This window comes from Rutilus rutilus (genome assembly GCF_951802725.1).
Source record: "Rutilus rutilus genome assembly, chromosome: 3".
Lineage (NCBI taxonomy): Eukaryota > Metazoa > Chordata > Actinopteri > Cypriniformes > Leuciscidae > Rutilus > Rutilus rutilus.
In genome coordinates this window covers 53,682,581-53,754,669 of record NC_140211.1, presented here as the reverse complement: position 1 = coordinate 53,754,669, position 72,089 = coordinate 53,682,581, and the positions used below count along the sequence as shown (strand labels likewise).

The window sequence follows — 72,089 nt, the reverse complement described above, 5'->3', positions numbered from 1 at the left end:
AATAAACTCAAACAAACGGATGACACTATTGTTGAAGTTCTTCTTCCCTTTTGTTCTGGGAGAGGCTTTAATCAGCATAAACTTTGAAAACATGCACCCTATCAGCCTTTTATATTCAGACACAAAGACAGTATATTCAGTAAAGCTAAAGAGGAGACTGGAGGCTCATTACCAGAGAACAGAATGCATTTCACCCCAGACAGCGATTTCACAATACTGGAAAAGTGCAGAATGTTCTTTATCATGAAAAGGGAAAATCAGACACTGCTTCTCTATCAGTGATGCTGAAAGAAGGCCTTCATGGGGTTTAATGGCTGTATCTTAAATCTCACTTATCAAAGTAAGACTTGGTAAAAATGCAAGTGGGTCAAGCTGCTTTATGTAAACTGCATTGTATCATTTATTATGACTAGAGTCAGCGTTCCCTGTTCTCCCCTTCCCCTGTCCTCTTTATAATTGCTAGTGAAGCTTTTGTAAAAGCAGTAATGGGTATTACAGGTAGTAGGAGTTGCAATCTGCAGCATAAAATTTGCCTTGCATGCCAGCAATGTCAAACATCTGTCTAAAACCTTAATAAACCTCTTAAGTTAATTCTGAACAATCTCAACGACTGGCTCATTATAGCTTACCCTTGAGATCTGTTGTGCGAACACAGGGACCTGGTGCTCAGGCACCTCAGCCACCTGGGGCTTCGGGTCAACTAGGAGAAGAGCAAGTTCTCTCCTGTGCAGAGCATCTCTTTTCTTGGTATGGAATCAGACTCGGTCAATATGTCGGCGCGTCTTAATACGTTCAGGGGGAAGACAGCGGTCCCACTGAAAAAAATTCAGAAGCTCCTGGGGCGTATGGCATCTGCAGTCGCAATAACGCTGATCGGATTGATGCATATGAGCTGAGTCCCAAGATACGGATGGCGCCACGGCACACTCTGTGTGACCATCACACCAATCTGTCACCGAACCCTTGGTCAGACCTTGCCTTTCTACAGGCAGGAGTGCCCTTAGAACAAGAGTTTCTCTGTGGTCCTCTCTGGACTGAAGAGAGCACCCTTTGAGCCACTAGGGTCAATCAAATATAAGATCCTGTCTCGAAAGACAGTGCTGCTGACTGTGCTCACTTCCACAAGAGGGTGGGGGATCTGCAGGCATTTTTGGTCAGCGAATCGTACCTTGAGTTCGGGTCAGTCTTTTCTCACATGATCTTGCGACACCGTCCCGGCTATGTGCCCACAGTTTCCACCACTCCCTTTGGGACCAGGTGGTGAACTTGCAAGCGCTGCCCCCGGAGGAGGCAGACCCAGCCCTTGCATTACTGTGCCCCTGAGCAGCTCTTTGTCTGCTTTGGAGGTCAGCAGAAGGAAAAGGCTGTCTCCAAGCAAAGACTGTCCCACTGGATAGTGGATGTCGTCGCCTTAGCATACCAATCCTCGAGACGTGCCTTGCCCCCTCGGAGTGAGGGCTCACTTCACTTGGAGTGTTGTCTCCTCCTGGGCGTTGGCCAACTCTTGACTAACAACTGTTAATGCATCTTCTCAATGAAAAAAGAAAGAAAGAAAATATTATTTTACTCGTAACACTTACAATAAGGTTTCATATATGAAAACTTATTGTAAGTGTTACCAGTAAAAAAAAAAAAAAAAAAAAAAAAACAGAAAAAAATGTATTCCTCACTGTTAGTTCATGTAAAAAATTATGTGTTTAAACATTAAGGGCCAGTGCTGGCCCGAGCCTTTTGGGGGCCCTAAGCCACCTCTTTGAAACTTCTGAAAACAAACTGTCACAAAACACATTAAATAAATTATTTGCTAAATATCTTCCAACGTTTTGCAACACTTTGGAGTTTGAATGATGTCTTGTATGAACATGACGGAGTATGTTTTTATGTTTCCACTGCACAGCATATTCCAGCATTGTAATTTTGACATCGCAGCCTGTTCATTATAACCGTAATAAAATATAATAATAAAATAGTCAACCTAACATATAAAAATTACGCTGCTCTGTTTAAATAGTCAGTAATACAATTTGTACCATTCAGCGTAAGCTCCGCTCCACTGCGATGTTTCCAAGCACTTTTTTGTGCGTGTGAAGAGGATGATTTTTTACCGTCGATATTGGAACGTGAGTTAAGTACAAAGGCTATAATAAAGAATAGTTTACCATCCAAATAAGGTTGAGTGGGGGAGGTTGCAACACTTTTTACATTTCCTTCAGTTTCTCAGCGACTGTTTGTATTAGAAAGACAAAAAATATATATATATTAAACCCATATGTCACCTACCTGCCCATACTGTTGCAACATGTGTACATGTGATAATATGAAAGTAATTTGTACAGTTGCAACAGTCATTTAGATGTAATAAAACTCTTTTTCAAATCTTTTTTTAGTTTATTTGAGACCAGAGTTCACTGAGTTAACTTATTAAAGTAAAAAAAACAGTACACAACCATGTAACACCTTTGTCAATCCCACAAACTGATTTATGTAGGCCCTAACAATTTCATAACACCACCAAAAGAACACAAACTGATTATTTCATAGCATCAAGTATTCACAATTCCCCATCTGACTCACAATTGTGGCAAACCTAAATGGAACCACCATCAGTGCAGGCTTCATGAGCCCATGCCTTGCACTGCCAACATTGAAGCCACACCTCGCTCGGTCTGGAGTGGCTCTTGAAACAGACAATGCAAAAATCTTCTTCTTTCTCAGAGTCACTGCCCTTCTCTGTATGCTTTTTCTTCTCGGTTTTGGTTTGTTGGCTTGTTTCCAGTGTATTTTTTGTCAGTTTTCTCTTAACTTTTGTTGGCTTTCTCTTAACTTTTGCTTTCTCCCTCTCCAAAGCCTCCTTTTCGGGGGGGAGTGTCTGTCAAGATGGCCGATTTGCATTTTTTCCTACAGTTTGCTTTCGTTATCTTCCGTGGTCCTGCTCTGGGGTGAGGTCTAACAGTCTCAGGTGAGAACTCAGCTTGCACTGGAGGAACTGTAGTAGAAGCAGAAGTCCCAGCATGCACTGGAGGAACTGCAGAAGAAGTAGGACTCCCAGCTTGCACTGGAGGAACTGCAGAAGAGGCAGAAGTCCCAGCGTGCACTGGAGAAACTTCCAAAGGAGCAGATGTCCCAGCTTGCTCTGGAAGAACTGGTGGTGGCGGCCGGTCTGTCACCAAAGATGGTGCAAAGTCACTGTCTTTGAAGTTTTATTGTCATTGCACATTAAATGAACAACGAAATTTTAGCAGCAATTTCACCTAGTACACACATAATCTAAAATTTTGCAGACAAAATTATAAATAATAAGAACACACAAGATAAAATAGAATATTTGTAAATTAAATATATGTAATGTTATTGCACATATACCATATATTGTGAAAGTATGTGTGTGTGTGCATGTGGGGGGAAAACAGTCAGTGACCGTGTGTGTTCAGTATGGTGATGGCTTGCGGAAAGAAGCTGTTCCTGAGTCTGTTTGTTCTACACTGTAAAAAATTTATTGTCAAATTAACAGTAACTTACTGGCAACAATTATCCAGTAGTTGCTGTATTTCATTCAACAGTAAAATTACTGTAACACTAAATACAGTACTGTTAAGCATACTGTAAAATTAAATACATTATTTTACTGTAATTTTTTACCACGTTAAAACACAGTATTACACCGTTGATTTTTAATAATACTGTATAGTATTATACAGTTATGAAATGTTATTTTATTACTTTTATAGTGCTACTGTGTTACCTGTAGAATATGTAGAAAATCTGTAGGAATATTATTTTAACTGTTAATGGGAAATAGAAAAAAGAACAATTGAAGCTTTAACTGCACAACAAGGTTTATTGTGTATTTTTAAACAATACATTAGTAATAATAATGTAATATGATACAACAATAAAAATCTGTTTTAAAAGAAGACTAATGAACAATATATATTTAATAATTAAGATCAGTGAACAATTCATGTATTTCAATTCATGCAAAAATGATCCTGAACAGGTAAAAAAGAAACTTAGAAAGAAAGCAAGACAGGTGAGGATGAAGGCCAGGTGAGGAGGGTAGTGATGGTGTCAAGTGGTAGAAGAGTGACAACACTTCTGATAATCCTGCAAGGAATGATAAGCACAAATCAATCAGAGGCAAAACTCAAACTCACATTATCAACACCTTTTTAGGATAATTTTTTTTCCCTATGGTATCCACTTTATTTTTCACGGAAGAGTGGGCACGGCCATTTATAAATGAAATGTGTCTGTGCTTGAAATGCACTTGATTGGGGCTAACAGTAGCTGCTGATCATTTCTGTTCGATTCTCGATTTTGAATAAAATTTCATTTAGATATATGCAATATGCATAGATTTGATTTTAGATTTGATCATAGATTTTAAATCTATTCTATGCATATATCAAAATGAAATTTGATTCAAAAGAGAATTCCCAATTTCAAAAGTACCGCCTCTTTTGAATCAAATCGTGACCCAAAGAATCGATTTGAATCGAATCGTTGAATCAAAAAGATTCCCACCCCTATTACATTTCATTATATTTTAACTTTACCTGTTGTCTTCATTATCTAATGTATGTTTGAGAACATTTAAAACTTAAAATAAATAAATATTTGACATTGATTGTGATAATTATCAATACTGACTGATATGAAACATTTTATCAAGATGATTTTTGACCATATCACTCAACCCTATTTTTTACCATTTCATGTTTTAATTAAAACTTATTTAAAGAGGTGTAAAAATTATAATATAAAAATACAAATTATTTGACTTATACAAGGCATATTTGTTAAATGGAAACTGTGAAGGGAACATAATTACATTATAAAACAGACTATCAATTTGAAAAATGTATGGTTTAAGTAATTTCCACCCTTTTTGGATTTTTCTAAAAACAGATTCAGACACAAATAATTTCTAAAGATATGGGCTCCGCTGCACATCCCTAATATTACTCTTACCTTAATGATTTTGCCAATCATATTCTGCAAAGTCCCTGATTCAAGGCCATGGTCTTCCTCCGAACAACCTTCGCACTCTTTCTGCTCACCTGGAACTGTGATGTTCATTTCGAATTTTCAGGATTTATCCTGACAAGAAACCTGTAAACACAAAAAAAATATATAGCCTATATATTTTCCAACTGAATCAAGAGTGATCACAATATGTAGCATCATCTGTAATAAGTCACATCACAATAAGCTCTAAGTCAAAGCTCTAAACCATCACTTGTGCAAAATAAAAAGCCATTGGTGTTACTAATAGAGATCAATTTGTAACAAAAGTGTATGAATGAACATAGACTGAGGTAACTGCACAAGGTCCTGGCAGATCGCCAGGTCAGGTCCTCACAGACGTGTAAAAGAATATTCTGATTTAGACAAAAATAAGCGCGAATAAATCAATAAGAGGAATCGAAAATTTAATTTTATAACAAGAATCCGAATCCTAACCTTGGGTATCCGATTTCAGGATATCGATTTTCAATTCCCAACGGTATGATATGAACGCGCAGGCGCTTCCACCGACTTAAAATGGTAAATAACACAATTATTAGATCATTCTGACCTTATAAGAGGCTACATATGCAATCTATGTTTATAAAATTACATTTAATAATCAAGTAGGCTAGCAATCAACATGAGGAAATCCGCGTTACAGGCGTTATAGAACATAAGCCGCGGGCAGTTCTTCTAAACTAACATAACCTGCTACTATTTAGTTTGCATAAAAAATATATAAAGATTCATCACTAACCAGATATTTATGGCAAAAACTTCGCCGACAGACACAGCGACGCGATGCAAAGGCCTGCGCTCTCAACGTTACTCAGGGAACTGAAGAGTTATTCATAAAACGGCAGCTTGTGGTTATTTTTCGCGGTCATTTCGTACTAATGTATTTAAATTTACAGTAACACCAATGTCCCAAACTACATTGAAACCTAGAGTAGCCTATCATATTGTACACAGCTGATAGTAAAATGTTAAGAATAAATTAAATTAAATATCTAAATCCTGGTCATACTCTCTAAATAATTTTAAAGTTATTATAGAATCCATGCATACAAATATTAAGATTTATTACTTACCATATGGCGAAGTTCCTAACACCGGGCTGAAGTTCCAGGTCGGCAGAAAAGACTGACACAATTAACTGACACAACAGAAAAACTAATTCAAATGCGCTCTCATGCACCCCCCACTGACAGAAATTAAGACTGTTAATGGTCACCCAGTCCTGAAAATGTTTTATGTAAGGATAACGTTTGTAGGCTAGCAATTTTACTCGTGGAATTGTGTGTGGTGTTTTTCGCGGTCAATTTGCACTGCTGTATTTAGATTTACAGTAACTAATAATTTCCCAGAATGCATTGAAAATATACAGTAACATACTGTCAACTGTGTGCACAGTACATAACTGTTGAAAATACAAAATAATACTGTGAAAGCAACAAAATCTACAGTAACATACTGTACATAGGTTATACAGCAAGAAACTGTTGAGAAAAACAGTATAATGCTGTGAAAACAACAGAAATCATTTACAGTGTAGTCCTGATAGACCTGTAGCGCCTGCCTGAGGGCAGCAGGTCAAACAGGGGGTAGGCTGGATGGGAGAAGTCTTTAGTGATGGCCTTTGCTCTGCTGAGGCAACGGGATAAGTAAATGTCCTTTAGAGAGGGAAGGGTGCAGCCAATGATCCTCTCTGCAGTGTTTACCACTCTCTGGAGCTTCTTCCGTTCTGACTCTGTGCAGTGGGAAAACCACACCGTAATGCAGTAAGTTAAGATGCTCTCGACGGTGGAGCGGTAGAAGGTCACTAGCAGCTCCTTCCCGACGTTGTTCCTCCTGAGCACTCTCAGGAAATGCAGACGTTGCTGTGCTTTTTTGAAGACAGCAGTAGTGTTTCCTGACCATGAGAGGTCGGCAGATATTATGGTGCCCAAAAAGGTGAAAGCGTAGACCCTCTCTACGCAATCTCCGTTAATGCAGAGAGGGCTCAGGTCTGCCCGGTGTCTCCTGAAGTCCATAATGATTTCTTTTGTTTTTGAGGTGTTGAGAGTCAAGTTGTTTGCCAGACACCACTTGGACACTTCCAAAACCTCATCCCTGTAGGCTGACTCATCACCCTCAGAGATCAACCCCACCACCGTTGTGTCATCCGCGAACTTCAGTATGGTATTACTGGGCTGGACGGGTCTACAGTCGGCGGTGTAGAGGGTATAGAGTAGTGGGCTCAACACACACCCTTGTGGGGAGCCCGTGCTCAGAGATCTAGTGGCGGAGAGGTTGTGTCCAAGTTTTACTGACTGTGGTCTGTTTGTAAGAAAGTCTTTAATCCAGGAGCAGGTGAGTGGGTGGAGTCCTAGATCCGTCAGTTTGCTGACCAGGATATCGGGGATGATAGTGTTGAAAGCCGAGCTATAATCAATAAAGAGCAACCTAACATAGCTCCCTCTGTGCTCCAGGTGGCTTAGTGCTGTGTGTAGGGTGATGGCTATGGCGTCTTCAGTTGACCTATTTGCCTTGTAAGCGAATTGATGAGGGTCGAACGAGGGAGGGAGGCAACCTTTAATGTGACCCAAGACCAACCGTTCCAGGCATTTGGTGACGATAGGTGTAAGTGCCACTGGGTGGTAGTCATTGAGGCTGGTTATATTTGATTTTTTGGGTACCGGGATGATAGTAGTCGACTTTAGGCAGGCTGGAATAGTAGCCTGTGTCAGGGAAAGGTTGAAGATGCTTGTGAACACCTGTGAGAGCTGGTCAGCACAGGCCTTGAGTACCTTCCCAAGTACACCGTCTGGTCCTGCTGCTTTCCTGGGGTTCACCCTGCTGAGCATCTCTTTCACTTCCTGTACCTGCACAGTCAGCGGTTGGAATCTGGAGGCTGTTTGAAGCTGATGTGATGTAACTGCAGACTGTTGGGGTGGGGTCTCAAAGCGTGCAAAAAAGGTATTTAGCTCTTCCACCAATGCAATGCTTGAGTCCACAGCTATGCTGGTCTGTCCCCTGAAGTTGGTAATCTGCTGAATGCCCTGCCATACCTGCCGCGGGTTGTTATTTGAGAGATGGCTTTCTATTTTCCTCCTGTAGTCAGCTTTGGCTTTCCTTATCCCTCTCTTCAGATCAGCTCTGGCCGTGCTGTATAGTGCTTTATTTCCTGATTTGAAGGCTTTATTGCGATTTTTGAACAGTAATTTGACTTGACTGGTCATCCAGGGCTTCTGATTGGGGAATACCCGGATGCGTTTTTCCACCGTGACATTCCCCGTGCAGTACTTGATGTATGATAATACAGCCTCTGTATAAACTTGCAAGTCGTGATCTTCAAAGACACTCCAATCAGTGTGTGAGAAACAGTCTATTAGCTTATGAAGTGCATCTTCTGGCCAGATAGTGATCGTCTTTATCAGTGGTGTCGCGCTAACCCGGTGGAGGTGTGGCTGTCTTCCGTGTACCTGTCATTTCTTTCTCCTGCGTGCTGCCTCCCCTGCGCGCGCTCTGCATGCCGGCGCTCACGTGACTGTGCGCGATCTGCTGCAGGCTCAACCAGGTGAACTTAATTGGGAAATTAGAAGCTCGCGCCTAGTTCAGTGTTTCAAATATGCGCATTAGTCATTTGACTGGAGTACGACGGAGGACAGCAGAGGCACAAATTCATTCACTGTGAGGAACTGGGACTTTTTGATTATGACGGGCTATCGGTAAGCTCACATGGACTCTTGTTTCACAGACTCTCGTTTGGATCCTTTGTTTGTTTTGTCTGTTTTGTCTGTTTGGTATTTAATGTGTTAAATGTGTTAATGTTACAGGTGTAGTTTGAACGAAATTAATACTGCATGGTTTAAAAAAGAGAAATTGACAACTGATAAGACCAAATGCTTTAATTGGTATAGTGTTGCTTGTAAAATGCAGAGTAAAAGTACCAAGCTGTGTTGCCTGTAAAAATGCATTTGACCTTTCCTGTGTAAGGAAAATACCTGATTATTTAAAATGTTTGTGTTTTCTTTTTCTTTTATTTATTTAAAGGTTTTTCACCTGTTACATCTGATCCTACTGCATTGCTACATCAACTGATCAAAATAAATATTATTCTGAGTGAAATCCCAAGTCTGGTCCTTTTCAAGTGTGGGCACCTCACAGTAAAATACACTTGACAAGTGGGGTTGTGCTTCTTATAAGAGATTTATATGCAGGGATAAGGAGCAGGGAGAGGTGGTCCGAGTGTCCTAAGTGTGGAAGCTGTGTGGTCTTATTTGCATGTTTAATGTTTGTATAAACATGGTCTAATGTATTAACCCCTCTAGTAGGACATTTTACGTGCTGATAAAATTTAGGCAAAATGGACTTCAGATTTGCTTGATTAAAATCACCCGCGATAATGTGTACTCCGTCAGGGTGAGACTCCTGTTGTTTGTTTATGTTGTTTGAAAGCAGCGAGAGAGCAGTGCTAACATTAGCATCGGGAGGTATATATACAGCCGTAATTATCACTACTGTTAACTCTCTAGGCATAAAAAAAGGACGGCATTTAATAGAAAGGGACTCGAGGTCCGGTGAACAGTGCTTATGTATGGCCTTATTATTCGTAGACCATTTGTCATTTACATAAATACACAGACCCCCCCCTCTGCTCTTACCGGATGCTTTGGTCCGATCGTAGCGATGCATGGAGCGTCCCGCTAGCTGTACAGCTGCGTCGGGGATATGCGGGTGAAGCCAGGTCTCAGATATGATTGAAATACAACAGTCCCGGACGTAGCGATCTCCTTCGGTAAGTAAATTCAGTTCATCCATTTTGTTGGCTAACGATCTTGCGTTGGTGAGGAACATACTCGGAAGGGGAGGCTTGTGGGGATCCTTCCTCAGTCTCGCAAGAAGGCCGGCCCGGCATCCCCGCTTCTGCCTTCTCTCCTTCCGCCGTCTTCGCCGCCTGCCAACACCCACAACAAACCACGGAGCACCCGCCGGTCTCGCTATCTCAGTAGGGGTGCTATAAAAGCGGCTAGACTCTGCAGTAATTTCCAGCTTTGAGTTGAAACCAATGTCTATTAATTCCTGTCTGCTGTAGCAGTGTGCAAAGGAGCGTAGGGAACATAAAAACTCTAAAAAAAGTGCTAAGAAAAGTACTAGGATCAAGGAGCTGCAAGCCGCTGCGACTGTGCGCGCTGCCATTTTAATCTCGGTTATAAGGCCAAATTCTAGTGCTGCTAAAGCCATTCTGCACATTCTGCCTCTTCTGCAGTTCCTCCAGTGCAAGCTGGGAGTCCTACTTCTTCTGCAGTTCCTCCAGTGCATGCTGGGACTTCTGCTTCAGCAGCTAAGGACAGAATAGGTAGAGGGACACCCCTATCTGTTATCCTTTTCCTGTCTCGTGGCATACTGAAAAAAAAACAGAACAGAAAATGTAGGACAGCCTAGTTTGACTTTTAAAAAAGCAATTTGCTGAAATACAAAGAAGAGACACCTGGCTATTGAAATATGTTCTTTATCAAACCACTGATTTGCCTTTTATAAAAAAATGATCTAATTGTGATTATTATTGTCATGAGGGACAGTTGCAACACCATGTGGGGACAGTTGCAACAATGCATTGCAACTGCCCCAACCCCTGGCAGCCATCTTAAAACTACTGATGCTAGCCTAACAAATTAGCTTGAACACATTGTACCTAAGTCTGTTAAGATCTAAAAAACTGCACATTCAAACTATAAAACTATAAAGATCAATACTTAAACAGTTTAGACATTATGACAAAAAATCTAGTTGTAAAAAAAGTTACTTTTTTACCTTGAATTTCAGTTCTCCCATAAGGTAGTTTCACATGTGGCTGTTAACTTCCAGAAAGAAGGAGGGGCATACTGAGCATGTGCAGTAGGAGTGTCATGACTCCAGCTCATTCCTGATTGGATAAATCAGCAATGTTGCAACTGCCACACGTTGCAACTGTCTCCACTCTCCCCTACATCGCGAATGTTGAAACATTTTGATTCTAATGAGAGAGATACGTGAGCCCAATGCCGCTTACTTTCACTTTCGCTTTAAATTATTTCGTTTTGGCTTGTTTATAGTTTTTTTTTTTAATTCTTGTTCTGTTCTGAATATTATTAAATTTAAAGGATAAATCATTGATTTAAATGTCAATCATTGATCAAATCAAATTTTTGTGACATGGCTTAACATTACCGTGACTTTGCGCACGAATTGTCTATGCACGCGAGGTTATGCGCATGACTCAAACACTGGCAGACACAGCAGCAGTTGTAGGCAGGTATATTGATCATGAAATCAGAATGTTCTTGTCTTGAATTAGTCATTAATTAATTCATGTCACTTGTTTAAGTTAATTAATATGTAAAAAAAAAAAAAAAATCTGAGTGAAAAAACAACAACAAAAAACCAGATTGCCTAAGCAGCCGCTTAGTTCGCTTATGCCTCGGGCCGGCTCTGTTAAGGGCCCTATTTTAACGATCTAAGCGCATGGTCTAAAGCGCAGGGCGCAAGTTCCCTTAGGGCATGTCCGAATCCACTTTTGCTAGTTTATCGATGGGGAAAAATGGTCTAAAAGGGTTGTCCCTATTCTCTTAATGAGTAATGGGTGTGTTTTGGGATTTACGTGCATTAAACCAATCAGAGTCTCATCTCCCATTCCCTTTAAATGGCTGTTGCGCTCGCGCCATGGCAGATTCGCTATTTACATGATGGAATTTGATAGTGGAAAGACTAACGCGTCTCCAGAGCGCAAACAGAACTGCTTTTGCGCGAGGTAAAAGTGTGCAAGCAGACCATCTACGGGACAAGCCGGATTCCACCATATCTTTATGTACACAATAATAATATTTCACATTGTAATCCTTTTATTTTAAATATTTGGCATGTTTGTGTGCTGCTGTGCGTCCCTGTGTTTAATAAGCAGAGTGTACGCACGTTGTGGACCCGCCTATAGGCGCACATTACTAACGCGCTCTTTAAATAACCAAAAAAAATATTGCGCCATTCACTTTAGACCAGGTTTCAGTTGGCCAGTGGCGCAGTCTATTTCTGTTGCCTCAAAATAGCAACATCCCAACAATGCGCAAGAACACACCTCGTTTTCAGACCAATGGGCGCAAATGCATTTGCTATTTAAACAATGTGGCGCAGGACATGAAAATGCTAACTGCGTCGGACTGAAACCAGCAAAAAACACTTGCGCCGGATGTAAGATAGGGCCCAAAGATCTTATAACAACGATCCTTTGGTGGTGGAATGAAGTCCAGACCTTTACCTGAACAACAGAATACACTGAAAGTTTTAACAATGGTACAGCAGCACTACTTTTGTTTGTTTGGGTTAGGGATTAATTGGATTAATTGATTCTGGTTGTTACTATATAGGGCTCACAGATAATTAAAAAATATGACATTTTTCTCCTTCAAAAAGAAAAAAAAGATTGTAAGAGGACAGGTTTGATTTCATAATTATACAATATATTGGTGTAAATTTCACAGATTTCCTCACATTCCAGATTAGAGGCCTGAAGGAAGGTCTAAATGAGTTTATTCCAGTGAATAATTGGATGGAGCCTTGAAAGAACACTCCGAATATTGAATAGATGACCAAACGTACTTGAATTTAATTCGTTGTTATAATGACAACATGCCATATCAGATCATGGAACAAGTCTACTCTCATTGTAAGCAGAAATAGGAAGAACTAATGAAAATATTTTTAAAGTTGTACATCAGATGATGATGACCACAAATTATTTATATATTGCATTCATATCCTCTTAATACTTGCCGGAAAGATATTAGATTTAGTTATGCTCTATCTGCAAGTAAAGCACCAGACAATGGAGAACACACACACAATACATTTATAAATAGATTTCTGCATTGATGTCAGTGATGATTTGTTAATTACTTTATTATTTTGTTCAATTCCATTTATAAAAGGTTCCCAAATTACTTTTAGGAAACTCACAAGGCCATATATGTTGACACATTCTTTCTGTGTTAAATGGAGCCATTTATTACATTTCCCAGTTTCATCATCTCCTACATCTGGATCTCTGTCCACACTGATCACGATCAGGAAGCCCTTGATAAAGGACAGCAAGTGCTTGATACAGATGATTTATGAATGTATTCTACATGCGATATGTTATTTGACAAAGACGCATCAGTTGACAGGTAATCAGTTACAGAGGAAAGGCTAATGGCTGCCACATTTCAGAGAATCTTAATAAGCACGAACAAACGCCTGCATGCCCTTGCTATTCTCGTTTGCTCGACTGGTGTAAGACTCAATAAACTCTTCACGGGCCATTACTTAGACACGCTACAGGACTTATTTATTGACTGTGCTGCCAAGTTGTAATACCATTATGTCCTGCTTGTTCTGAGACATATTAATCGCGCAATGCTGTGTCTCACACAACACAAAAACCTCACATATTTTGTGGTGTTTTCCAAGGCAAACATCACTCTTGCCTTACGGAACGAAAATATATTTCCTATATATGAATAATCAATATATTAAATGGTTTAACAGTATATTTGAAAATATACAGAATAATATATTGTTAATATATTACAATATACTAAATATAAGGAATTGCCGCTTTTCATATATTGAAAAATATGTATGTAATTTTATATTCAGTAATATACTTCAAAATACACTCACCTAAAGGATTATTATAGGAACACCTGTTCAATTTCTCATTAATGCAATTATCTAATCAACCAATCACATGGCAGTTGCTTCAATGCATTTATGGGTGTGGTCCTGGTCAAGACAATCTCCTGAACTCCAAACTGAATGTCAGAATGGGAAAGAAGCGAGCATGGTTGTTGGTGCCAGACGGGCCGGTCTGAGTATTTCACAGTCTGCTCAGTTACTGGGATTTTCACGCACAACCATTTCTAGGGTTTACAAAGAATGGTGTGAAAAGGGAAAAACATCCAGTATGCGGCAGTCCTGTGGGCGAAAATGCCTTGTTGATGCTAGAGGTCAGAGGAGAATGGGCCGACTGATTCAAGCTGATAGAAGAGCAACTTTGACTGAAATAACCACTCGTTACAACCGAGGTATGCAGCAAAGCATTTGTGAAGCCACAACACGCACAACCTTGAGGCGGATGGGCTACAACAGCAGAAGACCCCACCGGGTACCACTCATCTCCACTACAATTAGGAAAAAGAGGCTACAATTTGCACGAGCTCACCAAAATTGGACAGTTGAAGACTGGAAAAATGTTGCCTGGTCTGATGAGTCTCGATTTCTGTTGAGACATTCAGATGGTAGAGTCAGAATTTGGCATAAACAGAATGAGAACATGGATCCATCATGCCTTGTTACCACTGTGCAGGCTGGTGGTGGTGGTGTAATGGTGTGGGGGGTGTTTTCTTGGCACACTTTAGGCCCCTTAGTGCCAATTGGGCATCGTTTAAATGCCACAGCCTACCTGAGCATTGTTTCTGACCATGTCCATCCCTTTATGACCACCATGTACCCATCCTCTGATGGCTACTTCCAGCAAGATAATGCATCATGTCACAAAGCTCAAATCATTTCAAATTGGTTTCTTGAACATGACAATGAGTTCACTGTACTAAAATGGCCCCCACAGTCACCAGATCTCAACCCAATAGAGCATCTTTGGGATGTGGTGGAACGGGAGCTTCGTGCCCTGGATGTGCATCCCACAAATCTCCATCAACTGCAAGATGCTATCCTATCAATATGGGCCAACATTTCTAAAGAATGCTTTCAGCACTTTGTTGAATCAATGCCATGTAGAATTAAGGCAGTTCTGAAGGCGAAAGGGGGTCAAACACAGTATTAGTATGGTGTTCCTAATAATCCTTTAGGTGAGTGTATATAGATGTGATCAGATATGGTACTGCACATGCAATTTATTGCAGATAAATTTACTCATGCAACAAACACATTTATAGAGAAATATATAATGTAATATATTTCTTATATTTTTGTAATTTTTACATTATAAGTTGTTTAATATTTTCAAGCTGACCAAAAGCACAAGGACACCTGCATGTACTAAAGTTTTTAGTCAAGAGTCTATGAGGACTGCACAGTCATTACTTTTATAATATAGTAATAATTACAGTCTTAATGATGTTCGATCAATCGTCAACCGATTCAGCACAATGGTAACCCCAAAAACTCACACATACCAGAAAACCTTTTTAAATAAAAAAATTATAGAGCATTAAAAACTAACAGATCTCCCCCTATATTAATACTGAGCAAAACACATTAAATAACACTTAATTTTAACATTTACTCTCCTTTAACAGTCAGAAGCAAAGCATGCTGGGAACTAGAAATCTGATGTAACTCATTCCGTGAATGTGTGTATATATAGTGAACATACATTCACATTTATATGGGAACATGTACACAATAAAGGATAAAACTTATAAATATTTTATATTCATTAATATATAGCCATACATGGTCAATGCATATATTGCAGTATATTGAAAAATATAAAAACTAGTTTCCCATATATGGAAATGTATTATGTAATATATCGCATTATATTTTGCACTATATTCCCATATATTTTTGTTCCGTAAGGGTTGTTGCTTATACACAGTGTTAGGGGTTTGTTCAGTACTAAACGTTGACACGTAACTCGTCTCAAACCATTTGTGCAGTCTCAAATCGTGCAGCTTGTTGAGGAGAAGTCTGCTGTTACTTTTATGTTTTGGCTTGTGGGCAGTGAATTGGCCCAAAAATCCCATAGACCTACATTGAATGAGAGACCTGAGCCACATGGGACCAGAATATATATTTTTTATTACTTTTTTGACAAGTAAGCAACCATCTATCAACGCCCAAACAAACAAAACAGCTTGGCAATCGCTCAGAACCACTCAGAACACATGACACTAATTTGTCTCTTCAGAGTTAATTTGTGAGATTGTTAAAGGGATTGTAAATTTTTTTTTTTTTTTTATACATCATTACAAAGTGCACTTGTAGTGTGTAATGAAACATGACAGTGTTTCTTAAAGTCATAAAAGTGTACTCTCTTTAAGTACACTTAAGTGGCCATTAATTTTTTAATATTATACTATCTGTAAATACATTTTTTAAAAATACTTTTAAGATTTGATTAATTACAATCAAGCACACTATTTTCACAAGGTTCACGTTTAATCGTCCTCATGTGGTTTCAAACCAGTTTGACTTTCCTTCTGCTGTGCAAAGAAGATATTTTGAAAAATGTCTTTTTTGTCCATACAATGAAAGTCAATGAGTGCTGTTTTAGACCCCACTCATTGCCACTGTATGGACAAAGACAGTTGAAGCATAATTGGCTGATCTAATCCTTTAAAGTCCCACTCCATCATATTTTGAGCTATTTTTAAACATTCTCAGTGGTCTTTAAATTATGATTATGCCGTTTTTAGCCATAATCACAAAACCTGTGCCGTTTTCTGGGACTTTGCTTCAGCAGAGCGGCAGTAGCTCATTAGCAATTCGCCTCCGCGTTGTGGGCGGAGCCGTTGGCACGAAGACGACCCTCCCCCTCCTCTCCCTCGACTTCGCCTCGATATTTCATCCCTCCCACAGTGATCAATAAGGACATATTTAGTATCAGTGGATTGCTCGGAATTTCGGGATTATTAAGATGCTACTGTCACCGCTCTATCTGAAAAACTGACTGACTCTCTCACGAGTGATGGGCTTGACACACGAGGGGACAAACGACTGCGACAGGTGAAACTCGTCGCCACCCGGCGTGTGCAAGTCTAACTTACTTGAACGAGCATGGAATTTCACATGCACGAATGTCGCCTGTTGCTTGGCTAGAGGAGGCTGGCTGCCCTCTCTCATTATGTAATGATGTAATTACTGACGGGATCAGTCTGTGTTCTCCAAACTTTAGTTTTGACGATTGATAGACGCTGAAAAGTGACTTATTTGTTACAGTATGTGTTCCAATTTCAGCGCCACTATTGGAGCTCGGTTCACAATGACATGCAACGGCTTGTGTGTGAGTATCTGACCCTGCTGCTGAGTAAAATTAAACACAAAACACAACTTCAAAAAAGCTGCGTATGAGCTTGTGGCCCCGCCCAGGGGAGTTACTAGGTCACAACTTCAGTCTATTTTAGCCGGCATTTTAGTGTCTGCTACTGATTCACAGCCATTTGAAAGCAGAAATACTCAGAAATACAACTTTGAGCTTATTTTTCTCAAGATATGTCCTCTAACATCAGAAAAATGCCACAAGAACATGTTAACACCTAGAAAAACATGATTTTCATCGGAGTGGGTCTTTAAAGGTAGGGCAATTCTCGGAGAGGCTAGCAATAGCGAGCTAGCTTTTTGAAAGCACAAGATCCCACCCTCCCTTCAGAGCGTCACCAAAGTCACGCCTTCTTTAAAACACATAAACGCATACACAGCAGGGAGCAAACAAAAGTGTTACGAGAGACGGCGTTAAACTACCTTCTCCTCATGTCTCAAAGCACATAACATTACAATAATATTGAACATAAACAACGTAAAGAGCTCTGACCTGTACCACCTGACTGCTGCAGTTTCATTTCGCCGTTGATATGTGACGAAAACGCATAAATTCAAGTCACAAATCACCAGCCCTGCCTTTAAGCCAAAGCTGTTTCAAGTTTCATACAAATTGAATGGCTATATGTAACAGTTATGTGCAGCCTCCTTAAAAACAAAACAGCCATAGGATCAGTTTGCATTTGTATTTATGTACTTAAGTGTGCCTTCAGTGACCTTCATCTAATTAGGAATAGACTAAAGGCAGGGCATTAAATAATCTATGCACGTCAGTGGTAGAAGTAGACCGTACATGACTGAAATGCTAACGTGGTTAGACATTACTTTTCAGAATAAAATGGGAACTGTCAAATCTCCAGAAGGTGGAAGCTATTTGCATTTTATACCACAAAGCACAGACTCGACGCCGTGGATAATTGGGCAGGGCGAACACTTCGACTCTTTTGTGTCTCTTTAGAAAATCTGTCCAGTGAGGCAGATGATGCCAACAGAGGACCAGGGCAGTCATGCAGGAGAGTCGGCCACAGATGGCTGGAATTAGCAGCAAGGAGAAGAGGTCAAGGTAAGCAGAACCCTGTCCCAGGCTGCCCATCGAAACCAGTACTTTCACCCTCACACCAGTCGGGTCTCTTGTCACTTGTGACAGTGAGTGAGAAGAAAGAAAGCATGCTAAAGTGGGTTAGCACTAGGGGTTGCACGACTACTGATTTCTGCTAGGCGATTTCTTATCAAAACAATACTGGAGTTACTCGACTACTGGTGGTTCATTGGCTAAACCAAGCGTGCCGCACAAGACCTGAAAAGTGAAGCCAAAACGTCTCGATCGCTCCCTGGTGACTGGTCCTAGTATAGGTCATAAGCCCCGCCTCCCCGTGTTATTCAACGGGACGTGAGACCAACTAAACAATTAAATTACACTTCAAATATCTTTTTTCCAAAGGTGGTTTCTTTCATTTGCTGTCGTTTTTATCACGCTGGTGTAAGTTCAAGTGTCTGTTTCAAAAATAAGTTGGTTTTTAGTTAGTTACGTGATGCGGTGGTGTAACGTCATGATTGACAGCTGTGATTGACAGGTTCTCGAGCGAAGTAGTCACTGAAGCACCAACGGACATTTTTTCGGGATCTTCGGAGGACTGAGGAGATTGTATTTACTTTATTTTAACAAGTCTCTTGTCGTACTGCAATCAATTTTTAAAAAAGTGTGCAGAATCCACTCTCCCTGAGTGCATTCTGCGAGAGTGAGGGCGGAGCGCTGATTTCGCGGCTTTACTTCCTGCTCACTACTGCGCAGGTCTGGTCCCGAGATCGCTACTGCGCAGACTCAAGTTCCAATATGTCAGCGCCAGATCAGGACTCTGGCGGCTTCAGTTCTCATCAATGGAAGAGAGCGAAGGGGCGTCGTCCATCTTTTTTTACAGTCTATGGGCTAAACCACTAAATAGTTCTTATCAATAAATGTTTATTAATTCATAGCCAAATGCAACAATTACATAAGTAAACTCTCAAAACATTATAATTATGACACTACATATTTAAATTTAAATAGCTGTTCTTGCCTTTAATTTCAGACGCAGTGTCCGCTTTTAGGGGTTGTACACACATATCGCATCTTTTGCACGCTTAAGTTTGTTATTTCAAATGTGGGTGCGGCAAGCGCGCTCATAATGGAAGCGACACAACCTATTTTGCGGCGAAAACACCTTAACTTTTCAGAATGCCGCAGGGGTCCCGCAGGTCATGTGACAAAAACCAACCAATCAGCTTCGGCCTTTCCGTAACAACATCGAAAGCTCGGCCGAACAGCTGATCATAGCTGTACAGGGCAGGTTATTATTTCTCATCTCCATAAATATATGTAGTAGTAAATCTAATGCAAGGGCTAGAAATCAATGAATCCTTTGCTGATACTTCCTCGTCATCATGGAGAGCGCAGTTCATGGTTGCATAGCAACGACATAGGCACCACGGCATTTGGCATGTGCTTGTGGACAGAAGGAGAAAGCAGCGCGGCCGCGCAATTTAGACGCGATATGTGAACGGCCCCTTAAAGAGTTGGCAAATTACGATATTTTTGTCATCCTTGATAAAATACCTCCACACATCTGATGTGTGGTGTCTGTTGGTGACGTTCGCCATTTTGAATTAATTTATGGTTAATGCACGCTCGAGTAGTCGATTGTTTCTGACAGTGCCGACTAGTGGTTGAAGTAGTCGATCTCTCGACTAGTCTGTGCAAGCCCTTATTAGCACAGTCAAGGGTAAATTATAGTATTCCACCCCTGAGAATATGACAACTATGCATTTTGCTCTCTGTTCGTTTTAGGGACTATGAAATGAATATGGTGTACTGTAACTGATGAGAGGTTCCTAACCATGTGTAGAATATTGGATTCAATTGATTAATAATAAGGTGGAAGACATCCTGCTGGGTCTAATAAAAAAACATGACCTGTCCTATCTTCCCATTAATGCCCTTGGTAAATGGTACAAAGGAAGCAATTTAGCTTTCAGATTTTTTTTTAAAGGCTGTCAATCATGTAAACGTTTAATTGATTTAATTACACAATAAGCGGATTAATTAATCACATGAATCATTACTAATCAGACATTTTTGTGTTTGAGAGAAAACACTAAATTGAGATAATATAACCCAATGAGCCAAAAAATCTAAATTAATTCATTAGGTAAACAAAACTATGCTTTAATACCATTTCTATAAAACATGTTTTGAAATATATTTGTAAATTACACATTTGTAAAGCAATTTAGTACACTAATGTTCAAATACTTGGGGTCGGTAAGATTTTTTATATTTTTGAAATAAGTCTTTAAGTCTCACCACGACTGCATTCATTTGATCAAAAATACACTAAAAACAGTAATATTGTGAAATATTATTACCATTTAAAAGAGCTGCTTTCTGTTTTAATATATTTTTTTTAAAAACATTGCATTTAAAATCCTAGAAATTAATTAAATGTCAAGTCTATCAAACAAAGTTGGTGTTTTTATTTTAGTGCTTCTGACATGCTTTGTTATATGCTTTGATATAAATGAAGGTGACTTTGTTAAAAACAAAAAAAACAATTCCCGTCTGATCCACAAGGACGTGTCAGAGCTGCTGTGAGGAAATGAACTGTTCTTCCTCTTCAGGCAATGTGACAGAGTTTCTTCTGCCAGCAAGCAGCTTGGAAGGGTTAAGAGTGGGACTACAGGGGTGCCAGTCCTCATGTTCTAAGGTGTGTTTGAGAGAGAGAGTGAAAAGCGCGTGACGACCCCTCTGGGTGTGTGTGTGTGTGTGTGTGTGTGAGAGAGCGTGTGTTCGTCAACTGAACTGTGAGGCCAGCGGGCCCTCAGATGTGCTAAACATGTCAGCAGCAGTGTTGCTTAATGTCCCTTGAATGATGCGTCTCCACCTGGGTTACACTGCACTCTGTCAGTGTATTCACAGCTGCCAAAGACAAAAACAGACAGTCTGATAAACACCGGGATACAGCTTTATTTCATCTGACAAACTGCTCTACATTATATCGTTCCTTATTAGAAACCCACCTTTTAAAGGAGAAGTTCACTTAAAGCAAGACACCAGTTGAATAGGGTAAACAAGTAATGTAGCCGGAACTGAGAACACTTCCCATAAATCCTGATGTACTCGTTACATCATAAGAAGAATGGCATCTACGCTAATTTTAGTGTCTTTGTTTATCCCGAGGTTTTCCCGCAGCCTGCCGGATCCAGGCCGTATCCAGATCTGACGAAGGACCTTCGCCTGGACCCGATGACAACGCAGTGCTGAAGTGCCAACTAGTCTCTCCTTATGGAGGATCCCTTTACTACTCCAGATAAAGCGTTGTCAGGAAAATTCGTTTCGCGTACCTACCCCGAAGTGACAAAATAAAATTCTGTATCAAAATTTATAAGGAAAGACCAGTACTTTGTTTAGGCTTGGTTTGTAGGGAATTACAAACCTGCGCACATATATTCAAACGCACATAACTATAGAACCAATTCTTAATGCGCATGTGCACGCCATCAGCGTTTAAAGTCTGTGTAGAGAGAATGGTGTCGTCTTAGCGGCCCCTAATTTAATAACAAATGATCGTTGCGACGGAAGCGAATCAATCAAAACTAACTTTAGCTGGAAAATAACTTTATTAAAGAACTGCTATAAAGCCAAAACAATCTCTGTTACCTTAAATTATACGCGTAAAGCTGCTTTGAAACAACCTACATTGTTAAAAGCGCTATATAAATGAAGATGAGTTGACTTGACTTGACTTACAATAGAGTCTGATTCAGAGACAAAACCCATCGTGAATGTAGCTTTTTCTTCCAGGGAGCACAGAGATATTCATACAGTACTGCTCTTTTCATACAGTAAAAGCAGATAGAGACACAGGGGCTGTCAAACTTTAAAAATTCCCAAAACAACAACAATGAAACTAGTTCATTCGACACTATTTTAATTCAAGTCCAACCCAGGCTCATTGGGATTCTCTCCACCAGCCTAACTCTGGTCCCACAGCTCTCGCCCTCACTTCAGTATTCAGTCACATTATTTCCAATGAGCCTGGGTCAAAAATTCATGCTGTTATTCCCATAGCATCCACCTATATTTCAAACTTTATTCAACTTGTACATAATTCAGTTGCTGTGTTGTCCTAGGTTTGAATATGAGCATAGGCAAAAGTGATTCGAAAATAACAGAGAGGAAGATTATCATATCGAAAACACCAGTTTAATGCACATGGCCATAATACTAATTAGATGCTACTCTTTCCTCGTATAACTTCACTTCACAGGTTGAGCAGAGTATGGTGTGTGAGCACTTCATAATCCTGAGATCAGCAAACTCAAACATTTCCCTTTGAAATGCGTGAATGGGTGCAGGCAAACCACAATGGCAGCTGTGTCGCAGACTCGGTAGGAAAAGAAAATCTCCTTGGATTACTACATAAGAACTGGCATTGGCTTCCAGCAAGAGCACTGTATAGTGAGAGCAGGAGGCGCTGCTGGGAAGGAGGAGATGAAGGAAACGCAGGGGTTCAAATGCAATGAATGGATAGTCAGATACTCGAGACTCTCCTCTGAATCTTTGTCTGCTTTCTCTAATCTGTGCCAATCAGACACCACACCTTGGCTCATGTAAATGGAAGATCGAGAAGCTGAAGGCAAACGTGAGAAAGGCCTGATTGTGTGAAAAGCTTCTCCACTGATCTTGATTAGTAAGAGGCTCTTCATTCCTCAGGGTGACTTTGAGACTCAAATGGATCTGCTGGACTTAGTCACAAGCTAGAGAATCAGAATAGATTTACGTATGTCCGTTTCCTATTAAAGTCCCCCTGTAGTGAAAATCAATCTTTTAATGTTGTTTAGTATGTCTATGTGGTATTTTTAATATGCTTTAAGACAAACCATGTGCAAATTCATAAGTCAGCACCATTGCTGAGTGTTTTCTCCTTAAAACTGCAGTGAACCAAAGGCAGTCTCAAAAACACGCTTTGAAATCGCTGGTGTTTCTGACGTCACAAACTACCTTGTAACCAATCACGTCAACGAGTGGATCTCTGAGGTGGTGTGAGCGAGTGGAGGCGGGGCTAATTTGCATATTCATAGAACCACGTATATAAAATGAGGCTAAGGGTGTAGAGCTACATTTAAGCTATTTTAAGGCATGAAGGAAAAAAGTGAAATATGTAATTTTGGTGATCAAAGATGAGTTTTGAGGGATAGAGTGATTGACTACAGGGGGACTTTAAATATTCAATTGTAATATTCTAAGATGATTCGTGTCTCATACAATAAATGAAACAGACACAGTTAAGATATTCAATTGGTGATTTTACATTGTGTTGTGTATTTACTAATTGTACCTTTGCAGTCTTTGCAGATGCAACTTACAGTGATGTGTGCATGTAACATCATAAATCTATTAATCTAATCTACATAATAAATTTATTTTATTTTTTTACCTTTAAATTATCAGAAACAGTGTGAATTGAATTCCAGAAAGTAATGGCAGTCAGTGTCAAGACCCAAAGAGAGGCATAACAAGAAAACTTCCAGAGTTTAAAAAGTTGTGTGGCCACATATAGTGCTTGAGGGGACAGAGGGCAGATGCTGGTAGCCTGGCAAGAAAAAAGCTGCAGTAGTTTGACTGTGAAATGACTAGGGACCACACAACAACTGAGCAGAGGCCAGGAAAGGCTTGTTTAACACACTGTGCAAACTTAAAAATAGTCTCGATGTCCTGTGGCCAATTTCAATTTGCTCTCTGCAAGTGTTGTTTGGCGAGGGGTGTTGGTGTAGCAGCTGCACGGACTCACAAACAAAGACACTACCGGACAGAAGTTTGGAATATTATGGTGTTTTTAAAAATGTTTTTTTAAAGAATTCGCTTATGCTTATTACAATTTAAAACAACTGTTTTCTATTTTAAAATGCATTTCATTCCTGTGATGGCAACGCTGGATTTTTCTCCAGCCTTTGATTTCAGTCTTCAGTGTCACATGATCCTTCAGAATCATCCTGATATGCTGATTTGCTTCTAAATTATTATCGGTGCAATGCTCAATTAATAATAATGATTCTAATTATTATCAATGTTGAAAACAGTATTTTCTGGTTAATATTTTTGTGGAAATCATGATACATTTTGTTTTTTGATGAAGAGAATTCAAAAGCACAGCATTTCTTTGAAATGTAAAACTTTTGTAACATTATAAATGTGTTTACTGTCACTTTTGATCAATGTAATGCATCCTTGCTGATTAAAAGTATTAAGCGACAATCTAGAAAATATTAAGTGGCAGATTTACTAACAGCTTGCGCCAGCTAAAGACACGCAGCGCTGAAAAGGCATGGACAGGGTTATTTTTACGGCTGACCTTATTGCATATGCATTTGTAGGAGTTTCCCTTTCAGACAAAATGTATGGGAGGAGAGTATTAGCCTATATCACACAATGCGATTTACTAAGGTTTGCGCTCGTCAACTTATTGGTATTTGCACCATTATTTACTGCCCCAAAAAATCTTAAACTAGACGCTAATTTGCGCTACTCTTGGTAGATTGCGTTGGTCATTATGGAAATAATAATTTGCTTCTATCTTGCATTTCTATATTACCAAAATATCAACAAAAAAAAAGAAGCATAAAGTGGCAGAACTGGGCAGTTGCTTTTTCCACAAGAGGCCGGTTGTTTTTTGCATATCTGAAAGCAAACACTCAACCTTCAATTGAAACAGGAGATCAGTCTTATCAAGATTACACTGGGACAATTTTAAATAGACAAAAAAAAAAAAAAGAAAAAAAAGACTCATTGCTGAATATGAGTATTTCCATAGGATTTGTTTACGCTTATGCAAATGCATGAATTTGCATTCCTCACATACCCCTTAAAGAATCTGCAAGATCTTTTATTGTTATTGTTTTGTAGTACTGCTCTGATAAAGCTTTTTCCATCTCTTATTGTTTTTTTTAATGATTCTGCTAGTTTGTTAACTTATGAGGAAAGACTGATGCAGTATGTAAACGTATGAGAACAACTGTACACTGTAAAAAAAAAGTTGTAAATAAAACAACGATTATTGGAGTACATTTAACAAGAAAATACTATTTCAGTCTATCTAATTCATAAATTCTATGTGCTATACTTGGGGCTTATTTGTAATACATTTCTACTCCTGTAGTTTTTCAGTGTACTGTATATCTGGACCAACTTACAGTTATATTAACAATGTTTTTTTAATCATAGTAATGGATCCAGCTTTATGAGCATGTAGATTATCCCAGTGCAGGTGAAAGCAATACATAATAACAACATTATTATTACACACCCTATTCTCAAGGTAAATAACACACAAATACACTTCAGGATACATTGGAAATTACATGTTCAATGATATACTGTAATCACTCTCTCCATTTCATTCTCCAGCCCATGAAAAGAGACAGCATCTGATTAGCTCAACTCAAGCAGGCATCTTGCCATCCCTATAAGCGCCAATCTTACAGAAAAATGAACAGAATTTATAACATGTATGGTTCATATTGTGCATCATTTCCACTGATCCAAAAATAAGCCTGCATGTTCAATAACAGGCCAAAGGTCATCCAGAGTACAGAAATGATGGATTTGTATTCCTGCAACAATCAAAGACAAACACAGTTCTCCACATATCATGAACCCTTTGAATTACATTATTGAAGCATCAGGGATGGATGTGCTATAATATCAAGGTCCTTCTTTCCAATATGCGATTTTGTTATTTCTCATGCCAAGTCATGATGTTAAGACCGAAATGGGTTATGCGCCCACTCGTACACTGCGCCTTCCTGTTTCATCTGTGTCTCTCTGGTGTGCATGTGAATGTGATTCATTGTTACTTTTTCTTCGGTCTCTTCAGAATATACAAACAATATGAGTCACAGTTATAGTTATGATAGCTAGAAGAGGTTACAACAGTGTATGAAGAGTGCTTCATGATTTAACAAAGGTGATGAGGTTTATGGAGTATTGCGATATTTTATGAAAAGATCAAATACATCATCTCTGACAACATAAAGCTTCGGTGCCGAGCAAGAATTAAGAATTTGTAACCACTGTTTAGTAATTTGTGTGGTCACGATTTAACTAAAACCAGGGAATGAATTAAGGCCTGATATACTAACACCAAAGTTATCTTTCTTTGCTTAGGGGTAAAAAGAAGATTGAAATACCTATGCAGTGATATACAGATAGCGAACATCTCGAAGCCGTAACCCGATGCCCTATCCTAAGTGTTAAACTTTAGTGTGTAACTTTACCGCAGTTTGTGTTACGACATGAATGATAACTCAAATTGACCTATCGGTAAGCCCCGCCCCCCCCCCTTAGTCACTGTTGCGAACTCGGACAAACAAATGGAGTTGATATCTGTCATTCAATGACAGCTGTCAATGTGAAAACCTTGTCCCAAGATGTTTTTGATCAATTTTGGACACAAAAGGACCACCATTCGTCGAGGAGCATTCATGTGCAACTTAAATATGCCATGTAAAGATATATAAAAGATTTTAAAATAAATGTGGTGGGTAACAAGATTAATTTGGAAGCGAAAGTTTACAGATCACAATGCAAGCGGGATAATCCTCATGTTACGGTCGTCACAATCTCAGATGACAACATCCAGGATCAACACTGTTCAGCCGCAGGATAAGATTCAGTTAATTTACATTTAACCAGTTTCATTTGGAGAGGCGCTGAAATGTAGACCTTTGTTTATGTGTTTTTGACCTACATTGTACATGGCGTGAGAGTAGTTAGCTATTTAGGTTTGTACGTTAGCATGGACTCACTAACTTTAATTGTAACTTAATGAGCATATGACAACCAGAAAATGAACGTTTTCATCTTCATTGGGATTGGGGTTGAATCCTTAGGGAACCAGGTTACTTCACCCACATCATTGGATTAATACACTGTTTAATCCAAAGCAGACATTTGCTCTGTCTTGTTTGGGTTTAGGAAATGGAATAAAATAAATTCCATTGGCAATCCACTCAGGATACCTGGAATCAGTGTTTCAAGTACCCCAGGCACATTGTTTTACCATTTTTGTAGCATAAAAATCATCAAACAGATGAGAGCTTCGGATCTTCCAATGTTTCCTTATGCCGCTGAAACCTAAAGATGTCCGAGTTCTGGTCCCTGCGCAACTGATACTCAACTGCCATGGGATGATCTGCGTTCAAGGGGAGGGCTTACCGATAGGTCAGTTGTGCTGCATGATGATAATACTTGTGCAATCAAACTTATGATTTTCACCCACCAGATGATAAAACAGGCTTAAAAACCCCATAGGTTTACATCAAATCTAGATAAATCAGGGATGCAAGTCATACCTAGGAATGAGAACATTGGGCCAGTATGCAAGCATCAAACAACGATCCAGAATAACCACATTCACTAGCATCATAAGCAAGCACCACTCAAATTTTCTTCAGACTATTATTTTCTCTACCATTACAATACAATACGTAGAAGACTCAATGCGTATTCTTCAGCCAATCGCTCTCTCCAGCGACTCTTGATTACACACTATTGCATGCTTTGTTTGCACTTTCAGGAATATTGCTGTGTGCCATTGAGACACTCATTAATTTTAAATTAATGTTGTTCTCAACGGAAGGGATTGGCAAGAAACAGCAACTATGTTAGTTATTCCCAGAGACAATCTATTAATGAGATGCAAATTACCTGTTATTTTCTGATTAGTGTACTAGTATGGCGGTTTAAATTTCCATTCACCCAAATTTCAAACGTTCATGATGTTCAAAACGTTGTTTTATCAGTGCAGAGGAAAACAGGATGTGACATTAGGCAATTCGACTAATGATTCCTCTTCTTGAGCCGTACTCTTCAAGTCTCCCAGCGACTGAACGAGAAGAGCAGAGCTTGTGGAAAATAACCAGAGATTAGATCTATAGTCTCCAAAATCTGTTTTACAGTGAGCTGGAGGAGACACAGCGATTCTTCACAGCCAGAAGCAGCTAACGGAGCCTCATTATAGATCCACACAGTAGAGATTAGAGGATGTGGCTGTGCCCATTACAGGATTGTTCTTTTAATGTTTCTTTGGAATGCTCGACTGCTTCACATTTCAGGCTTTAAATAGAGACAAGGCTCCTGGCTATGATATCTTGCGTGGCAGCAGTGGAAGCAGGTGTGAGTGTGTGTGTGTGTGTTGGTCTGATTAAATGATTAGGTGGATTGTGTCCAGTATACTTGTACTAAATGCCAGTGATTATGACAATTACATTATTGAAAACCTGATGAAAACACAAAGCTACAGTGTAAGGTTCCATTCTCAGGGAAATGCTCAATCAATCTGCCATTTGCAAAAAATTTCAGCCCCTGAAAGAACAAAATAGCTCAATTGAGACACTGGATGCTGATTAAAATGAGAACATAATATAATGTAAGGGTTAAATCATTTTTTTCTTATGTTTTGTTTTAATGTCAGAATTTTTTTAAACAATGTAGTAATGTGTGGGGTTGAGGATCTTTGTATGGTGACTCACTGGAAGGCAGAGCAGCACAGCTTCTGTCAGAATCATACAAACGGCATCAAATTCAAGACAAAAAAGAAGGATTCTTTCCTCTTATTTAGCAGCTCCAACGGCCTCCAAAAGGGAAAAAAACAGCCTTTTTTAAAATGGATATCAAAGGAGGAGAGGCTTCACTACGCTGAATAAACCGCTTTTGTGGGAAAACAGCTAATTTAATGACTCGACAGCCCATCGGCTAATCTTCAACACGTTTGCTCTTAAACATTCGTTTTGGATTGATATATTAGAGTTTATGTTCTGTTTACGGCACTTCTCATCTCATCGGCATCAAAATTCAATGACGCTAAAGCTGTGATTGGTTATCAAAGCACACGTGATCCAAGTTAGCAATAACACTTTCTCCAATGGTAGAACCCAATAATAAAACCATCTCTGCTTCAACTAAGAGTCTCTGACTGAATCCGAAATCGCCCCCTAAACCCTCATTCACTATTCACTACGTTAGTCCACAAATACTGTTCACTTGAAGGCGTGAATGAAAAGAAGTGAGCGAATTCGGACAGCCGTTGAGCGTACATCGGTTGTCCATTCGTTATTGCTGTGCAATGTGGGATTGAATAAGTGCACTCAGTAACGTCCACTATGGTTTCAGACACCACTACAAATGGCCGTCCCCTCAAATAACTCCCTATTTGAGGGTGTAGGGGGCGATTTCGGTTTCAGACTCTATTTATCATCTTCATTGGCCGCACCTTGCCCCTCGTTAAGTGGAAGATTGGGAATTGCAGTTCTTTCTGGTCGGCCGTCTTGTAACTGGCCTGCGTGATTTTTTCCGAGGAAATCCTGCCCTGCAGCCGATTTCATTGGTTTAGGTTACAGTGATAGGTAGGTTTAGGGATCAGTGTTTGGTGTAGGCAGTCAATACAGTGATTGACATGACCAATGAAGACTTTAAAATCGGCTGCAGGGCGGGATTTCCGCTGAAGTGGTTTTGGGAAAAAGATTCACACAACTGGCCTCACCGCAAGGGATTCTGGGAGTCGTAGTTTAAGGGGTAGGGCACCAACCACCTTGCTGGGTCATACCTCACGTCTAATACACACCCTCTGGTGATGCTATCCTATAAAGTCCTATTAGTTGCAATAAAGGGATATTCGTTCTAAACCTGTCGGAGTTTCTTTGTTCGATTGAACACAAGGAAGATATTTTATAGAATGTTGGTAACCAAACAGTTTCTGGTCCCCACTGACTTCCACATAATTTTTTTTTTTCATACTATAGAAGTCAATGGGGACCAGCAACTGTTTGGTTACCAACATTCTATAAAATAGCTTCCTTGTGTTCAATAGAACAAAGAAACTCTGACAGGTTTAGAATGCGCTAGAACTGAGAAGATGACGCTCACGATCATTTGATGGGAAAGTGTGAAAGGTAAGCCATTCATTTTGTGGCATTGGTAAGGCACTTTTACGTTTTCTCGTTGGTTTCTCACGATTCGGACATCCAGGAAGCGTACACTTTAGAACCATTTTAAACACTACATCGAGACCCATCTCCGTCATCTTCTCAGTTCTCGCGCATGCGTCGTGTTGCTCTCGTGAACTCACGTCAGAGGCCCACACAGAAGAAAATGAATAGTTGAATAAAGTCGTTATTTTTGTCGTTTTTTTTTAGCACAAAAAGTATTCTCGTCGCTTGATAAACTTAAGGTTGAGCCACTGTAGTCACTTGGACTGTTTTAACAATGTTTTTACTAACTTTTCTGGACCGGCAGAATGAAATTGCCTAGATGCCTATGAAGGAGTGATCCAGCTCTCATATTTCATCAAAAATATCTTAATTTGTGTTCCGAAGATGAACGAAAGTCTTAAGGGGTTGGAACAACATGAGGGTAAGTAATTACTGATAACATTTTCATTTTTGGGTGAACTTTAATAATGAGCAATATATTTGTTACAGTATTTAGTAATCTTTGATAACGTTAGATAAAAATACAACTGTTCATTGTTATTTCATGTTAGCTCAGGACCATTAAATAATAATGACATATAACTTTTGATTTTAATAATGAATTAGTAAATGTTGAAATTAACATTAACAAAGATTAATAAATGCTTTATAAGTATTGGTCACACTTTAGATTAGGGTCCAATTCTCACTATTACTAAATATTAACTACGACTTTTGCCAATATACTCCTTATTACTGCTTATTAATAGTTAGTAAGGTAGGAGTTAAGTTTAGGTATTGGGTAGGATTAAAGGATGTAGAATATTGTCGTGCAGAATAAGGCATTAATATCTGCTTTATAAACAGCCAATATAGTAATATGCATGCTAATAAGCAACTAGTTAATAGTGAGAATTGGACGCTAAACTAATGTTACCAAAGTATCTTTCATTGTTAGTTCATGTTAACTAATGCAGATAACTATACAAATGGAACCTTATTGTAAGTGTTTCCATAAAACCTTTGTGCATAACTCATTCAGCATCATTTGTGTTATAAACACGAACAACACCTCAAATCATGCAGTTGGTTGAGGAGATTTGCAATGTTCATTTTCTATATGATCGGACTTATGATTTTCACCTTGTGGATGATAAAACAAGCTGAAAACCTTTAGACTTACATAGAAGGACAAGCCAAGGGCTTGTGTGTCATTGAGACATGAGGGTGGCCTCTTTTCAAGATATCAAAATCAAGTAATTAAGAGTGTTACGTATAGTTGTGGGCACATTTGCATACACGTAAGATCCATTAATAACTTGAACTTCCAGCTCACTGGTCAGATCTTTCATCTTCACCGTTGGACTGATCTCTTCCTTCTGCTTCATTGATCAGACAAACATTAGCAGGCATCACATCAGTTATACTGCCGCCATGTGCACAAATAAAGCTTTTAAAATGGCTGAAGGTGCTGTAAGCAATCTGTCTTTCAGATATCACTGAAATTGGTAAATGGAGAAATCAAATCTATGTGGCAGCTAAAGGCAAAAAGGGGTGAAAAATAGTAAGAATGCCTGTTTTCCTTTATAGCCAGTTACTGACTGTTCTTACATGTGGACATTACAGAATCCTGGACCTAGAGATATGGATATTCCAGCCATTCGCCTCCTCCTCACTATGATCATTCCCTCGAAGACCACATCTAACAAGCTACCCTGATGGTGTAGTTTAGCAGTTAGTGAAGCCTCCCCCTCCAATGACATAAAAATACTCACTGGAAATCTGGTCTTCTTCCCTGTGTACTGCAGCATTACTCTTTTTTTTTTTTTTGCTAACCTTGGAGGCATGCTTTAAAGTGGCTTTGGGCCTACAGGCTTGTAACAGTTTAGACAAAAGCCCAAGGTGAGGATCCATGAGCAGATTTTATTAGAAGATCAGCAAACAATCCAATAGGTAAATTCACAAAGAGAAATATGAGAAGCAAACAAGGTTCCACACAAAATATGAAAAGGCAAACAAATCCAAAACAGCAGGTACAAACCTAAAGTCATCAAACCAGGCAGAAAACAAATGGAAGTCAGAAACTTAGCAATGGTGTATAAACGACAATAATTTGCAACCAGTTGATAGAACATGTGCTCTATACTTTATAGACCTTATGCGCCAGAGAAACAAGCGTGCAGCCATCTTTATAATATTTTCTTTGAACTTCCAGTTCTGTATATTTCTATAGCATCGCTGTCCTGAGTAATTGGCTGTTGAAGTGGATTTACTCATTGTAGAGTTAACGAACGTTAACGTGAGCATTGTAATGTTTGCAGCGGATGTCATGACAAATGTCAGTAGACCAGGGAGATTTTAAAACGAGCAGTTAATTTATAAATATATGTAAGATGGCTGTGGAAATACGAACCGGAAGAAAAAAGACAACAAGCGCAGCGCTGAAAAGGGGCGGGGCTACATAAGGTCTATAGAGCTGGTAAGTCCCGCCCATCCGTAAAACCCCAAGTGGACCTCTAGGTTGAAAAATCGTCAATGCAAGTGAATGTGAGAAAATATTTATTTTCTGGTCCCGTTTGAATTTTGCCATGAATGTGAACATATGTTGTCTGTGAATTTTTTATATAATTTTTCATGTTACGAGTTTGACAGTATATTGTATGATTCTTTGGCTAGCAGTTGGGGAAAAGACATAACGAGAAAGACTACATGTCGCCTATGTGACGTCACCCCATAACACATTTTCACTCCACTTGTCAAATCACGGTGCTAATGCTGCGATAATCTATGGAGACAGATCGAGATGCCTGTGTGTTTTGTACCCAAATGTCACCATTCAAACAAAAATGGGCTGTTCTTTCTTCAGATTCCCGTCTGATGTAATCGAAAGCAGCGAAGAGTTGTAGTCCACAAAGTGCTCTCACACAAAGTCTAACCGTATCAAACTTCTACCCGCTAAATTGTAGCATTCTTCACACGAAAAATTCTATTAAAAATTCACAGACAACATATGTTCACATTCATGGCAAAATTCAAACGGGACCAGAAAATAATTATTTTCTCACATTCACTTGCATTGACGATTTTTCAACCTAGAGGTCCAGTGGGGTTAGCGGAAGGGGCGGGACTTACCAGCTCTATAAGGTACCGAACAGGAAATGAAGTCAATAAAGAGTCACAACTCCAAATACAGGATCTCTGGAGGTGTGGAGGAGAAATAGCAAGGGCACTATGCAGATTTTATACTGCTGTTATTTTCCATCCAAATCTAAGTTCTACATAAGATATTTCAAGATGAAGCTTGATGCATTAACAGATAAAAATATTACTTCAACACCTACTATCTATCCAGTGCATCTTAATCTTAGGTAAATTTCTTTCTTTGCGTCATAATCTTAGATACGTTTTTTTTTTTTTTTTACGCTCCAATTATTATTTTTCCCTGGATGGGAATTTTAAAATTAATTCAAATTAATTAGTGTTGCTAATTTTCACTTTTACCAAAAGTGTTTAAGATGACTGTATTACAATTAACTATTCAATTAAAAAGTGCTCTTTCATTTTGTGATAGAAAGACGGATTTCATCAAAAAGATCTTTATTTGTGTTCCGAAGATGAACGGAAGTCTTACGGGTTTGGAACGACATGAGGGTGAGTAACCAATGACAGAATTTTCATTTTTGGGTGAACTAACCCTTTAAAATTTCAAAAAGATAATTGGTAACACTTTATTTTAGTGTGACGTAGTTACACGTTACATGTCCTTACTATAGCGATAACAGTAAATTACGCATAATTACAAGTAACTAACCCAAATGACAAGAAACAAGCAACTAACCAGTGTATTTATTACACTGTAACAACATGTCAGTAAATGTAACAAAGGGTTACACTTTATTAAGATGTCCTTGCAGTGTAACAAGTTGCTATTTTGTCTATTTAACTTTTAAGTACAAAGTAACATGGTTAGTTACATGGTTACATGTAACATGTAACAAGGACACTGTAAAATAAAGTGTTGCCAAATAAAGTTAAGTCAAACCCGATCATTTTCTGAGGATCTGCCAAAATAATTTCCGTAATAGCCAACAATTCCTCCAGTAACCTTATCACAAAGACAATATTTATCTCCTTGAGTATAGCACATTTAAGGCACCTTCAGACGGCTCTGTGTCAGTGTGAAGAATCCCAAATCTTTGCAGTGTTCAATGACACTCTGTTGTATCTGATTAGATGGTTAACACTCAGCCATGTCTGTGCGTATAATGCACCGTCGGGTTTTATTCTGTGTCTCGTCATCAGTTCAGCGATACTCGGGGGATGTGGATGCACAAAATCACACATCAGCACACAGGCCAATGTGTGTTACAAAAATGTTTACTCTCAATTATCATTGCAATAACATGCACTATCAGCCTGGAAAATACTGCTCTCCTCTTCATTTCCTGCCCTATCTCTCCTATTCAGTCCCTCGGCCGGGGCATAATTACTCATTCTTGTCTACATTGGCGGTAGAGCCAATGAAGGATTGCCATATTCTATAATTGTCTCAAAGGAAAGTTTGCAAATCATTCTGCAGTAGCTCTGCAACTGGCATAACGTGATAACACTATTTAATTTACCCACTGGGGTGAAGACAAGCAGAATAAATCAAAGCGGGAGTGTCATAATCTGTTATCTTTGTGATGATCATCAAGTCTGTGTGAAAACATTCTTGATCATCCTAAATCTATTTTGTCTATTCGGTTGGCATCTTTTTTTATGCTCGCCCGCTCCTGGAGCACCGCCACGCCTGATGGAACTATCAAACTGTGAATATCTGATAATAGTAATGGCTGCAGGTTTGTGGCTTCGTATCTGATTCTCCCATTCTGTACTTGATGAGATTTTGTGATGATTTCCTTTTGAGCAAACGGAAAATAATCAAAGGAACTTTGAAATTGAAAGCATGGAAAGTTATTGTCACAACAATCTCGTACTTTTGGAAAGATTACGTGACACGTATTTAACTCTTTATATAGACTGTTTCCATTTTTTGTGGAAAAGAGGTTGCAGAACAAAAAAGATGTTTTGAAGAATGTTGCTATAGATACAATGAAAGTCAATGGGGTCCAAAACAACACTCGACCTCTGACTTTCACTGCATAGACAGTAAAACGCTGGGACATTTTTCAAAATATGACATGAAGGCGAGTAAATGTTGACAGAATTTTCATTTGAGTTTTTTGAATCTTTATACAAATCTTGCACTTTTTTATGAGTATAATATTTGATCCATAAGGCTTTTATGCTCATACAGTATGATTTTGGTGAATATGGAACTTGAGGAGTTAAACTGTAAAATACATAGGATCTTTATAACAATATAAAAGACTACTTATGTAAAAATGCATATAAATATCAGTTGTCACTCCATCTTCCAATAATATGTCTTTTAGTAAGATTATATTTAATGCTTATAGTTTTATGATCAAATGTCTGTAGTTTTAACTGTAGGTATAATTCCTCAAAAGCCTGATCTATCATATTTGAAACTGATCATATTTCAAAATGATTTTGGGAAAAGTTGCATCATTCCAGTAAGTGTTCATCTAGAAATATTACTAACAATATAAAATGTATTATATTTTCACAGCGAAGAAAACAAAACAAAACAAACCAAACCATGTGTACCATGAACTTTTAGAGTCACACTAAAAGGCCTTTTACTATCAATCAGACGACAGAAGGCATGTAATAGATTGTGTCCAACAGGTTTTTCAGCAAACTTTTGATCACGTTGATAATTACAGTATAGGCTTTAAAGGGTTAAGTAGTGGGCGGCTTCCTTCCATCTTTGCTTTACTTATAATGAATCATAATTAGATGAATCATAATGCGTTTAACGTAGAAGGCCGCAGACCTCTCAGCTCTCAAAAGTCTAACATTTCCTTGTGAATTACCTATTTCTGACTTGTTCAAAATTATTTTTTGCTTCCAGAACGATCTAGTTCGCCCTGGCACCGTGTCAGCATCACCCGCTGACTGCATATGCCAGTGGACAGCTTCCTTTTGTTTCTGGAAAGGTTAAGACATTGGACGTCTGCCTAGCCGCCCTTCATCAGCCACCTCACAGGATCTTTATTCAGGGTTTTTAGAATCGGTTTATGGAACGAGAGCGAAAAGCAAAGGTGAGGGGTTCAAATCAATGCTGACAAGAGCTGAGTGAGAGCGCATTTGACAAAAGTCAATATCCTTGACTGTTTCTGCAGATGCTGTAGACAAGCTGAGGTTACACAACACTTAAGTGGGTTGTTGTCTTTTTGCTGAGAAAAATTATTCTTTTATTTTTATGCTTTAGAGGTGGAAGTAGTCAAGAGGTTGAGTCTCAGGGTATATTCACTATTTAAAATGCCTTTAGTTTTATTGTAGCTATATGCCATTGTAAATAAGCTGTTATTTTTGTATTTCTCCATTTGTAAATATTCATGCTTTGCGGTTATATCAAGTGTTACTTAGCACCCCACCTTCTCTTACATTTTCTCTCTTTCAGTGCTTTTCAGTTAAAAACTTCTATTCTTTCTTGTCTATTCATTTATTTATTCATGCATTTAAACCGCATGGGACACAACCACCTACTGCTCAAGAGATATTATACAACAGATATTGACATTATAAGTGATTATGTAACCGAAAATTACACCAATTTACCATATAGTATAATTTAAAGTGCCTTCTGACTCTGAGGCTTATTAGAAATGTAGTAGTTTAAACACATCCAGTAGGTCACAGGTGTCTATTTGCAGAGAGCTGGAAATGGGGGAGCAGCTGGGATCAGATGATTCCCTCAGAGTTAAAACATGCTATTTAAAGGATCTGTCTTAACCACAGCACAGACACAAACAGCAGCACAAATATGCGCACATATATCTGTGCAAATTCTCTCTCAAACTTGCATAAGGTATATTAATGAATGAATATATTTATTTAAATGCATGTACAGTTCTTATTGCATTTACCAAAAACATTTATTTTTCTGTCGTTTTTTGTTTTGTTTTTTTGTGCATATTTTTTATATAATTTTGACTCGTCTAATAAGGAAGTAGTTATATGTGCTAAAAAAAACAGCACCACACTAAACACAAATAGTGGTATATGGTATTCAAACTGTAAAAAGTGTCTGTAATTTTAAAGGGAAAAGACTGTAAATATCCTATGGTAATTGGAAGTTTCATGTTATTTCATGTCAACTGTTACAGAAACTGTTAGAAAAGAGATAATGCTGCAATGTATATTATGCCAAAATGAATGATGCGTGTAAACCTATTGTAGGAGACATCCATATAGGAACCTTTAAAGGGTTAGTTCACCCAAAAATTAAAATTATTCCATGATTTACTCACCCTCAAGCCATCCAAGGGGTATATGACTATTTCCTTTCAGACGAACACAATTGAAGTTATATTTAAAAATATCCTGGCTCTTTCAAGCTTTATAGTGAATGGGGGGGTGAGATTTTGAAGCCCAAAAAAATGCATCCATCCATCATAAAAAAATATCCATACGGCTCCAGGGGGTTAATAAAGGCCTTTTGAAGTGAAGCGAAAAATATCCATATTTAAACCTTTATTAGCTATAATAACTAGCTTCCGGCAGACGACCGTACGCATCGATTTGGGCGGAAGAGTGACCCTTAACCTGACGCACGATCTATTGAAGAACAAGGAAGTGCAGAGGATAGAGCAAAACAAAACACCGGTCACGAATTAGAAGTCTAAAAAGAGACATTTTAAAGAGAAATGTCGGAAGATTTCGATATAAGAGAAGAGAAGCATGAGTTTGTTGCACAGCCCTATTTGTTCAAACCGCAAGAGCTTACGCAACGCATTCTCATCCTAGGGCCTCATATACTGACGCTTTTGACATTTCGTCTACATCCAACGCACATGGCACCCTTTAGCATCAATATGACACGCACAGAGCTTTGTTCGGTTATGGGTAGGTTTAGGTCTGGGGTAGGGTTAGGGTTAGACCGCTAGGAGGCGCCTTCTGGCCCATATCTATCTGCGTCTCATATTGACGCTAAAGGGTGCCATGTGCGTTGGATGTAGACGAAATGTCAAAAGCGTCAGTATATGACGCCTTGGGATGAGATCGGGCTCGCTTACGATACCCCTACATCGTACGTAATACATCGCGTCAGGGGTTACTCTTGTGGCGTAAGTCGACTTGCGCAGTATGCATTATGGTCATCTGCCGGAAACTAGTTATTATAGCTAATAAAGGTTTAAATATGATTTTTTTTTCTTACACAAACACACCGCTTTACTTCAGAAGGCTTTAATAAACCCCCTAGTCGAATGGATTACTTTTATGATGGATGGATGCATTTTTTGGGCTTCAAAATCTCGACCCCCATTCACTCCCATTATAAAGCTTGGAAGAGCCAGGATATTTTTTATATATCTCCGATTGTGTTCGTCTGAAAGAATATAGTCATATACACCTAGGATGGCTTGAGGGTGAGTAAATCATGGGATCATTTTAAATGTTTTAAATTAAAATTAAAATTGTATTTAGCGACAACGCTGGCCGTTAAGTGAACTGCAGCCAGCAACGTATTGCTCGTGCTCACGTAAAGTACAAGAGACTGAATGCGATTCAATGCCCTGAAATTCTCATGCTTAATTTCTTTTTCATTCTTTGCTTGGAGGTAAAAGGTTGGAAATACCATTGCAGCGATATACTGTTAACAAACATCCTGACACCGTCTACGTTGCTGAGAGCGACGTTTAGATGAATATGTAATTATGTGCTGTGCGCTTTTCTCGCAATAACTAAATAAATACACAACAAAAATGAAAATGGTGAGAGCGATGTGATAATAGCGATGTGGATATGTTTGCACCAGCTCTGCGATTCACCAGCATCATGTCGACAGATGAGGTCATTAAAAATTACACTGTTATGATGGTTTGATTATAAGGTATATTTGATACTATAGACTATATAGATCTGGCAGAAGTGTGAGACTATAGTTTGTACATTATACATTGACATTACAGAACAGCATAGCTCTTTCGGCATTATCCTGAACATTGTATAAGCATTAGTTTTCACGTGTCATTGGATGGAAGGGAGGCTCTCGGGAGTGCGTGTAAACGTCACTCACATCCCTTTGATTTTCCCAGTAAAAACGTCCCTGTCCTTCTCATAGAAATCAGTCTGCAAGCTTTCATAGACAATCTAGGAAGTCTGGGAAGGTCTCGTTTTTAAGTTTTGTTACAAGCCGTTCACACATTGGCAATAAAAAAAGCGATTAATGCATGAAAATTATTACGTAGCCTCTTAAACAAAACATCATAGGGGCACTTTTAAATGAATAGGGAGCATGTGTTAACATCTCTGACCCTGAGTCTTGCTTTCAGTCTGAGTGTGTCTTTCTCCTTCCTCACACAATGTGACAATACAGCCTTTCATCAGTCACCCCCATTTACACGAACAAAGGCGCTATCTCTCTGTAGCATCTGCCTTGTGTCACAAGTTACAAGTGAGACATGCACAAAAAGCAATACAGTCAATACCTATTGGTCCCTATCTCACCAGCACAGCATGCGCACAGTCCACAGTCATCCACTACACAGATGCACAGGTGCTTGTATTCAGTCAACATTAGAAGTTCTGTGTGATATACAAAAATAAAGGAATAATTCATCTATTAGTCTGTTAACTCAGTCATAGTCACTCCTTTTTGAGCAAAGATCTGAACTTAAATGGTTGTAATTCATAAAAGCTTTGGAATACAGACATAATGTTTGTCTCTTTTTAAAAGAAGACACGGCAGATTATTGCAGAAATGAAAGCAAAAAGTCAGAAGTAATAGTACAGAAGTAAATATTTTATACAAAATATAGGGTACAGTGGGACTAATGGCACACCAGGATAAAAGGCACATTTCACTTTATTCTCTTTAAAACCAACAAATGGCTCAGTACTCATCTTAACAACCACTTTTGAGGATGCACGTGGAAATTTGTCTGATCCTTGACGCGATAGTAAAGTTGATTCTGAGTTAATTTGATCTAATATTTAATGTTTTTAAAAATGCGGTAGGTTTATGTAGCAAATGAGAATCGATAAAATATTGTCTATATTTTGAGACAAAGGTCTTGTTAATGATTTTCAGTTTTGTTCAAGGTAATTAAAGCAACAGTTTTTCAATAACCGAAGAATATAAAAGTCACCTCTGCTGTTGGGGTGAAATAACATGATAATAAACAGCTGACTGACCTTTTCCATTTGTTGACATGACATGGTTAGATTCAGAAGGTAAATATCATATATTAAGTTGGGTGTCCACCTTAAAGATAATCACCATATTAATAATGAAAGCATTATATTTAAAAATATGATATTAATCATATAATATAATATCATATTTATTTGTTTACATATTTATACTGTAAAGCTATATTAAATTATTATGGGATCTCATGCAATGCTTTTAGAATCTTTACTTTTTAAAATAATTTTAATGACAATATATTTATTGAACATAAATTCATTCATTTATCAAAAAAAAAAAAAAAAAAAGACAATAGTACAAACTTTGCTAAAGTGATTGTTTTGAAAAAATATGAGCTTAGACATTATTAAAAACATGTGTGCCTTTTGCCCCATGCTGGTTTTACCTTGTGTGTGGGGTAAAAGGCCCACCTTGCCACCTCATACATTTGTAAGATAAAAAAAAAAATAAAATTCTCAGGGTGTATTTTTAGCCCCGTTATACCCTATATATTTTTTTTCAATAATTTGGTTTCTAAAAGCCATAGCTAACAAAGTTGTGTTCCAAACTTGAAGTTGGTATCATGAAAATTGAGCCCGGTAAAATTATTAAGTACCGTTTCCATGGTAATGCAATCTCCAATTTTAAAATCAAAAGATGTCATAAGATGAATTATGAGTGTTTAAGCTTCCAAATGATGCCTAATTTATGATGATTACTAGGGAAAAAAGGCAATAAAAGCATGCCAAGCGTCCTGCTACTGGGAAACTGACAAAACAAATGGGTCAAATAACTGGCATGGTTTCAGTAGGGTTTTTGCCCTGCTTTGATTAGAACTATGTTATTTTAACTCAAATGGGTATATTTATAACTCAGTGTGACTAATGGTTTAAGCGATTAATTTATGCAAAGATTAGCCATTAAGAATCCTCATCATAAACTGGCCTAATCTGCAAGTAGGCCAAAGCCTCCACGTGTCAAGAGTTAAAGTGAGAGATCAAACCATCGCACCGCAATAAAGTGCTGAACTTTCATGAAAACTTAATTTTACCGTGAATCAACAAGAGAATGTCAGATGAGCAAACATCTGAGGTGACGTACATGAGACTATACTTACACGGCGACGACTTTAACCTCGAATCAAACTCCACTTTCGCTTCACAATGTCTCAATTTTCTCAAAGCTTCATGCTCACTCATGTCAGTTGTCATTTGGTGGTACTAACTACTGAAGTCATGCTGGAAATTACAGCAGGGAGGTTCTGTGATGTTATTAAAGAGAATAACACAGAGACACTGTACTAATATATTATTTTGACACTACAGGGAGATAAATCAAGAGCCTCTTTTCTGAATCAAAAGATGATTGAAACATTCACAAGTCCCCCTCGCCCATGTTTGGGTTATGTGTAATAATAATTACACAGACAAATTGAATGATTTGTGATCTTCATGCAAGGCTTTCTGATAATCTGAACCCCAGAGCTACAGAACAAAAGATGCATTTTAATGTTTCGGCTCTAAATGAACACATCGAGCCAATGGGGAGTTGGACTATGAGAGACATATCTAAGCAGGCTGAAACAAAACAAAGCAATTTTGCTGTTGTGCTTTCATATATTGCTTCAATAGCAAGTTGTTGATGTTTTGGATATATGTATTTTTGATAGTGACAGTGATTTTTACAGCAGAACATCTAGTTGAGGCACAACTTAACTTTAGCACTTATAGCACGTCGTTAATAATTTACTTGCAAGGAAAACTGTCATAATAGGCAGGGAAACAGCCAGCAGAATGCTTTAATGTCAAGTTAGTAATTCAGCTCATCAGTGTAAAAACAACCGAAAACTGCATATTATCTTTGCATTTGTCCATGTCATAGTGAATGTCTTGGCATAGAGTGTGTTCTTTGACATTCATCTGCATATCATGCCATTCACTGTGGTTCACGCCTGATTTGTTCTAAACCTCTAACGTATTAAAAACCTCTGCAATTAATTCAGCACAATCCACTTAGCGACTTTTGTATCTAATTTCAGCCTTAAGCGTTTGTTTACTACCTTATTAATGTTGCGATAAAGATGCGATAGTTTTTTCTTTCCTATTGTGACATAAATCCGAGTGAAAAGGCATCTCGAACAATGTAGGACTAGGACGAGACATGATTTTGTCCATGTGGAATTGATTGGATGGCTGTGGTTTGCTATAGATAGATTTCCGATGACGTCACATTTCTCCCGCAACTCCTTACGGCGCCATCTTGTGTGTCAAGTGGGTCAAGCGTTTGTGTTACGGAGCATGATAATATCCTGAATCGGTATTATTCTGAACATGAAAATCATACGATTATTCTCCGTTTGGCTGGAGTTAATGTTCAGTGCTGCTCTTGTGAACATTTAGAGGTTTTGTGCTCTGGAGATGTGACACTTTATCTAATCATTTCCAAGATGGGCTAGCTAAATGCGCTAACGTTAGCTCTCATCGGCTGTCAAATCGCTGTTCCCAGGCGGCTACTATCGACACAGCCCTTGAGAGGTGTTGGCTGGGCAGAAGCACACTCTGACGATTGTCCACCTTAATCACTTTCTCTGTGGCCACATCACCTGGTCGAGCCAGAGGCAGAGGCTACACCTGGAGCACATCGCTCCGTGCCTCTGCTCTCCATCTCTCTCCTACACTAAATTAGTTCGGAGCGTTGTGTTGTTGTAGTTTTTTACCCAGATGGTGTTGTCTTGACACTGAGTCTAAATGTACCGTATAATAAAGGCTGTGCAGATATCAGCCGCCTGGCTACAGCGATGTGAACCGCCAATGCAGGGCTCCAGACTAACATTTCCACGAGGGAGAGAGAGCAAGACAGCGCTTAGTTTGGAGACGGTGAATTCTTGTTTACACTTTCCCCGAAGAGAGAGAGAGAGCGCGCGCGCGCGACCGGCTCTCTCTCTCTGCTCGTTCTTTCAGTTAAACATGCGCCCAGTTCATCTACATTACTCACCGATCAAACAAAAATTCACTTTGGCGGGCGCTAAAACAAGTTCAATGCAGGAGAATTCATGCGTGAATTTAACTGAGTACATGACCATGCACTCGCACAAATGCGACCATATAAAATTTTAACTCGCACATTTTAACAAAATAATTGTATGCTTCCAGAGACTTTCTTCCTCTTAATTCGTCAAAAGTGTACGCACTAACGGTGTGGATGAGATACTTGGCAATGTCCATTTCCTGAATATCGGGGTACGCCGCAGGATTAGCCCACATAACCAGTCCTCTTTCGACATTGTGTAAGGATCCTTTCCATCGATATAACTCAATTTCTCATATCTTGCCTTGCAAACATCGTCTAATGTGTCCCTGTAAATAACCTTCACCTTGTCGCCAGGTTTGGAGGAATTTGTCATCGTTATCTCAACACAAAAGAGTCAAAAATACTTTATATTAACTGGCTTTCTATTAATGCAGCACAGTGGCTTACTGACAGCTTTGACACACAACATGGCGGCGCGCCGCAGAGGATAATGGGTAATTCGCGAAACGGAAACCCATCTATTGGTCGATCTCATGTGAGTGACATGTGGTCCCGCCCTCCTGTCAGTAAACACGTCATCAGAGATGAGCTGCAAGATGGAGGGTGATTTTGATTAAAGATTACGAGGGTAGGCTACATGTTTATTATTTTATTTTATTTTAAATTATGTAGGCTACATAGATAAAATATTTTTAATAAATACTGCAATATTCCATAAATAAGAACGGTCAACTTTGATTTCACGGCAACTTTAACTAAATTGTATGCAAATGAAAGAAAGTTTGAAAATGTCCCATTGGCTTAACAGAACTTTCAGCATTAAAAATGCAAGTCATCTACAGTACATGCATAGTGCATTCTAAATTATGGTAGTATTGTAGACTCTATAATTTTCCTTCTCAGTATGCCCAATAGGGCTTGGGCGTCGTGACGTCATACTTGGCGTGGCGGCCATGTTGATGGCCTCGCGAATGTAAACATACAGCAAGTCGAACGAGGAGAAGCAGAGTTGGGAGAAAGAAAAGAGATATTAAAGTCCCAAAAATGATGTGGAATTTACGAGGATACGTTAAATAGGGAAGCCAGGGACCAGTAACGTTATGTGGACAAAATCGGCAAAAAAAGTGTAGTTAGTAGCTGTCAACCCTCCCGTTTTTTCCAGGTTTCTCACGCATTTGAGCTCTTTTCCCGCTGTCTTCCCGTTTTAGTATTTTCCTATAAAATATCCCGAAAAATTAAAATTTCAACATTCATCTTTCTGTTGCTATCCCTCTGCTGACAGCAAAAAATCGTACTACAAAACTGCAGCATTAACTATGCGAGTTGCGAAGCTAGGTCTAACGTGACTTTGCTTACAGATTGGCATGAAATCGTGCTCTCACAACAACCACGCTGTTATCTTAAAAAGGCCAATATCACGCTAAGGTTGCCTTCAAGTAAGCAAAACGATGCTTTGAAAACATCTGTTTCGCTGGAAGGGCAAGGGGGTAGCAACAGGACAACAGTGCAGAGACTGACAGGTCCGATGGAAGGGCTAACATTAATGTTATGAGAGTAAGGTATTAAAATACGGGATATTTTACAGGAAAATTTGTCCACATACTGGTCCCTGGTTTCCCTATTTAACGTATCCCGGTAAATTCCACATCCTTTTCGGGATTTTAACATCTTTTTTCTTTCTTTTCTTCTCCCTACTCTGCTTCTCCTCGTTCGACTTGCTGTATGTTTACATTCGAGAGGCCATCAACATGGCCGCCACGCCAAGTATGACGTCACGACGCCCAAGCCCTATTTGTCAACTATCAGAGTTATCATAAATACAAGTTTCCTAGATAAAAATTGGTCATGAACACCCCCGTTCAAGTCGTTTTTACCAGCTTTCTAGGTGCACACTTTGGATGTTTGCGCATACAGAACTTTCCACACAGCGCTGAAGTAACGAAATGAGCTCCCTTTCGCGTCTTCTTTCTTGTCAAGGTGTAAACTTTCGTGACGATGCAGCGCTGGCCCGTCAACTGTCCCGAGCGTCGTGCATTTTTAGAATTCATAAAAATGTTACTGGCCAACTGGCGAGTGACACCGTTTCATCCTTGCCAACGACGATTTGCACTATTTCCCCAAGTTTCATAAAACAAGTAAAACAATTCTTTAAAGGCCTACTGAAGTGCCTTGAAACACGCAGCATTATTCAGTGTGTTGACGTAATTTCCTCGGAAACAGGAAAATAGGGCGGGACATATCGAAGAGCTCCTCTCCTTAAAAATAGCTAATAGCGTTTCGTTTATATCACAGTTCGACCGGAGCAGACTGTGCGCATGCTGTGGCGGTTTGTGTGACACTAACGTGAAACCAGACATCATTTGCCCCATTGGAAAGCATATTTACACTATATGAATCGTTCCCTATCCCCTAGTGCACTTCACCATGTAGAAAAAAGTAAATGTGTGAAAAAGTTATCGATTTTAGCAGCAGCTTCAGTATCTATTTGGGGGCGGGATGCTGCAGATTCTAGAGAGCATTTGATTGGACCGAAAATCTGATGAGAAGCTGCAAGTGTAGGGTGATGTCATCAAAATCATTGATCCGTATTGAATCCATATCCAAGTGAGAAACTGTACGGTTTGTAGTGATGGGAAGTTCGGATCATTTTACTGACTCTCTTGTTCGATCTCGTTCATCAAAATTAACAAATCTTTTTTCGAGTCACTTCGTACATTTAAGGGGCTTTAAATGTTATACTTTTAACAGGCAAATTCCCCGAACACATCCACCTACGCAATCTCGATCATATTCTTAGCCTACAGGGAACATAAATAATTACTTTACCTTCCGAGTCTGTTCATTTGTCACGTGACAGACGCAATGAACTAACGTTTTGAATGCTTAAATATCTTCTAAATGTGAATTTTGTCATTGTTTTGGAGCACACTAGCAAATAAAAGTAAGCAAAAAAAAACTTCAATTTTGATTTCATGGGGACTTTAAAAACACGACTGGGTTGCTCCATTCAGAAACGGGCCAGCTGTAAGGATGTGATAATTAACAACAGGGTGGCCATCACGTGACTGAGCTTGATTTACTACAGGTGTTCATCTTTCCTGGAGGCAGCGTCTACTATGTAGATTTTGTTCGCTTACAGTTGATCTTTGTTAAACGTTTGAAAAATAAGGATTTTTCAAATCACCATGGGTCATTGATTAATGCGCCATGATGTCCGACATAAACGTCTCCATCCCAACTGATGTGGACTTGAATGTCACGGATCTACAGAGGACACTGGAGGCTCACCGCCCCATTAAAATTGTAATTATATCAGTTTTGGGAGTGATGATAACTTTGGGAAACATTGCTGTAGTGATGGTCATAGCTTCAGCTGTTTCGGGGTGGTCGAGAAACTCTCGCTACTTTCTTTTATCGTTAACGGGAGCGGACTCGGCGTTTGGACTGCTTATCATGCCGCTAAATCTGTGCGTGAGTTTCATGAAGGAATATAACAAGGGCCCGGACCCCTTCTGTCACGTCGTGGCATTTTTCAACGCAACTATTTATTCCACCTGCATGTACACTCTCGCAACCATCAGTCTGGAAAGATACATCGCGGTGTTTTACCCTCTGAAATACTCCACCGTGTTGACCAGGAGAAGAGCGCTGCTTTTAATCTCGTTCGCGTGGATTTTCCCTCCTCTCCTCCTCGTTCCCATCTCGTTCCCAGCGGGCATCATTGAAGTGCACTTCTCCAGAGCGTCTCTCGTCTGCAACCCCATGTACTCCAGCAACGTCACCTACTCCCTCACGCTGACGTGCTTCATCTTCTTCCCGTGCTCGGCCATCATGACCTTCTGTAACATCAGACTGTGGATAGCCGCCAAGAGACAGAGGTTAAAGTTGAGAAGACACAGCTGGGGTGGAGGATACAGGCCTAAAGTCGCCTTACGCGTCCTAGTACCAGTCATGACCGTTTACTACACCTGCTGGACGCCCTGCATGGTCATCATGCTTTACAATGGTGAGATCTTGATTGATTATCATTTGTTCATTCTTCTGTTGTTCCAAACACAAAAGCAGATGTTTAGCAGAATGCCCCCCCCCCCCCTCCCCTTTTATACACAGAATAAAAATAAACGTTGATCTAATGTTGCAAACCACCATAAAAGTAGTTAATTTCAATGTTTCTATCTTTTTGTCTTAAATAATCTCACAGTCACCCAAAAATGAAAATGTTAATGTCATTAACGTTACTCACCCAAGTTGTTCCAAACCTGTATGAGTTTATTTCTTAACTGTTTAGAAGTATTTTCCATTGTTAGTTCATGTTAACAAACACATTGAACCTTATTGTACAGTTGCCATGCTTTTTAAATTTACATTTATCTGTGGCTATGGTGCCCATGGCTGGTCCATCACTTACTTGAGAGGGAAAAATAAAATAAAAAACTGATAAGAGAAGGACTCTGCATGCAATGAACTTAGCTTACTGCAGCTGCTGTTTTCAGCTGACATGAAGAGATAATCACAGAGATCTAGGAGAGTTGAGATGAAAGACAAGACAAGGAGACAGAAGCCCTCCTACATAGTATTTAAATTGCCCACTTTTATGGCACTTGTTTGACAGCCCTTGGTTACCGTCTACTTTGGTTGTTTGGAGTAGAGCAACTTGAGCTTTCTGCTAAATAACTGCAGAGGTGCAAAGAAAAACAAATATTGTTTTGAGCCAAATATACTGTTGGCAGTGTGCCAGTTTTACTCGGTGAATAAAGTTGCCAAAAACATTGAGTGAAATGGAGTGAAATTTCCAAATGTAATTGTACCGAAGTATTTAAAAATATTTTTACTTGTGTTTAGAAATAGACTGTAGTACAGAGCCTCTAAGGGGAAACCTTGAGGTCAGACATTTCTTACATTGACTGTCTGGATTAGATATTGCTTTGTAAATGTCATAGGCCCAATCATAAGTTGATAAGGGAGACACATTCCCATTTACACCTGTTTTTTTAATCCGTCTCTTTTGTCCACTTTCAACCACTCCTGTCCTGATTTCTTCAAGGGGAGGATCTATGGGCAGGTAAATGTAAGACTGTACGAGTTAATGACTTTTCAGATCTTTTGTTCTAATGGACGAAATAAGCTCATTCAATTAACATAGAAAAACACACGGAGAGCAGCAGCTTTTGTTTCTGATCGACAAGATCACGCCGAACACTGAGTGCGTCTTAGAAATAAGGAATGGTTAACATTGTGCTTGGTACGTTTTTCATCTTCAAACCAAACTTGGGTCTCTAGCCAAAGTTTAAATCCCATTTGGCTAGCGCGCTTCCCATAATGTATACGCGTTCAGTAGGCGGAGAGTAGGCCGTCTTTTGTGGCTATTTGAACGCTTTTGACCACATGAACACGTCTACACTATGAAAGCAATCCGGTCGGATGCGTTTACGATTACCTCTGGAAGTGGTCGAAAGTGCACTAGCTCAAAACGTTTTAGACCATGTTTACACCTGTATTTAGCGCCGTCCGCTTGTGATCCGATCGACCAAAAACAAATCTTAATACCAGGTGTAAACAGGGCCATAGTGCCCATATGCTAACATATTAAAGCAAGTATAAGTCCTAAAGCATTGTCCTTTGTTCACAGCGATTTCAGGAGGTGGTGTCCCAGAATGGATTGAGTTCATTGCTGTGTGGTTACCAACCTCCAATGGCTTCCTCAATTGTATCTTCTACTTCTGGATCAACCATAGCTTTAGAAGGAAATTCCATCTGGTTCTTCACAGACTATGTCTTGGAATTTGTCCAGGTTCTGACAGTGACTCTAGTTGCTTCAACTCTGTAGAATCCTCTGTGATTCCTGGATGGAACGGTAACAACCCTCTCCACGAGCGGTTTTCTAGCGTGTCGTCCACCTTCACTCTGCTAATGCTCATGCCACATCAGACCAACATGCGTGAACCAGAGCCGGCTTGAGAATCCTTTTATTCTTGTGATCTGATGAAGTTTTAAAAGCCCTGGTCAAGAGTGCAACTGATATGTTATTAACCGGCTCGGACAGAGTTTTCTCCAATAAGTGTCTTTTTAATCACAAGTTAGCATTCGGAAACGCTCATATTTCCATAGCTTCATGCTCTTTTAGTTTAATGCTATTTGTGCCTTTTAACTTCTTGATGGCACCTTCTCATGTTCACTCAGATCTGGTTTCTCAGCCTCATTGAAGTCTTGTATCTTAACTGAAATGGTTTTTCGTTGTTGTTTGCCATTTCAGGTTAAACACGCAAGAGTCTTTGAAACATTTGCACACATTTCCTTATCTTTTTGTAAACCCAATATAAAGCAGCTGTGGAAGTTTAACCTTTAAATCTCAGATATGCAGTTTATGCAGAAGGGGGAAGTAATTAGCCAGGTACGTAATGTAAAGGTCAGATCAAATATGCCTTTTGGCTTTAACCTTTTCTGTTTCATGACATTTCCATTGCATCTCTGAAGCAAACATTAATTTTTATGTTCAACTAAGTTGGCTTTTTGGTCAGGGTCAGACATGGGGAACATTGTACGGCCAGCATTACCGAACTGTAAATAAACCATATGGAGCTGGAGTGAATGCTGAATAAAGTGGTCGTGCTTCAAGGGTGAAGCTTTATGCATGTTTTTTGTAATAGCATAACTGTAAATCTGGATTTTAAGTTCGTTTTAGCATAAGCACTTGTTACAGAATGATGAATTTAAATTGGGGAAAAAAAGTACATCCTGTGGTGGAGGGTGCATATGAAGAGCTGTTAATGACTTGGGAGTGTTAAAAACCCAGAAAGGATGATTGATTACAAAAAGCTGAAAAGATTTTGATGTGTAAATATATATTTTTTATATGCTTTATAAATGTGTTTGTGAAATGTTAAGACTTCATTGTTGTAAAATAAAGCGTCAAAGCCTATTTACTATCTAAAGCATCACTGTTTGTTTTGGTTTTATGATTGACTTGCTAAAAAAGGCATATATCATCTTTTTAATTGGCTGGTAGTATAGTGATTGTGCTTTGTGGAACATTAAGGTGTTGTAGAGCAAGTAGTTGAGGAAATATACCTGTTACTGTGAGAAAAAAAAAAACCACACATGAGCACTCAGACATGTAACTTGATATGAGGAGTGAGGTTCTCCATTCTACTCTGCTCATATATAATTCGTGAACATTACATTTATAGTGGTTCATTTTGACCATAAACCTCATATGTAGGATGTGCCAAAGTTTGCCGCAGATGTTCCTGCACCCCAATAAACTATATGCTGCATTTTTGTGGGCTGTTTACTGTACAGCTCAGGGGCATGAATGGGTATTTTGATCAAATATGTGCTAAAAATAGATATCTAGATTCTGATTAATCATTGTGGTCATTTTTGTATGATTGTGAAATGATAAACAAAACAAGGTGTCATGGCATAGTCTAAAGGCTCGTTCACATCAAGAACGATAACTATAAAGATGCCATAATTACATACACTAGTGGACGATTTCATTCTGTTTATTATAAGCGAGCTGCAGTTTTGTCATCTGTCGCTTTAAACGCTCGAGCTCTTCAAAGCAGGATGGATTCTGATTGGCTGTCAATGTTTTTATCTTTCATCAGAATCATTTTGAAAGGGATTCCAACTTTTATCAGTGCTGTTAGTTGTGTGGAATCTCAATTATGTAGGCTATGGATCGAGTTACTCAAGTGCAAATATCCTGCCTTGTTGGCAAAGGGTATGGCAAAGTACACTAACTCCACCCAGAGACTGTTGGGCCAGATAAAATTACTAAAGAAACCCAAGAGCAGTGGTGGGGAGAATAACTTTTAACATGATCGACCCGATTTCGAATCCTCCTTTTTCCAAACTCATTCTTCTCCTTTTTCGCATATCAGATCGTAAAAGCATTTATAAAAAAAAAAAAAAAAAAAATATTTGAAAAGTGGAAATAACCAACGGGTGCCGCCTACCGGGTAGAAATAAAGTGTTTATTGGGTAGGGTTAGGTGTAGGGAGGGCTTTTGTCCAAATAAATCGGCATCCGTTTCATGATTTTAATAAATATAATCATTTACATGTTGTTATTGCATACTGTGTTTATAATGTACTACAATACACTGAGGTGCAAATAGGGTCCGCCACTATTTGCACTAAATATATAAATAGCATCTAACAACTATTTACACTATAATTTAACACTATTTGCACTTAAAGCAAATAGACTCTTCCAAATATGTATTAATTTATTAATTAAAAAAAGCCTAATGCAATGATATTTGATATTATTGGTTTGATTTAATTTGCTTTCTAAATAAATGAATCATAAATAAATTCATATTTATTGTATGAACAGTCATAGTTGGGGGGAAAAAAGCATATGAAAAAGTATTTTATCTGAAACAGTATTTTACTCTATCTATAGTTTCTCACCACTGTCACTTTTAGATTGCTCACTGAATGTTTTATGGCAAATTTCTCTGAAAAGCTGCTTAGTAACCGAATGGTTGCATTATACAATTATATTTCTATTGAAAATATTTCAGTTGTGTACATCTAACATTAAGAATGAGTTGAATATACATTTTAATATGGTTATGGTAAACAGCCCACATAAAAGCTGCAGCATATGCGCAGTGAACTTTTTTTTGGGGGGGGGATGTGGGAACATCAGCTGTGAATCTCCGTGCTGGCTCAGCAACTTCTGTAGATCTGCTGCAGCACCATCATAGAGTTGCAGAAGATGAGATCAATTCAGCTCTTCTCCTATGCGTTCTATAATGCAGAAAATGGTGCAATGCTGTACCGCGGAGATGTTTATGTGATGCTAACTTGTATTAGCGCACAAATCATGCACTGTGGTAAAAATGTTGAGGTCATAGTATTGTAGGCTACAGGGAATCATGTGAAAAAAGTCTTTATTAATCAATAATCTGCTTTTGTAATCATTGTTTATGTAAAAAGGAATAAGGAATTTTCTGCTCTCTCTGAAGGCTAATGGAGAAAAAATATGCGGATAAAGTCTAACATCAATCCTATTATCATGGCCATATCAAATCAGCTTCCAGCATCCTTGAAGGTCAGTTTAACGTTGAAAGAGAGTAAGGTAAGAAGCATTCAATACATGTCAAATGTTTTGCTATAGAAATGTCAAACGATTTACAGTAACATCCAGTGATACAAACTACTTGACTTTTTTCCTTAAAGGGGTGGTTGATTAACTTTAGTTAATCTGTAATGTTGCTGTTTGAACAAAAACAGCATCAGCAAAGTTACATCGTTCAAAGCAAAGGGAGATATTTTCTTTTAAAGAAATCGCTTTTTAAGGGCTGGTAGGGACTACACGACATTCCTCCCGGGTTAGCGACATCACCAACCCTAAAATTTACATAAACCCCGCCCCCGGGAATGTGATTTATAGATTATCATGGTAGAATATGCTAATCAATGACTAGAAGATAACTACACATAAGCTACATAAAGTCATCAACTAACCATTCAGAAATGTCCTGTTGCATTACATGTTGTCACTTCTTCTAGAGTCTCTCCATCTTTGTCTGACTCTGGTTTGAACATAAAAGGCTCAAAGTTTTCAAAGTTTTCAGGACATAAGCTGTTGTAGCTCCGCCCTCTGTGCTGGGAGGAGCAGCTCATTTACATTTAAAGGGACAGACACAAAAACGGTGCGTTTTTGCTCACCCTCAAATAGTGAAAATTTGAACATGCTATATAAAAATATTTTGAGATAAAACTTCACATGCACACTCTGCATACATCAGATACTTATTTTACATCTTGTGAAAAGGGCATTATACCACTCCTTTAATTCCTTGAGTCACGTAAATGCATATTTTCAATTCAAAACAGCCATATTTAGAGTGTAACAGACAAGTTTTACGTTTTCGACAGGCATACAAATAAAAGTACACGTGCATATTTTAATCCAAATATAATTTGCAAATAGTTTTAAATGATTATTTCCCAACTAGAATTAGACCTAAAGTGCCCCCTCCAATGTTCAAGACATGGTTTCGGCCTTGGGTTGTGTACAGTTGTGTGGGTTTTTTTTATATCAATACAATATGGACATTTGAAGTACTGCTAGTAAGTATGCATATTCAGACACAAGATAAGTGATTTAAAAAGAATCTGTTTACCACCATTCCCATTGCCAAAATATCTGCTGAAAATTAAACCAGCTTCTTAACAGCAAATCTGGAGACAGTATTGCACAAGTATAGGAAGCTACAGCGACACCTTGGGGGGCTGCTAATGTGGAACTGATTGTTAAATCCTCCTTGTGTGGTTGAGGTTCAGCTGCTAGCTGGGCAGTGACTTTGTAGCTGTTTGTTGTCATGGTGATGCAATTAGGATGAGTGTAGGAGACTATTTTAGATCACGTGGAAGCCCTCATGCCATTTAGAGAGGGACAGCAGAGCACCAAATAGAAACACTGGAAGGATGCCGTCTCACCCTAATCAGCAAGAACAGTGAAGGAAATTAAGCTAATTTACTCGTGTTTAGAGAATTGATCATGTCATACTAGAACTCACATTAGATAGCATTCATAACCCACTTTACTTGTTTTAATAGTTCAATACTTTTTTGTTTTTTGTTTATTAAAACTGTCAACGTTAACGCATGCTATTCATTTTAAATTCCCTAAAATAATTGAACGCAAATAAAATACTGAAGCACGTGAAATTGCGCCATTAACGTAATTTACGTCACGCAGTTACAGTTAGATGATCTTCGAAGTCGGGAGCATCTACAATGATCAGAGATGGCAGAGAGAATAGAGATTCAAGTTGCGTTTGCAGCAAATTATTCATTCCAGTGTGTGTTTCGCTTTAAAACACGAGCTCTGTCATATTCTGTGGTCGTTTCTGAAGAGCGCGAGCCAGTGTTTTAAATACAGACTGAATGAAACGATAAAACATCCCACCGCTATATGGCCAGATGATACGCGAACTACTTTTCTCTGCTGGATAAAGCAAACCAGCGTCTTGCCAGTGAAGTTTTGATGGATGATAACTGCAAGCAAGGTAAAGACGATTGCGGTGACGTAAGGCTTGTTCGACTTGAACCAGCGCTGCACAGACCATTTGGTGAATGACATCAAAGTACCGCGAGAGCGATTAGAGAGCTGACGTGTCCGTATGCTTTTCACTCACTCTCGAGGTACTTTGATGTCATAAACCAATCGGTCTGTGCAGCACCAGTTCAAGTCCAACAAGCCTGTAGCATAGGCTACATTAAAGCTACACTGTGTAACTTTTTAAGTTGATTCGTAGCAAAAAAACATTTTGTTCTATTAAAAGTATATGTGCTCATTGATGTGTAATTACTTCCACCAACTAATAAAGTATTCTCATAAGCGTAAAATCTGCCATTTATAATACATTCGAGCGAGTCGCTCGAATGGCGGCAGCCATGTTGCGCCCATAGACAGTATATAAACTGGACACAGCGACCCCATAGGTTTCAACGGAGAGAAGTGAAGCAAATTAGAAGCTTTCACTTCCTGATGGCTGAGCATACTGCCCAGACTCAAACTGAGTTTAACGACGTGGATGTGACGTGAGCAACCTGCCTGACAATTGTAAGTTTTCTAGTAGCTGTGCCAAACGAAATCTGAATCATTCCCTTCCGAATCTCGCAGAGACGGAGAGCGTGAGTAGGAGCTGTCCATGAGCTAGGAGCAGGAGCAACGTCATGACTCTCTATGGGCTTCTCCCTTGACTTTATCGGACTTTATGCCTCCACGTCCTCCCGATTGCCTGCGAGATTCTCTTCCTGTCTCTACGGTAATTTCCAGAGAGTCGCGTGGTTATGACGCAATCGTTAGCCTACTTTTACAAAAACTGCTTCTACGGGGCCATAACGGAAGATACAAGGTAATGGAGCCTTTTATACATTGTCGTGTTTCTTTAGAAATAAACAATGGACAAATGGAGTCTTTAAACGCCTCAGATGTAAAGTTATTCACTGTCAAAGTGACGCCAAAATGAATGGGAGTCAATGGGATGCTAACAGCAGGTGAAGGCTTGTTAGCCAATGGCGGCTTCCGGGGGTGGTACGGAAAACGAGCGCTCGATTACCCCCCAGGTTGCGCCTCCATCTTGAAAATACATTCGCCAAAGAGGGACATACCTGGAAATTCAAGCTTCGCCTTTCGCATTTTACACTCAGTGACACCATGACGAATGCGAGGGGGAGATTACTCGCGACTGCCGGCAGATTTGAAAGATTGCTGAAGATGGAGGATCTCTGACTCTGCTCACAGAGAAAATTATGTAGCCTACGCTTTAAACATTGCCTTACACTATTAATCTCGTTCAATATACAGAATAACGATAGCACTGATACTTTACTAACATTAGCTTGCATTCGTTTGGGATAGCTGATATTAGCAATGAAATGGTACCAAAATAACCAAAACATAAACCTATTATTCATTTTACATAGAGGTCATAACCTACAGTACATGTTAACTGACTAAATAACTAAATGCACTTTGAAATAGTTTTCTAAAGTAACCTCATCACTTGAAGGATCACTCATGGACGAAGTCGAACTGGAAGCCATGTTAAAGGTGAACTAAGTAACTTTTTTTACCTTAACTGAACAGCTACAGAGTCATTGGAATGGTTATATTACTTATTTCGGGTTGAATGGTGGTCGTTTCGCACCCACCTGGTGCCCGTGAGCGGAAAATTCGCACTTGCAACTTTGGGGCGGCGGGCCACCGGCCGCCGCGTCAGGAAGTCTCGCGTGATATCAGGTCTCGCGATGTAAACAATTGCTTTACGGCCAAAAGAAATCTGCTAAAATGCTGTCATTATTGTGCTCCCTCACGCTGTTCGAACCCGAATGAAGAAGACGTTTTAAAGAATATCCCATCTGCTTTGATGTCGTTGATCTGCTAGCCTCTGCTGTCTGAGAATAGCCAACGAGTTTTTACAACAGTGTTGTCAAATATCTATTCCGAAGCTGTGGGGGGAGCTCTAGAGAGAAACCTGCGAGCAAAAAGCGAGAATACAGCGAAGAAATCCCGAAGTTACTGAATGCAGCTTTAATCTTGGAATAATACGGCCACCATATGAGTTAAAACGCCCTCGGAATTGAAAGGAACAGAAATAATATTCACTGGGTAGTCATATACAATTTCACCGCTATGGAAAATATCACACAGTGTAGCTTTAAGCTCGTGATTAATCGCGATTAAAATACTTATACTAATAAAATAGGCTACTAAAATTCTAATCTATTGACAGACCTAATTAAAACATGTTTTTAAAAAAGTAGATTGAGAGTGCTTTTGTTGTCTAGATGACAGGTGGCTGGAGGAGAGAGTTGATCTTGGTGTCATCAGCAGAAAAGAAAAATCATTCCAGACGAGGGTAAAGTACATTTTGAGTAACAGTCCACCCACAAATGTAAATTCTGTCATCATTTACTCACCCACCTGTTGTTCCCAACTTGTATGACTTAGGCTACTTTCTTCCATGGAACAAAAGATAATTTAAATGACATGAAGGTGAAATGATCACATAATTCTCATTTCTGGCTGAACTCACTTGTGCCTGTGTGTTGACATTTCTGCTAAATTATATTTCATTGTTTCTGAGCATTTCACGACACTTTCACAGTGGTGCTAAAAGGTTAATGCTCTATCACATTTGAAAATGAAGCCTACCACCTACAATAATAACCACAGTAAACCTAACCGATAGTGTAAACAATAAAAACGCATTTGCTGAAGCAACCATTTTAGTTTGCCTACAAGTCTTTGAGCTCTTTTATTGTGACTCGTACCCAAGTGCAATGCTGTACCAGGTGAGCTACAGGGCAAGTTTACAAGCCATACATATGGAGCTATTGCAATTGCAAATGTCAAAATGTATTAGTTTAGAAGTCATGCACAATGGTGAAAATGTTTCGAGATCATAGTGTATTGTGCAACTATTTAACTGAGTGGAAAAAATGGGTTTATTAATCGATACTCTGCCCCAGTAATCATAATTTGTGTGGAAGAGATCAAGTTGTTTTACTGCCAGTAAAGCTTTGCAAAAATGTAGATAGCCACTGAAATGACAAAGAACACTTCATAGCATATAATGGGCGTGAGAGCTCATCATAATTCAGGATTATTTGAGATTTAGCCATGTGTAGTGACATCTGATCGCTTCATCTGTGCCAGCTGGACCTGCTAACGCAGCATTCTAATTATACTGATTGTAATGATAGCAATTCAGAACCTCTTTTTACATTCTCATTATACATCTCTATCAAACATGGCCATTACTTCACCTTATTTAGGGAGGCTTCATATCTGTCCTTTCTTTTATCTCAACTCTCCTAAAAAATGCTTTAATGAAAGCAGTTGTTGCAGCAACCATGCTTTATTTCACAATAAATACCCCCCTTACCAACTGTTGATCAACTACATGTTTACATACTGTATTATTCTTCTCTTTTTGATATCAGATGCTAGTATGTATAGTGAAATCACACACAAAAATGCACCCCCTTTATCATTATGACATTAAACTGGAATTTTAAAAGATTTTATTAAATAATAACAATAATAATAGTAAATTTGTAAAGCTCTGGAACAACTGATTTAATAACTGAGGCTAAATACTAGAATCATACTTTTGAAAGCTGTGTAAAGCATAACCAACATTTAAAGGTTCACTCATTTAATATATATATATATATAAATATATTAAATAATATATTTGTTTATGTTTTACTGAACTATACAGATTACAGCGGTCATGCTGACACCTAGTGGCCTGAATGTAATATCACACAAAAGTTTTAAAGAGGTGGTATAATGCCCTCTTCAAAAGATGTAAAATAAGTCTCTGATGTCCCCAGAGTGTGTATGTGAAGTTTTAGCTCAAAATACCCCACAGATATTTTTATATGCATGTTAAAATTGTCACTTTTTCAGGGTGAGCAAAAACGCACCGTTTTTGTGTCTGACCCTTTAAATGCAAATAATATGATGCTGCTCTCGCACAAGGGGCGGAGCTTCAACAACAGCTCATGTCCTTTTACCTCACACAGCAACCCATTATCACGACGAGAAGTGAAATAATCACATTGGTCGTAGATGTCACGGTTTAACCCCCTCAAACGTGAAACTTACACGTTTGCGTTAACACGTTCCAGTGGAGAAATACCCGGATGTTTATGGCGCCATTTGTAAAGTGGCTCAGGCTGAAAATAACAGCAACATTTTGTCACATTTAGCTTTAAACAATGTTTAAAAAACTGGTATGAATTTTTGACGGTCACTTTTTAGCACATTTAGAACAATATTTGTCAACTTAGAGATATTTTAAATAGTTAAATCTAAATATTAAATCTAAATCTAAATGTTAATCTAAATGTTAAATCTAAATCTAAATGTTAAAACTAAATGTTAAATCTAAATCTAAATGTTAAATCTAAATCTAAATGTTAAATCTAAATATTAAATCTAAATGTTAAATCTAAATATTAGATCTAAATGTTAAATCTAAATCTAAATGTTGAATCTAAATGTTAAATCTAAATCTAAATGTTAAAACTAAATGTTAAATCTAAATCTAAATTTTAAATCTAAATGTTAAATCTAAATGTTAAATCTAAATATTAAATCTAAATGTTAAATCTAAATCTAAATCTAAATGTTGAATCTAAATCCGGTTACCGGCATTTTGAATTTGCATATTAGTTAAATATTTAGTTTCACCCGAAACATTTAGATTCAACATTTAGATTTAGATTTAACATTTAGATTTAACATTTAGATTTAACATTTAACATTTAGATTTAACATTTAGATTTAACATTTAGATTTAGATTTAACATTTAGATTTAACATTTAGATTTAACATTTAACATTTAGATTTAACATTTAGATTTAACATTAAGATTTAGATTTAACATTTAGATTTAACATTTAGATTTAGATTTAACATTTAGATTTAACATTTAGATTTAGATTTAACATTTAGATTTAGATTTAACATTTAGATTTAACATTAACATTTAGATTTAACATTAACATTTAGATTTAACATTTAGATTTAGATTTATCATTTAGATTTAACATTTAACATTTAGGTGTAACATTTAATATTTAGATTTAACTATTTAACATATCTCTAAGTTGACAAATATTGTTGTAAATGTGCTAAAAAGTGACCGTCAAAATTTCATACCAGTTTTTTAAACATTGTTTGAAGCTAAATGTGACAAAATGTTGCTGTTATTTTCAGCGTGAACCGCTTTGCAAACGGCGCCCCATAGATGTTGACCTATTCTACACGCTATCGCCATAAGCTCTGCCATAACGACCTATTTTGGTTTTCATTAAACCGGAAAAATGGAATTTTGTTGTATTGACGATCACTGAGCACTTTTCTATCATTTAATTAAAAACATTTATTATTTTCAAGGTGAAAAGCATTCATTTGCCTTGATCCACGTCGAAAAAAACGTCTAAATGTCACGTTTTTAATGAAGTAATGAGTAATGAATAAAACGTCTATTTTTCTTGCGTCCCCCAGCTCCTCGTTTAGGCGATAGGTACTCTAAAACAATGTACGGTATTACATCGACGTTAAACCATGTTAACCATAACCTTTTAAATACTCAACCTAGTTCCGTTGCTTAGCAACTACGGGAAACAACTCCAGTAACTTCAGTGCCATTGGTTAGCACCTTAGTGCTTACAGATTAGGAGACATTAGTATGTGTACGCTGCATTTGTAATGTTATACTTTTAATTCCGAGAAGAAAAATGTTGCTGTGTTGGGTAGAATACATTAATTTAGTGCATACCCTCTCCAAACGTGAGAACTACCCCAGACAGCATGGTAACATTGATTCAATGTTGAGTTTTGATCCAAACCATCATTTTGGTTGACATCAAAATTTCAATGTTTAAAGTGTGTTGGATCAGCATTGAAATTTTGATGAAAGGGAACAGCACACATGGGTGAAGACAGTGACATTGAACTAACAGTGAGTCTTAGTTTATGAGCACAAGATCTTGCAGGCATAGCAAAGTGCAAAACACTACTGGGTGTTCCCCAATCAGTGGGGCGTTTCAGTTCATGATGGGCACTTTCAATGGTGTTACCTCATTTGCTCTAATACACTGGGGGTTTGGTTTAGGGGTGGGCCCTCATGATTTTAGCAAGTCTTTTGAAAAATGGTTGAAAAACACCAATTGTAGTTTGAAAATTGGCACTAATTGGTATACGCCCATTTTGGTTTTCCATGTGGGCTTCTCAGTAGTTAATTGATGTCAGCATTATCAGGAGGGTGCTTTTTTTATTTTTTTATTGTCCATCTTCGTCGGCCTTCATTCCTACTAAAGGAGCAATGTGCTCTGCATGCAAGCACTGACGGATGCAAGTTCAAAAATAACATTGTGCACACAACATCGTTTTCAAAAAAGTTGTCGTTTACATCAACCCGCATAAATACGTTGTCGAGCGCCATCATAACTATGCCAAACCTATGGGCGGCAGTGTAGGGAGAAGGATAAAGCCATGCAAGTCAATCAGAATTGACAGTGACATTGAACTAACAGTGATTTGTAGTTTATGAGCACAAGATCATTCAGGCATGTATCTCTGCAGAACACTAGTGGTGTTTCTCTATCAGTGGGGCGTTTTCAAACCACAATGGGCATTTTCAACCGCTTTACCTGATTTGCTCTAATCCACTGGGGGCTTGGTTTAGGGGTGGGGTGGTTTAGCAAGTCTGTTGAAAAATAGTTTGAAATTGGCCACTGATTGGTAAACGCCCATTTTGGGTTTGCATGCGCACTTCTCAGTAGTCTAATGCTTCCTCATTAGAGAGAAAACATAGGTGCATCCTATACATAAGTTTGTTGAAGCACCTGACATACTTACATGACTTCTCTAGCACAGTTTCAAACAATGGTGCATCTTCATTCTTAAAAAATGCACATTTTTTTATTTTATTACGAATTTCCTGAATAAAGTTCTAACGTCATTTAACACATTTCTTGAAGTGCAGGAGACTATGAATGAATATGAGCAAGAAAGTCACACTGCAAACATAGCCCATGTCTTGCATCCGTCAGTGCTTGCATGCAGAGCACATTGCTCCTTTAGTAGGAATGAAGGCCGACGAAGATGGACAATAAAAAAATAAAAAAAGCACCCTCCTGATAATGCTGACATTGATTATACACCGAGTTGTTGTCGACAGCATAATCACCTGACCTGGGACTTGATGGTATCCTGTGCCTTATCACTACTTAATCAGATAATCATTCATATTTCTGAATCTGTATTAAATTTGAGAAATGTAACTGATTTCCATTCAGTTTAGCTTGTTTCCACTGAAACACAATAACAAAAAACATCTTGTGTTTATTAAGAAAGTGACTGACATGGCTATTTTGTGATATTTAAAGAGATTAAGGTCTACGTAAGGTGAATCTGCAGCTTCAAAGGGATAGTTCAGCCCGAAATGAAAATTCTGTCATCATTTACTCACCCTCAAGTTGTTCCAAACCTGTATGAATTTCTTTCTTCTGCTGCACACAAAAGAAGATAGAGTGAAGAATGTTGGCATCCAGTTGATGGTAGCCATTGACTTCCATGGTATTTATTTTCTACTATGGAAATCAATGGCCACCGTCAACTTTCTGGTTACCAACATTCTTTAAAATATCTTCTTTTGTGTGCAGCAGAAGAAAGAAACTCATACAGGTTTGGAACAACTTGAGGGTGAGTAAATGATGACAGAATTTTCATTTTGGGCTGAACCATCCCTTTAAAGAAATTTTCATTGAAAAAACCTAAGCTCTTTTATTCTACAAGATAAACTTGTTACTTGAATGCTATGTAGTTTTACAGAAAATGAACTGAGATATAGTTTTTGAACATTATATTTATTGAATTTTTAACAAAACAAGCAAGTGATACATTTGACATAAACTTAATATTTCACAACCTAATCCCCAAAGTAAATAGAAATAAATAATAATAAAAAAAATATATATAAAAAAAAACAACACCACACATAACAGAGTAACAAAGACAATGATAATAAAGAACAAAAAGACCCCAAACCAACTCGGCAGCCAGCTTTACTTTCTTAATTTCCTTCATAATGTCTCAGAAACTCAGTTAATGGTGACCATATTTCTTCAAAATTTCCTCCCTTTCCTCTAACAATATAAGTGAGTCGTTCCAGTACAATACATGATGCCATCTCCTTCACCCACATATGATTTGAGGGTGCATCCATTTTCTTCCAGTACAGAGATGCAGGAGTCCAAAGTCAATCAGTTTTATTTGTCTGGAGCTAAAAACACAGTTCTCTGGATATATACTCAACACACATATTTTTGCCTCAGCAGGTATGTTTACTCCAGCAATCTTTGACAAAGTCTGCGTGACTGACTTCCAATACTGATGTAATTTTGGACAGTCCCATACACAGTGAAAAAGAGTACCCTTTCCATCTAAACATTTACTACAGCTATCTGGGATATTAGGTGACCAACGGTTCAGTTTAACCGGAGTTATGTAGGTTCTCATCAACCATTTATATTGGAGGAGTTTCATCCTAGTATTAATTGATTGCTTTTGGGCTTTTAAACATGCAGCTTCCCAGTCTGCCACCTTTATCTCCTCTTGGATGTCAGATCTCCATGCATCCAGCTTATCAGCGGTGGATTCCTCATCATGTGTTAGTAAAGCTGCATAGAATAAAGAAATATGACCTCTCCTTTCAAGATTTTGCAATATAATATTCTCTAGGTTTGACAGTGTTGGTTCAGATTCAATCTGTTTATATTTCGACATAATAAAATGTTTAATTTGTAAATGCTTATAGAAATGTTTCTTTGGAATGTTATATGTTTGGCATAACTGCTCAAATGTAAGAAGGTTGCCATCCTTATAAAGTTCTGCCAGCTTCTGTACACCTTTATCTGGCCAGATTTTGAAACCCCCATCAGCTCTTCCTGCCTTAAAACCTGTGTTGCCCCAAATAGGCGAAAAAGGAGAGATGGGAGGAATACTCTCCTATATACTGAAACTGAGATATAGTTAATGGCTATAGCTAAGAGGTGTTTGTTCCTCTTCATGAAGAGTTTAGCTCCAACACCTGCCTGGAAGTGTTCATTGATCCTAATGACCTTGATTAGCTGCCTAAGGTGTGTTTAATTAGGGCTGGAGATAAAATCAGACACCCCTGCCATAGTGCTTTCTTTTGATATTGAAGCATTAATAGATTTTAGAAAAATAAATGAAATAAACAGAATGTAACGATACTTTAATCGTAGTTTGAGTTCAGCAACTTTTTTTAAAAAGTGAATCATATTGTGTTTAAAAGTGAATCAATTGTGTTTAGTATATTAACATTCTTGAATGTGGCAACTGAATTGACTTGTTCTTGAGTAACATCATGCTTTCTTTTTCAGATTTCAGAGAGCCCAAAGGAAAAGAGGCAGTAGTCTGAAGAAAGACAGATTTTTAAAAACCTGAACCGTATGACATCAGACTTCTGAAGCCAATTTTATTTTTAAAGGTTGAAATGCTTTTGTCCTAGTTTAATTTAAAGAAGAAAAAAAACCACTGAATAACTACCTCACAGGATTAATACCCTCAAATGTGAAACTTGCATGTTTTTCCAGCTGTGGAAATTCTGGGAAAATACCCGTTAATGATGACGTTAAAAACTCCCGCTTGCAACCACGACATTGTCAACGTGTCTTGCCTGCTTGATGAAGTCCTCTTCGGACTTCATCAAGCAGGCAAGACACGTTGACAATATGTACAACAATGTAATTATATAAGAGCTATTGCCATTTGCCTTATTTAATATTTTTATGGTGTTCTTTGGTCACTCAGTCAATGTCTTATTTTTCCAATAAGAAGCCGGTAAGGCACGTTGAGTCATCAGTATATTGGAAATCTATAAACTTTCTATGTTGACCTTACTGTATATCAGTAACCTTAGGTATTTAGGTTATTAAGGATTTACCAGGAATAAATGGCCTATTCAATGAGAATATGGAAACTGGTGAATACAGGCCTAATAAATGAATAATGATGATGCTTAATGCAGGCCTTATTAGGCTCTAATACAGACACATTGGTTATTTGTTAATTGCTAACATCTATTCCCTAAACTAAAGTGTTACCTTCATTTCATCAATCAGTTCAACTTAAATAATTGATCAGTTAATCATTTTAAACATTTCAATTTATTTGATCAGAGCTCTTATTTAAAACGGATCAATTGGGCGCATCAAATACGGTTTTATGATTGGCTATGTATAGTTTCATTCTTTGGCGCATGTCTGTTGTATTGCTAATCAGGCTAACTTTAACTGTCCCTTCTAACCAGCTGAATGGTAGGCCTTGACCATATTATATAAGTATAAAGTAGGCTATAAACTCAAATAAAATGGCAGAGAGACCGTGCCCTGATGTTAGTGACTAACCTGCCAATACCAGAAAAATTAGGCAACTTTTATATCATTTCATTGTATTATTATTGTGATTTTTTTTTTTTATGTCTCTTTCCAAACAGATATGCCAGGACCTGGTTCAACTACAAAGAAATGTGCGTCTTGTTCTGTGCCACTCAGTGTGGCTTGCAAGACGTGCAAGTACTGCAAAGCAGCGCAGCCCCACAAGCAGCGTTTGAAAAAAAAAAATAGAAAGATTTGATTTGAAATCAGAGACATGGGCCCAGGCCCAGAAAAAGAATAACACTTCATCCCACCTGACGGATGACGCTTCTTTGTTGGTATGTTACAGACTATTATTTTACTTTTTTGGCTTGCATGCATAAGTAATTAAACACTTGTATTTTTTAGTTTTAGGTTTACACTTATTGACCGTAGCTCATCATAATTCAGTAAAGATCTTCTGAATGAAAAATCACTGTGTAAAGCTTCTACTTGCTGATCCCAAAATTCTAAACACTGTTTAGAATGGTTCACAGCGAAATTGTGCTTATGAATATGTATGCACGCAGCATATGTCATAATGTTAGTATACAAAGAACTTGCTTTAACTGACTCTGAAATTTACCAGAGCATAAATGTTCTGAAATAATGTAGATTTTGCTTTACTCTTGGTGGAAGCTGGAAAAGTTTCAGGCCCTTGGCTCCAGGGGTGTGTTATTTATATCCCGCCCTGGAACCAAATCGTGGACTAGTGAGGTGCTTCTGCCCACCCCCTACTCTTGCCATTCCTACCCCTCCACCCCCTACTCTTGCCATTCCTAACCTCCCACGCCCTTCTCTTGCCATTCCTAAGCTCCCAGCCCCTACTCTTGCCATTCCTACCCTCCCAGCCCCTACTCTTACCATTCCTAACCTCACACCCCCTACTTTTGCCATTCCTACCCTCCCAGCCCCTACTCTTGCCATCCCTACTCCTGGAGGAAACAAGTGGAAGAAGAAGAAGAATGGTATCTGTATATATTTTCAAAAATATGTATCTAATTTATTTTTTGAGACCAATGCGCGGTTGCATAAAGCACCTTAAGTTTTGATACTTAAGGGGCGATTTCCCCTTACCTAAGATAATAACTTAAGGGTGTTGCATATAATCTCTTAAACGGTTCTCTTAGGTAAGGGAAAGATTTAAGTGTTTCACGACAGCGATCCTGGATTCACGTTATAAAAGTCTGTTGTTGCCATAGATACGCAAAACACTAACACTAGCAATTTCGCAGTTTCATCAAATTAACTAGGTTATTGAAATGGATAAAGAAAACAAAAAAAAAGAAAGCCTAATTGGACAGAGGAGGAGAAATGCATTCTTCTTGACAAATATGGTAAAAGAAAAACAATTTTGAAAAGCAAACTAAATCCCAATGTAACTGCGGCAAAAAAACACAGAAACAGTGGGAAGAAATAATGGGAAAAATGAATTCAAGGAATAACATCATTGGAGCTGACTCACCTGTCCTGTCTGGCATCTGTGGCGGTTTAGAGAGTGAAGCTGAACCAATGCAACAGTGTAACATAGAGTGAGGCATTATTGTCCTGTATCAGCATAGAATAGCTAACACTAGTGGCTTAGAGGATACATTATTATTTTTACATCATTAGAGACATAATATGTTATAACATAATGATATAACTGACATTCCTTTCACACTTAGACCCTTACAGCACTCTGAAAAACAACTTCAGCACCATCAGAGCGCCGATACAGGCAACTGCTAAGTAATGATTTCTGTGTTAACTATTGCTTCAGCCTATTATTAATCCAACGTAGAACAGCTTTAATATTATTTTTAAGATTTTCTTAATTTTCCCCATCACTTGCGTATTTCAGAAGACCGCAAACACCACCTGCAGCCACAACAAGAGAAGATGTGCTGGAACTGCAGAGAGAGGTTCTACAGCTACAAAAGAAGAAACTGCAGCGGGAGATTGAAAAACTGAAGAAGGAGACGGAAAATCAAGAGCTCTATAATTTTATTCTAAATAACAAACTTTTGCAGCTGAAGGAAAAATAACAATAACTGCAATTGAATAATTTTTTGACAATTGTTTTTCAGATTGTGTGTGTATGTTATAAAAATAAAAACTACTACTAATACTACTACTTATTAAGATTACTGCTACTACTTATTAAGATTACTGCTATTACTACAAATCAATTAAAAAAAGCATTGACAATGGCATCTCTAGCAGCATATCCAGCCTGTTGGAAATCTTGATTTTGAATCAGATGCAGTTCTTCATAGCCCTCTTCATTCCAGTGCTCATCCTCTTCTTCGATAGCAGAATACGTCTTGGAAAGGTTGAAGAGCACAACATAGGCTACAATAATTCTGCATGCCCTTGAAGGCTCAACACGCAGTTCGCTGTGGAGACAGTGAAACCTGCGTTTCAGCGGTCCGATGGTCCTCTCAATAATCGACCTTGTGTGGGTCAGCGCATTATTGTACCTTTCCTATTCGGGGAAAAAAAATAAAGATTTTTACTAGTATCAACAGTGCTTTAAGATAAACACTATGAAGGTAATTTATTGCATGAAAGATTTTCTTTCAGAGTGCAAAAGATGTGATATTTGAGGCTTTGATTATTTTAAAACATACACAAATCAGGTAAGGTGCTACAGAATTGACAACGCGTATAGCAGCAACACAATAGAAAGTTTGACGAAAACTTGTGCCAAAATTGCAAGTGTGCAAAAATGAAGATCTCATGAAAATATGCACATTAGTAGCCTACATAGGCCTACCTATTTTAAATACATATTTTAATACACCTATAATTCAGTAAACTACTGCTAAAATGTATTTAATGCTCACAATTTAATTAACATTTTCCATGCAAATCTTTTAGGCACCAAATTCTACCTTCATAGGAATATACATAGGCTACGTATTAATTAATTACTGTACATGCCTGTGCAGCATTATGGGGATTCATGAAGGGCGTCATGAGCCATAGACGGCAGGGGTAACCACTTGTCCCCGAGCAGGAGACCAGTGTGCTCTCCAGCTTCAAAATCTCTCCCTGCTCTCCGCAAAAATCCTTGAGTCATGTGTACTCCCGGGCCATGATGCAACAACATTTGTAATTTTGCAGAGATGGTCACACACTAATTGTACATTTATTGAATGGTAGCCTTTTCTGTTTACGTACTGGTCTTCGTGTGTTTGGGGCGCCTGTATTCTGATATGTGTGCCGTCAATAACACCACATATGCGAGGAAAACCTGCTTTCCGAAAAAAACTGGTTTGAAATGACCTCCTGGTCATGACGGGATGGAAACTTGACCGTTGCGTTTAAATGACGGGAAAGAGCCCCCCCCCCAACCCGGTGAACCACTCTGCTGACAGTCGATTTATGCACGTGGAAAACATCTCCCATTACCGTCTGAAAACTCCCAGTTGCAAAAAAACGCAGTGCTATAAGCAGTTGTAACACTGCAGGTAAAGAGTGGTTGCGATGTGTGACATGCAAGGTCGCCGTCTAGCTTGTTAGCGATGTCAAATATTGCGCGTCGATCAAATCTGTATTCTAAAAAAAAAAAAATCATCGCTAAGATGGTCCAAAGGAATTCTCCCTATCCCTAAAAATTCCTCTTGGCACATAATGATCTTCAGCTGGTTCTATAAATTCAGCCATGTCGTCTTATTTTTGTCCGCGTTACTCTTAAGGTTACGATTTCCAAACCTTATAACAAAGTTATAAAGTTATAGGCCTACTTAGTTAGGGAAATGACCGTTAAGGGGTTTTATGCAACACTTAACGTTTTTTAAGGGATTACTTAAGTGAAAAAACAGCATTTAAGCGAAATTCTAAGTGTTTATGACGTTTCACTTAAAGAAACCCTTAAGTAACACTTAAGGGTTTTTTTCTGCAACACCCTTAGGTTTAAGGGAAACATAAGGGCGAACTTAAGGGAAAATTACACTTAAGGTGCTTTATGCAACCGGGCACAAGAATCTAGTGATTGTTTTGCATTGGAAATTAATGGACATTTCACCAAAAACAAATTGTGTATTTCAGATTGCTCCCACAGCAGCCAGGAGGTATACAAGGGAAATATTTTGAGGGAACGAGTTACAGAGGTTGGTCAGGCATTACCTGATATGGATAAAAACTAGGCAGTAGAACATTAAAGAAAAAAAGGCACACATTAATGGAACACATTAATTCTTACCCATTTAGAGCCAGACCCAGTTAAGATAACTGCCATACATTTCCATCTCTGAACAGCATTATAACATGGCACCTCCATAGTGTTATCCCCATGTTCTTACCACGGTTCCCTCCAGACATTTCTGCAATCAGCTTCCTAATGCCATCAGCCAGCCCTCTGAGGTAGGTGCAGTGCTGTCTCATCTCCCTAAGAATTAGGATCTTCTCTTCTTGCAGCCACATCTTTGACATGTATGCATCGAAGATCTCCTTCTTAGTGAGGATGTTTGTGGATTCTAAAGTCATACAAATGAGCCAGTCAACAGGATTGACCTGTAAGCTGCAATATAGTTGTATAGCATACATGCCCATTAAGCTGCGTCAACATCTGTTTGCTCAATGTAATCCCTCTCCCTCACAGAAGTTGTTCCATACCAGTGCTGTGAACTTCCAATGGCCATATTAGACTGTCCTCCCCACTGGCATGGCCCACCATAGAGAGTCAGCTCTCCACCATCTGCTCATTTATGCCCTCCTCTTCTGGCACCTGCTCATTGTATCGTTTGATCGCTTCGAAGAGTTTTCTTTTCTCGTCCCCCAATTTCCGTCGCCGCAATTGTTGAATCTTGTTGCTGTCTATAATTTCCAAACACATGACAGAAACATAAAATCCAGACAAGAGATTCGCAAGTCAGGTAAATACAACTGATAAGTCAACAACATACCTGTCTGATTATAAAGGCTTTTTTTTTTTTATAGACACCCAGATATATGTGCTCTATCGACCGCTGTAGGATATGTTGGTCATCCTGTCTGGCATCTATAGAATCTTGGGAGGAGACAAAAGCATGAATAAATAACCACTCTGGAAAGGTCAGTTTACATTTCTGATAGCTGTATTACTGAATTGTTAGTTATAAGGCATTTGGGGCAGAGCAGTTTCAGCCTGAGTAAGGTACAGGCATAGAGACCACAAATTTACCTGACAGTGCATCACTAGCACTATGTCTACTAGCACTATGCTGTATGTGCAGTTTGCCACAGTGGCTAAAACACCTTAAACATGATATTCATTTGGAACCGTAATGTGTTACAGAAGAAAGTAATGTGATTACAGTAACACGTCCTTAACACTGTCGAGCACACTATGCTGTAACTGTAAATAGTCTATTATTTAGAACGTCAATACTGTACCATCAGTGGCCCACTGTCTGACGTCATGTACCCACTGCTGCATCATGTTCTCAGGACACCCAAGTTCATGGCTCAAGTTCTCCAGCCTCTGGGACTCAGCCTCAGCCTTTCGGACGGTCTACAATAAAAATGCAAACAAACAATTGCCTTTGCCATCTTGGACCAGATTTTAATTCTGTGTAATTAAATTCTGTTGACATATCTGTTGGACAATGCAAGATGAAGGCCATCATGCTTCCGTCTATTCCACCCAATTGGCTTTTTGAAAACATATTCAAATGTTACTGGGCGGCCTATTCAAATTCAAATTTAATTAAAATAAAGGTTTCTCTTCTGTATTTTTATATAAAGAATGAAAGACTACTGAAAGAATAACTGAAAGAACAAGACATTTTCATTAATGTAATAAAGCAGGATCACATACCAGATTTGGTCATGTACTTGGTTGTGAGGGCACAACGAGAGAGGAAACTGTTCACCATTTCCACCTCTTCCACTGCAGTTGCGCCAGCACCCTCCTGATTTCTACCACTCCAGACAATCTAACAAATGTGTGAAAAAGTTATTGGTTAGGGATGCACCAATCTCAGTTTTGCAAAGATATAAATTGTGCATTCCCATTATCAATAATTAAATTAAATAGCAATAGTAAATGGCATAATATAGACAATAGACATCACACTCAGTTGAATGGGCCTCGGCATGCATGACTGACAGAAACGGCCTCATTTGAAGAAGAGGGCTCAGTTCAGGCATAGAGACTGACATCTTCTGAAGATAGGGCCAGTACTTGCATAAGATATCAGTGCAGTAGAAAACAATGTTTGTGGCTGCCTGAAGCTCCTTCTGCAGGAACGGGATACGCAAAGATCTCCCCCCTGTACATGTTGAGACCCTTTAGTATCACCCCATGCCTGCAAACAGCTACCTCAAGACCCTGTTCATCAAGTTTGTTTGCTCTTCTGGCAGTCTCCCTGGCAGCAGACCACTGACTAGCTCCACAAGTGCCTTTTCCTGGAGTCTGCATGAAAAAGAAAAAAAAAAGTTATATTAGATGGCAAAAATACTGTATTTACACAGCAGGGCTACAAACTCTGAATCATTACTAACACTTTTCACTTTACTCCTGATTTCTTCAAATGAAAGAGGATACGTCCGCATCTTTGGCAATGACTATGCCCTCAAAATTTGGTTCCTCTGACCTTAATGAAAGCAGAAAAAAAGGCATATTCAGTGGCAGACACCATTTGTTCAGTAGGTTTTAGAAGGTGTGAAACAACTTAAGCCAGGCGCACAGCTTCAAAATACAAAATTATCACCACATGGTTCTTCGTGCTGAATTTTAAAGTGCGGCAAATTTATACTGATACCTGGTATCATCTCGATATTCAATGCCAGTGTAAGAATTGATAAATTAGGAAATTCCGGACAGTCTGTTGGTCAGTCGGGGGTGACCAGACCCTGAGAGGATAAAAGGACCTCTCTGGAGATTGCCATTTGAACTGGCTCTCATGCACCATCAAGATGAAAGTCTCATCTCTTTCCCTCTCCCTTCACCCCCTCTCTCTCATGCTCAGATGATCACCTGATTTCACCCAAGAAAATATATAGTTTAATGTGAATGATTATCACAAGAGTATTTTCATGTTTGGTATCGTTTAAAATGTCACAGTGCGACTGGTACAAATGTCTCATTTCAGAATAAGTAAAACACAAGGTAATAAGGTTTTAAGAGTTCATGGATAGTTGACTTACAAAGGAAGGTGGTCTCTCAAGACAAATGGTCACTCACCCACAAGAGGTGCTACCTCTGAATGCAAATTTCTTTTGTTAGCACATGTTTCCATGTGAAAGAGGTCTGACTATTTAA

General features: G+C 38.6%; 1 protein-coding gene and 1 long non-coding RNA gene across 2 annotated transcripts; one reads left to right on the top strand and one right to left on the bottom strand.

The window, feature by feature from the left end:
• Window positions 1-3,531: 3,531 nt before the first annotated feature.
• On the bottom strand, window positions 3,532-6,156 carry LOC311288286. Its single transcript, XR_014626913.1, has 3 exons — window positions 6,102-6,156; window positions 4,972-5,112; window positions 3,532-4,104 (listed from the first exon to the last, which is right to left on the bottom strand). It is a non-coding gene; the product is annotated as an uncharacterized lncRNA (long non-coding RNA).
• Window positions 6,157-46,373: 40,217 nt separating this feature from the next.
• LOC311288290 (adenosine receptor A2b) lies at window positions 46,374-50,462 on the top strand. Its single transcript, XM_084405616.1, has 2 exons — window positions 46,374-47,369; window positions 48,993-50,462. Exons 1-2 carry the CDS (start codon window positions 46,571-46,573, stop codon window positions 49,319-49,321), a joined length of 1,128 nt encoding a protein of 375 aa, XP_084261742.1. The 5' UTR covers window positions 46,374-46,570; the 3' UTR covers window positions 49,322-50,462.
• Window positions 50,463-72,089: the final 21,627 nt, after the last annotated feature.

Bases quoted from the DNA above. Each gene is read 5' to 3' on its own strand.
- LOC311288290 (XM_084405616.1), top strand. From the start codon at position 46,571: ATGATGTCCGACATAAACGTCTCCATCCCAACTGATGTGGACTTGAAT. The intron at 47,370-48,992 runs GTGAGATCTTGA...CTTTGTTCACAG, and splicing joins GGTCATCATGCTTTACAATG to CGATTTCAGGAGGTGGTGTC.